At 35.9% G+C, this 51,849-nt stretch overlaps 1 protein-coding gene and 1 long non-coding RNA gene across 2 annotated transcripts; one reads left to right on the top strand and one right to left on the bottom strand.

Moving 5' to 3' along the window:
• Positions 1 to 2,365: 2,365 nt before the first annotated feature.
• On the bottom strand, positions 2,366 to 38,162 carry LOC128547608 (uncharacterized). The gene is made up of 11 exons (XM_053520656.1): positions 38,011 to 38,162; positions 33,643 to 33,709; positions 29,558 to 29,716; positions 29,149 to 29,268; positions 19,596 to 19,733; positions 18,808 to 18,918; positions 17,706 to 17,816; positions 16,355 to 16,554; positions 14,135 to 14,420; positions 5,813 to 6,023; positions 2,366 to 2,378 (listed from the first exon to the last, which is right to left on the bottom strand). Exons 2-11 carry the CDS (start codon positions 33,707 to 33,709, stop codon positions 2,366 to 2,368), a joined length of 1,416 nt encoding a protein of 471 aa, XP_053376631.1. The 5' UTR covers positions 38,011 to 38,162.
• LOC128547460 (uncharacterized) lies at positions 20,726 to 25,211 on the top strand. Its single transcript, XR_008366571.1, has 3 exons — positions 20,726 to 20,782; positions 23,827 to 23,912; positions 25,057 to 25,211. It is a non-coding gene; the product is annotated as an uncharacterized LOC128547460 (long non-coding RNA).
• Positions 38,163 to 51,849: the final 13,687 nt, after the last annotated feature.

Here is a 51,849-nt window from a genome sequence, read left to right as displayed (position 1 = left end):
AACTATTCTGAAACAAACTGTTTAACTGTCACCTAAATTTCTTTTATAATATTTCTACATCCATCTAAAATTGTATGAAAAAAAAGTATAATAAGTAAAAAAAGTACATCTATGATCAATTTGCCGTTAGATAATTTAATAAATAAATATCTTGTTTTATCGTTTAAGCTATAAGAAGATATATATGACAGAACATCTCTACTTTATGTCTCAGTTGATGGTTTTTATTACAGACATATTTTGGGGGTAATTAACGTAGCCTGGGGTGTTTAGCTTGTCTCCATCCGGTGTATTCGCAAAGGTCCATAAAACATCACGCGTAAAACATTTACAGTCAATATGCAGTAATTGTCAAAATCGAAATTTTCAGGGCGATAAATTTGAAAAAAAAAAAACAAAATAAAAAAATAAAAAATAAAATAACACGAGAACATAATTTTACAACACTACGCTTGACAGCAAAAAGGGGAAAGCTTTCAAAAGGGAATTGAAAGAAAAGGAATTGTTTTGTGTGATGCTTTATCCTTTACCACTAAAAAGTGGCATTTTTTATTTTTATATTTTCGGCCCATGCATTCAACGAAACTTAAAACTTCACCCAGCATATACATGGCACAAAATACACATTACGTACGCATGATGAACAAGTATTTTTACCGTAAAATCATACATTTTACTTATTGTTTGATATATAATTATTTATAACTCATGGAACAATAATTTCGGTATCTAGCAAAGTCCATGAAATACAATTAATTACAGTAGCTTAAAGATGTGTTATATTCTGCTTTAATTTTCATACTTCAATACTTATCATATCTAACCAAGACGCGTTGCTCAGAGCCGAGTTTACCTATATATGCCAGACAGCAGGTTTATCGATAATTTGGTGTAAAGGGAAACAACTACAACGGCGCACAAGGCAAAAAATCAATACCGACAGGAGTTGCGGTTCTCGTATATTTCACGCTCAAAGTTGGGGATGTTCGCCTTCAAACGCTTGCAAGGCATTTCGAGAGACCGTAAATTCGAGAGACGCAATCTCAGGATATTTGGTGTTTTCTTTCGTATCGGCAACAGATCCACTTTTCCAGTCACAAATGTAACATAACATATCATTTATTTGGTATTAAAAATGCGCATATAGATTTATAGCCAAGCTATTTTAAAGTGTATTTAAAGATGTTCAGTAGGACATGTGACCTTTTCAGAGAAAATTGTAACACGAAGTATGTATACAAAGTAAAACACAAGATATTCGATAACATTTTTCAAGCAGAAAACTTTCTACATTGCAGATTTTATTTAAACTTCTCATCACCGTTTTGAATTGTGTACATATAAATTGGAATATATAGCCAAATAGAATGTTTATTTATATGTGCTTTTTTAGATATGATATATGTCTAATCTTTCTGTCTCGGATTTGAAAACATTATTGGAATTATTTAATTTGTCAACATTTTAACAATTACATTTTTAGAAAAAAAGTGACAATTTCATTTATTATACGCATGAACACCAATAATTCATACATAGATTTTCGATCATATATGACGAGTCTAGGCTATATTTAATGTTATCCAAAACAACGAAGTTACTTCATTACTTTCGGTTTATAAAATTGTGCAGAACTCGTTTATGTAGAACCATGCTTAAAATTGTTCATTTGCATATTCAAATGTTATAATTTCATTCAAACATAACAAGAACAAAATGACTCTGCCATTACCCTTCTTTCCAAATAAGATCTGGACATTTAACTGAATTAAAGTCACCTATTTGTAAAACAATGCAATTTTACAACGGTTCCTAGGCCTTGTCTTGGAAATGAAAATGTGTCTCAAAATTCAAATTTTGCTTCACTTATGATCGATTAGCAATGGATTGAACTAGCTAGGACTACGCCAACAACAACCAAATAAATAATGAATAGAATTAACTTGAATACATGTTTATCTTAAAATCACGTTCACATTCCTTTCGGTCACTTTTTTTTCGAAAAGGCCGAGAAGAAGGATACCAATTTTCACGAATGTTTTTACAAATAAAACAGGAACAATAAAGCAATTAGTCCTATTTTAAATGTGTGTGTTTTACCATTTTTTCAGAACGTTTGGATACTCTCTGATTATATACACATCAACACATTCAAAATTTGAAAATGATGTGTTTTTTTCAACTTTCCTTATTTGACACTTCTTTGGTCCAAACCTTTAAATAATACTCGACAGAATTTTATTAAAGACTTATACATGGTACATCGTCATGCATATAATAAATAACATCTGCCCCAATCTGGAATTGCTTCTTTTATCTCCCGTTAGTTGTCACAGGATAGTTTTTTCATTTCAAGGACAAACTATCACAGATTCCATCTGTAGTAAATGACATACAAACATAAATATATTTGTATGTTCTTTACTACAGATGGAATCTGCGATAGTTTGTCCTTGAAATGAAAAAATAAGCCCAGTGTCATAAAATGCTCTCTCTATATTTTATCCATGTATTGTGTGTCGTTTTGTCTGTCGTTTTGTCTGTCAGTTTGTATGTCTGTCTACATATACTACATCTACTGGGCTTATTCTCAACTGATCACGAAACTCAAGCCGACGTGCTATTTATACTGTTTGCAAATCAAGTATTGATGCGATTTGGGTGGTTATTCTATTTCTATCAGTAGTATTAACATGTAAAAGAAACAAGTTTAATTTCACATAATTGCAAACTGTTCAATATTTTTATTCTGTTGTAAATCTGAATGCAAGCATTTTTCTGACTAAATACAGCGTCGTATGAAAACTATAACTGACTCCCGGCATGCAGAGCTTTACCAGTTTCTATCTTTTTCTGACCTTGTAGCTGTTCGAGAAGCAGTATGACTTTAATCCACAATAATGTAAAAGTGTGCCATTGTGTTTCTCGCCAATCCAAATGTTATTATTTCTTTTATTTCGGTGTGTTGGGGGTGGGGGAGGGGTGGGGTGCAGGTTAACTTGAGATTTTGACGGGACATTTTAAACTTGATAATTTGATTTGTTATTCTATTAGTACGTTACCATTTTCTAAGTGCAGATGCGGCTAAACATTGCCGTTTTATACACTTAGTGCGTGTTCTTCAACAAAAGCATCGTTTAGATTCACACAGTATTTACATATATTTACTTAATACAAAAGTGAGGAATACATTTAGAGATATTTCTCTGCTCTAAATAAATACTTGTAAACTGGTAGAAAGTATATCCTTCAGACTACCTTCTAATTATAAAACAGATATCATGTAAAACACATTTAATAAAGTCATAGCAAGTTCTACCTTATTTGACTGACGAAAAGTTAGACGGGCGAGCAAGCAATATACAAGCATAATATTGAATAACAGTTATCTTAATATTAAGAAAACCAAAACCTATTTCACCTTCAAAAGAAAAGATCAACTCAATCCCGATTTCATCATTCTATTACATGTTATACATACAGTCAATTATTATCTTTATCAATTAACTCTAAAATGGATTAATAAATGCACTGCTACATATTTTAACCTCCATGCATATCACAGAAGAGGTGTCAAAAAAAGGGATTAGACTTGGGTTGAAATGTCCAAGGAGGGGTCGAAATATCCAAGGAGTTGGGGTTGAAATGTATCGGGGTCGAATTTACGGTCTCTCGAAATGTCTTGCAAGCATTTGCGCAAGTTCAACCGAAAGGCGAAATTATGATATTTAAACATCTTGTTTTCGCCTTTCCAGTTGAAAGGGCGAAAAACGCGAAAACACGATACAAGATCGCGAAAACACGATACAAAAAAATATCGCGTTTTCGCGCTATCAATATCGTGTTTTCGTGTTTTTGCCCTACTTGCCACGAAGGCGAAAACACGAAAAGACGATGGCAGATCGAGGGCGAAAACGCGAAATTAACAGCGCGAAAACGCGATATATTTTGCTTCGTGTTTTCACGTTATAGCTTCGTGTTTTCGCGTTAAAGTATCGCGTTTTCGCGTAAAAATATCGTGTTTTCGCGATTTCGCCCTTAGGACGACAACGCGAAACTGCGATGGCCCCAACAGAACACCGTAGCTTTATCATATTAAGTTAACTGATGTTTTTTATATTCTGACAGTTGCATTCATTAGTATATCTATCATCCGATACCCTGCATCCCTTCAGAGGGACGTAGACACTTTCGTGCGCGTAAGGAAAATTTGTTATAGCGATTTAAAAGATAAAAACAGGGTTGAAGAGCAAGATTATGGTGAAGTATGTTCAGTCGTACCAAATCTGCTGCCACTTGTAAACAGACTCAGTCGTAACAAGTCTGCTGCCACTCATAAACAGGCTCAATCGTACCAAGTCTGCTATTAGTGTGCTTGGTTGCGTTTTACGCTTCACGATTTTATCATTCTATCGTAGTGGCGTTTGGCAGTGGCAGTCTGTAAATCCCATACTCTGACTCTATAGTTTATTTTCTGGTCCTAGCTAGGTTGCCACAAGGGGAAAATGTACATTTTTGATATTTCAGGGGCCATTACTCTAAAAACAGGGGCCGACCCAAATGAAAATAGAAGGTGGCCAAAAGTTCATATCATGATTAAGACTCAGCAAGTTTTCATAAATCTATATCAAATACTTTTTGCGCTAGGCATGTCACAAGGTAAAAATGTGCATTTTGTACTATTTCAGGGGCCATAACTCTGAAAATAGGGGGTGGACCCAAATGAAAAATATAAGATGCGCAAGTTCATATCATGATTAAGACTCATGCAAGGTTTCATGAATCAATATCAAATACTTTTTGAGCTAGGCGTGTCACAAGGTAAAAATGTGCATTTTTGACTATTTCAGGGGCCATAACTCTGAAATTGGGGGCAAGGCCAGACGAAAAATAGTAGGTGCGCGAGTTCATATCATGATAAAGACTCATGCACGGTTTCATCAATTTATATCAAATACTTTTCGAGCTAGGCGCGTCACGAACTTCGGACGCACGGACGTGCATGCGTGCGTCCGTCCGCATCCATTTCTCAGTAACTAGCAGGTAGAATTTCATGAAACTTGAAATAAGAACATGAACCATCATACTGCGATGATGCCCGTCAATTTTGTTTTGGATTGGTCAATTATTGCCCTTGACTTAATGAAAAATGACCAAAAATGTCCGTCCGCAGCCATTTCTCAGTAAATAGCAGGTAGAATTTCATGAAACTTGAAATAAACATAACCCAACATACTGCGATGATGCCCGTCAATTATTTTATTCAATTTCCCTAGAGTTATTGCCCTTTAATTGTTTAAAAATCCACAGATTTGTACATAACAAACCAACCAAGTGGTAGAATTTCATTAAACTTCTTTCATTCTTTTCCATGAATATTTATTATAAACATGTGAATTGTGTAACCCACACCTGGTCACCACCTTGCCTTGGTCCACACCCCAACCCCTCTCAACCCCCACCAAAAAAAAACATTCTTTTTATTTATTTCTTTTTGTGCCCCACTACCCCCCCCCCCCCCCCCCCCCCATGAGTGGTGGGGGCATATAGGTTTGGTCTTGTCCGTGCGGACGGACGGACGGACGCACGCACGCACGGACAACGCCATTTCAATACCAGTCTCCAGATTTTATCAGCGGGAGATAACAACATACATCGTCAGTCAATAATCTGTGTCGTAAATCGAGTCATTCATTTCAAAAACGGTTTCGTAGTAACACCTCCATATAAGGAAATCCGACATCACGGTTCATACATATTCAGGCATGCGTAGACAAACAAAAAATAAATAGAAGATATGTGTGTAATTTACCTTTGGGCATACATCTGGGCATATTTCTCCCAGTATCCAAACTTATTGCAAGTTATTGTTAACTTTTCGTCGTAAAAGTTAAACGTATCTTCCGGTGAAAGCATAAATTCCTCCTCATAACGTACTTCTGCACGTGCGCCAGTTGACGTTCCGTTGACTGGCATGTCTACAATTCCATTTGGAATGACCGGTGCCGGACATCCACCATTTTCTGTTATAAATGTTTAGTATATTCAATTTAAATTCTCCTTTATTCATAATCACATTCAGAAATGGAAAAAGACCAAACAAAAATATGTAGAATTTATGAATTTACATACATTACATATAAAGTGGGAGTCTCTTTATGCATCGTAAATTGTGCAAAGTATCCGGCCTTGTTCGAGCCCCTACGGCCAGACGATATACCAATATTATACACAGGTCCCGTGGCTAAAGTTTAAAACAAACATCCAGTTTTTTATAAATGCTCTAGATGATAAGATAGTTCAGACATGTAAGAATGAGAGTGTATTGTAAAGTATATATAGACATTATGTTACGCTGTGACCCTCGTTCGAGTACCTGCATGTTAGGTACCTACTACCTATCAGTGTCATATACGAATGTGAAGGTAGATGCATGTGCGTGAAATTAGCCAGAGCAGCCAGAGTAGCCAGAGTAGCCAGAGTTCAGCCAGAGTTCGGCCAGAGTTCAGCCAGATTAGCCAGAGTTCAGCCAGAGTTTGGCCAGAGTTCAGCCAGAGTAGCCAGAGTTCAGCCAGAGTTTAGCCAGAGTAGCCAGAGAAGTCAAAACTCTGGTTACTCTGGCTAGCCAGAGTAGCCAGAGTTCAGCCAGAGAAGTCATAACTGTGGTTACTCTGGCTGGCCAGAGTAGCCAGAGTTCAGCCAGAGTTCAGCCAGAGTAGCCAGAACTCTAGTTACTCTGGCTGGCCAGAGTAGCCAGAGTTCAGCCAGAGTAGCCAGAACTCTAGTTACCCTGGCTGGCCAGAGTAGCCAGAGTTCAGCCAGAATAGCCAGAACTCTAGTTACCCTGGCTGGCCAGAGAAGCCAGAGTTCAGCAAGAAAAGCCAGAGTTTGTAGGATGTTAAAATGTTCTGGCTACTCTGGTCAGCCATAGTATCCAAAATAGCCCGAGTCACCTGGATTTTATTTGCTTTGGTTAGTCTGGCCAGAGTAGCCAGAGTTTCTAGGATTTAAAGAGCAGGCAGAGTAACCTGGTTCACAAAACATTTTCCGTCTTAGCTGAATTTGATTATGAAACTTAATATGTAATTTCTATCTAAATAGCATGTTTAAACTGAATTTCAAGTTAATTACTATTTTTAAGTGGCTATTTAGAGTAGCCAGAGTAGCTAGAACTCTGGTTAATCTAGAGTAGCCAGAGTAGCCAGAACCCTTGTTACTCAGGCTGGCCAGAGTAGCCAGAGTTCAGCCAGAGTAGCCAGAGTTCAGCCAAAGTTCAGCCATAGTAGGAAGAGTTTCTAGGATTTTAACATGTTCTGACTACTCTGGTCAGCCCGAGTCACCAGGATTCCTTTTGCTCTGGTTACTTTGGCTGGCCAGAGAAGCCAGAGTTTGTAAGATTTTAACATGTTTTTGCAAATCTGGTCAGCCAGAGTAGCCAGAGTAACCAGGTCCCATGTTCACAAAAGTTTTTCAGTCTTAGCTGGATTTGATTATGAAATTTAATAATTGAGCCGTGCCATAAGAAAACAAACATAGTGGCTTTGGGACCAGCATGGATCCAGACCAGGCTGCGCATACGTTGCAGGTTTGTCAGCCTCCATGTTGTTCGCTTTTAAAGCGTATTGGACTTTGAGAAACTGTTAGCGAACAGTATGGATCCTGACGCACAGGCTGGTCTGGATCCATTATGGTCTCAAACCCACTATGTTGGTTTTCTCATGGCACGACTCATATGTCATTTCTATCTAAATAGCATGTTCAGAACTGAATTTTAAGTTAATACCTATCTTCAAGTGGCTATTTAGAGTAGCCAGAGTAGCCAGGACTCTGGTCACTATGGCTGGCCAGAGTTCAGCCAGAGTTTAGCCAGAGTAGCCAGAGTTCAGCCAGAGTAGCCAGTCCTGGTTACTCTGGCTGGCCAGAATATCCAGAGTTCAGCCAGAGTAGCCAGAAACCTGGTTGCTCTGGCTGGCCAGAGTAGCCGAATAACCAGGATGTCAATTTCTCTGGCTACTTTGGTTAGGCAGAACAGCCAGAATTTCCGAAATGTCCATTGGTTCTAGCTACCTAGGCTAGCCCGAATAGCCAGAGAAAATACTGTAATACCTATTGCGAAATGACCCTTTTGGTTCTCTCAGGTTTGATTTTTGAGTGTTTTATATATATCAAGTGATTCATAAAACGGACTTCAAAGAATTGTCTTATCTTTTAGACTGCAGCCAGAGTAGCCAGACGTTCTAGGATTTTAATATGTTCTAGCTAGTCTGTCAGCCAGAGTAGTCAGAGTGACCATGATTTCATTTGGTCTGGCTACTCTGGCTAGCCAGAACAGCCAGAATTTTCGAGATGGCCATTGGTACAAGCTACCCTGCTAATCAGAAATAGCCAAAGAAAATACAGTAAAACCTGTTGCCAGAGTAGCCAGATTAATCAGAACTCTGGTTACTTTTGCTGACCAGGACAGTCTGTCTAATAATTTTCACATAGTCTGGCTACTCTGGCTGGCCAGAGTAACCAGGAATAACTGAAATGCGCACGGGTTCTGGTTACTCTGGCTGGCCAGAAAAGCCAGAGAAAATACAGACAAACATGTAAACTACAGCCATTTTTAAAATGTATGACCCTTTTTCATAAAAATCATATTATACATGATTAGGCTGCACTAACTGTTGTATATAATTATAATGTAAATAAAAAGTTAGACCTGTTGCGTTTTGTGTGTGTGGTATATGAAGGCTGAAATTCACAAAGATTAAAGCGGACAGGTCTATATATTTATGGTAGATTGAAAGTCTTTAAAACACGCCTTGCAAAGTCTTTCAGGAAAATCTTTTAAAATCTTCTCATAAGAATTGCAATGACAAGAGTAAAGATATTTTACATGTTCAAACCAATACCCCAGAGTCAAAATGGATCCTACATAAGTTTTACATAGAAAAAAACATGATTTACTTACATAACAAACATCTTTCAGAGCCACAAGGGTAAGAGCTGAAATAGTTTGCATGTAAATTAGCAAAATGTATAATGGAGTTCTTTCAAACTTGATTGAATCACCACCCCCGGGGCAATATAAGTCTCTCTCTGTGGATTATCAAGTATACTTTAATCTTATACAATATAAGTTTAAAATTTCCAGAATACCCAGAATTTAGAGTTGACAATTACAGATTGTGAATTTTTACTATGACTGTCATATCCCACAAAGTCCAGGTAAGCGATTCAGGACCACAAATGTCCTGTAGTTTATACTGATATCATAAACAATTTCAGTGAATTCCATATAACTTTGAGTGTAAAAATAAAGAATATTTATTTGAAGGCTTCTTGTTTTGTATTTATTTAACTTCAGTGTTTGCCTTGAATTTGTACCAAATAAATTAACTTGAAGACATAACGATAATATAAAGAAATTGGAGAATAAATTTTTCATACATGTTGACAACCAATTCCTGAAATTTGCATATTAAAGTTGTGGAAGTTGACGAAATGTTGACATGTGAACACATACACTTAAAGCGGCTTAATAATGGTATTTCATCTAAACCCTTGGAAAAAGGTAGGTACCTGTGGCATGAAATCAAAACGCAAAATGCCATTCAAAAATTGATTGTGGTCACCTTATGCCATCAGACAATCAACATTCCATGTTGTATTAACTCGGTATCACTTGTGTATGTGTATGAAACGATACTCACTGTGTTCGGATTAAACAGTTATAGGACTGCTAAATGATAAGACTATTCTTTGAAGTCCGTTTGATGAAACACTTTGATACATGAAACACTAAAAAACCCTGAGGGTACAAAAAAGGGTCATTTCGCAACATGTTAAAGCCCTAGAAACTCTGGCTACTCTGGCAGAAGTCCGTTTTATGAATCACTTGATACATAAAACACAAAAAAAAACCCTGAGAGAACCCAAATAGTCAACAATCTTCTCACACCTTTCCAATATAGCTTCCGTTCCAAACATAGCTGTGAGGCTCACCTATATCCTTTAAACAAAAACTTTTGACAATTTCCAATCTGGAAACAAACAGGTCTCATTGTAATGGATTTCTAGAAAACTTTCGACAAGATTCTCTATAAAATCGTGAAACTTTGTGTCGATAGAATCTCTCTATCCTGGATTCAATTTCCTTAGTAACCGTTCTCAATCTGTAGTAATTGAAGGCTCACACACTTTACCAGTTCTTTCAGGGGATTCCTCAAGGTTCAGTGTTGGGTCCTTGTCTCTTTCTTTATTTTATCAATGACCTTCCTGACTCTGTTAAAGCCAGAATACGCTTATTTGCTGATGACACTATCATATACCTCAACATAGACTCGTTAATAGACTCTTACAAAGTTCAAGATGATTTGACAAAATTAGAATAATGGAACGTAACTGGTCTATGGAATTCAATCCTGTAAATGCGAAGTAATAGGAATCTCAAAAAAAAAAAAAATATCATCTTACCATATATATTACTTAATCAGACCTAAAAACTACAGAAAATGCTTAATATCTTAGTGATGTCTTAACTTTGAAACACTTACTGAAATATTACATCTTCAAAAGCTAGTAACACTCTCAGATTTATACAAAAATATGTACAATTTTATAACAATAATATTAAAGAAACTGCCTAAAAACATACGTTCGCCCACAATTAGAATACTGTAAACCATATTGCATCCATTGCAGAAAAAACTTAGTATATGAGATTATTATCATCATTATTATTATTATTATTATTACTAATCCAAATTTGTTGAGCGCCCATTTAATATAAAATATACGTTCAAGGGCGCTTAACAATTAAACATGTGACATATCGCAGATATGTAGGTAAATCATAAAAATATGGCATATGCAATATTAAAACTGAAAGTGAATGATTTGATTAATGGTTATTTGTATAACATTAATCGGGATGCATGTATTCTTCTATGTTCTAGTGTCTGCCATTAAGTTTCAAACATTGATGTTACGCTGCTTTGGTATGAGTAGCCAGAACATGTTAAAATCCTAATAAAGTCGTGTTACTCTGGCTGAACTCTGGTTACTCTGGCCAGCCAGAGTAATCAGACTTCTGGCTACTCTGGCTGAACTCTGCCTACTCTTGCCAGCCAGAGTTACCAGAGTTCTGGCTTCTCTGGCTACTATAAATAGCCAACTGAAAATAGTTATTAACTTGAAATTCAGTTTTAAACATGCTGTTTAGAAAGAAATAACATACTAAGTTTCAAGATCGAATTCAGCTAAGACTGAAAATGTTTTGCGAACACGGGACCTGATTACTCTGGCTACTCTTGCTGACCAGAGTAGCCAGAACATGTTAAAACCCTAGAAACTCTGGCTACTCTGGCCAGCCAGAGTAACCAGAGCTACTTTAATTAACCACTTGAAAATAGTTAATAACTTGAAATTCAGTTTTAAATATGCTATTTAGATAGAGATGACATATTAAGTTTCATAATTAAACTAAGCTAAGACTGAAAATACATGGTACCTGGTTACTCTGGCTACACTGGCTAGTCTGGCTGATCAGAGTAGCCAGAACATGTTAAAATCCTAGAAACTCTAGCTTCTCTGGCTGAACTCTGGCTACTCTGTTAGAAACAGCCAGAGTGACCAGAGCAAATGATATCCTGGTGACTCGGGCTACTGTTGCTACTTTGGCTGAACAGAGTAGCCAGAACATGTTAAAAATCTAGAAACTCTGCCTACTCTGGTTGAATTATGGCTACTCTGGCCAGCCAGAGTAACCAGAGTTCTGGATACTGGATGAACTCTTGCTTAACTCTGGCTACTCTGGCCAGCCAGAGTAACTAACCAGAGTTCTGGCTACTCCTGCTGAACTCTGGCTACTCTGGCTAGCCAGAGTAACCAGAATTATGGCTACTCTGACTGAACTCTGACTACTCTGGCCAGCCAGAGTAACCTGAGTTATGACTTCTCTGGCTGAACTCTGGCTACTCTGGCCAGCCAGAGTAACCAGAGTTATGACTTCTCTGGCTGAACTCTGGCTACTCTGGCCAGCCAGAGTAACCAGAGTTTTGACTTCTCTGGCTGAACTCTGGCTTCTCTGGCCAGCCAGAGTAACCAGAGTTTTGACTTCTCTGGCTACTCTGGCTAAACTCTGGCTGAACTCTGACTGAACTCTGGCTACTCTGGCTGAACTCTGGCTGAACTCTGGCTACTCTGGCTAATTTCACGCACATGGTAGATGCATCTATTTTTAGAGTCAGTAAAATACCTTCCTGACGCAGAAGTTTAAATGTATTCATGGGAAGCTTATTCATTTTAACCTCTTTTGGCATTTTACAGACGAACGTGTAAAAATCTGAGAATAAAACGGCAAGACACAAATTGAAATTTTGAAAAAAATAGTCGCAATTTTGGAAAGTATATAAATCTTTTATTGTTAATGAATCCCCCTGGCAATAAATGAGCCGCGCCATGAGAAAATCAACATAGTGGGTTTGCGACAAGCATGGATCCAGACCAGCCTGCGCATCCGCAGTCTGGTCTGGATCCATGCTGTTCGCTAATGGTTTCTCTAATTGCAGTAGGCTTTAAAAGCGAACAGCATGGATCCTGACCAGACTGCGCGGATGCGCAGGCTGGTCTGGATCCATGCTGGTCGCAAACCCATTATGTTGGTTTTCTCAAGGCACATATCAAATGTTCTCTCGTACTTAAGTTGTTATAATTGTAGTAAAAAGTCATTATTTAACATAATCGGCAAATCCACTTTTCTGACTTTAAAAAGATTAAAACTATGATATATTTATTGAATTTAAAGATATTCTAATGCATGGATCTCTTAGGTTCTCTATCTAAAGGTTGTACAGACCTATAGCCTTGGTATTTTTTTTTTTGAAATTCTGTTACTCATGGAAAAAATCTGTTACTCCTAGAAGAAACGCACTATTTCCTATCATTAACCAGATGGCCACTAATGTGAGCTCTTCTTGTCTTAACATACGCGGGACAAAATTCAGTTCCTAATCGAAAACATTTTCATACTGACAATCAGTCATTCGATGCCGTCTTACCGTCGTGATCCAGCTATAGATGTAGACCGACTTACCGTCGTAGATCCAGCTATAGATGTAGAATGACTTACCATCGTGGATCCAGCTATAGATGTAGACTGACTTACCGTCGTGGATCCAGCTATAGATGTAGACTGACTTACCGTCGTAGATCCAGCTATAGATGTAGACTGACTTACCGTCGTGGATCCAGCTATAGATGTAGACTGACTTAACGTCGTGGACACAGCTTTAGATGTAGAATGACTTACCGTCGTAGATCCAGCTTTAGATGTAGACTGACTTACCGTGGTGGATCCAGCTATAGATGTAGACTGACCTACCGTCGTAGATCCAGCTATAGATGTAGACTGACTTACCGTCGTAGATCCAGCTATAGATGTAGACTGACTTACCGTCGTGGATCCAGCTATAGATGTAGACTGACTTACCGTCGTAGATCCAGCTATTTACCGTCGTAGATCCAGTTTTAGATGTAGACTGACTTACCGTCGTGGATCCAGCTATAGATGTAGACTGACTAACCGTCGTAGATCCAGCTACAGTGTAGACTGACTTACCGTCGTAGATCCAGCTATAGATGTAGACTGACTTACCGTCGTAGACCCAGCTATAGATGTAGACTCACTTACCGTCGTGGATCCAGCTATAGATGTAGACTGGCTTACCGTCGTAGATCCAGCTATAGATGTAGAATGACTTACCGTCGTGGATCCAGCTATAGATGTGGACTGACTTACCGTCGTGGACCCAGCTATAGATGTAGACTGACTTACCGTCGTAGATCCAGCTATAGATGTAAACTGACTTACCGTCCTAGATCCAGCTATAGATGTAGACTGACTTACCGTCGTGGATCTAGCTTTAGATGTAGACTGACTTACCGTCGTGGATCCAGCTTTAGATGCAGACTGACTTACCGTCGTAGATCCAGCTATAGATGTAGACTGACTTACCGTCATAGATTCAGCTATAGATGTAGACTGACTTACCGTCGTGGATCCAGCCATAGATGCAGACTGACTTACCGTCGTAGATCCAGCTAGACTTACCGTCGTAGATCCAGCTATTGATGTAGACTGACTTACTGTTGTAGATCCAGCTATAGATGTAGACTGACTCGCTCTTAGATATTTCAGTATTTGTTCCGCCGCCAAACGATTCCGCGATAAATATAGTAGATTTATCGAAGACATCATACATCGGCTGCCAAAAATAAACATTTCTCGCCGCCACCCTGTAGGTATACGAAAGGCCACCAACAGTCGGATGTTTTACGGAATTTCCTGTTTCTAGCGGAACAGTATATCCGAGATTCATTCCACCAGGAAACCTGAAACCCATATTGGCGCCGCCGGGATCTTCTGCTTGAACCTGAAAGAAAATGCGGGTATAAAATCAGAAGATGGGAGGCACTGGCATACTCCATAGAACCTTAAAAGCATGCAGTCAGTCGTGCAGGACCTAAGTTGTAAATTATTTTACAAAAGGGTTGTTTTGTTGGGTTTAACGTCACACCGACACGTTTGTAGGTCATTTGGCAACTTTCCAGTCTTGGTGGTGGAGACCCAAAGTTCATTATTTCATCACAGGCGGGCGTCTGACTAGAACCACCGATCTTCTGTAAGCAAGCTTGATGGCTTCTTCGCTTGAAAAATGCATCGACCCGAGTGAGGCTCGAACCAACATCGTTGAGAGGCAAGTGATCTGAAGCCTGAGACCTTAAAATCACTCGGTTATAGAGGCCTCTTTTAATATCAAGATCTTCTATGATAAATAAATTGAAAAAAGTATGGTAAAAGAAATGGTAGTTAAATAAATTATTGAAGTTATCTGTAAATCTCAGAGAAAATGTGTTGAAGATACATCAAGTGAACTTCTCTACAATGTGACAAACAATTATCTAATGACAGCCCGACTATTTGAAATTGAATGGTCAAGTTCAAGGTCAAACTGAGGTCAGGTGATGTTTGAAGATGAGGAATGGTCACAGGCTACATCTGCATTAGTATCAAGTCATTCTAGTAAGGGGTATTAATGCTAGACGAAACGGTCCCATTTGGTTAACCAAGAGATGGCCAATATAAAGCAACCTAAGTCCAAAATGAGGTCAAGTTCAAGGTCAAACTGAGGTCAGGTGATGTTTGAAGATGAGGAATGGTCACAGGCTACATCTGCATTAGTATCAAGTCATTCTAGTAAGGGGTATTAATGCTAGACGAAACGGTCCCATTTGGTTAACCAAGAGATGGCCAATATAAAGCAACCTAAGTCCAAAATGAGGTCAAGGTAAAGGTCAAACTGGGGTCAGGTGATGTCTGAATATGAGGAATGGTCACAGGTTATATCTGCATTAGTATCAAGTCATTCTAGTGAGGGGTATTGATGCTAGACGAAACGGTTTGGTTAACCTCGTACGGACGGACGAACGAACGAACGGAAAGATGGACGGACAGGACAATCACTATATGCCTCCCGCATCAGTAGATGCCGGGGGCATAAAAATGAAAGCCAAAGATATGTAACCTGTACTATGAGGTCGTATTAGGTGTCTGATGTGAAGAATGTGAAAACATTTAGTCTAAGAGGTTTCTGAGAAACGTGTTTGCTCGCAAAACTTTTACAAAATGCCTTTGTTAAAATAGGGCATACATTTATAATCAATTTAAATCAAAGTTATGGAATCTACTCTGTGAGGTCATTTCATGATGACAAGGAGAAACAGATTTTGTAGTTTCTGAGAAAGGGCCTGCTAATATGCATAACTTTCATCTATGTTTACGTTTCTATGTACAAAGAGGGGCATATTTTGATAAAATGTTATGCAGTTTTGTAACCTGTCCTGTGGTGTCACCCACTTGGAATTTATATGCATCTGACCTTCAAGTGTCCGAGAATCTGCTTAAATGCAAAACTTTCACAAAGTGCCAGTGTTTAAAGGGGGCAAATATCAACGAAGTATTAGAGACATGATACTGGGAAGTTATTTATTTATGTCACAGACCAGCTTATAAGGAGTTTGAAACCAACCAATACAGTAAGCTTTGTTTCTTAGAAGCAGAATGTTACCCACAGTTATGTAAAAACTTGATGCGAAAGACATATGTAGAATCTGAAAGCATTTAGTTTATAGTTATGTGAAACCTGCTAACATGCACAAGTCCTGGTACGGGGACACCGAGGCAGACAAAGGCTGACTACAATACCTTTTTCTGTTTGTTAAAGTTCAAATAGTCCAGTTAGAAAATATATTTGTTTCATATTTTCTTAAGTCAGAATCAAATAAAGAAGTCTCAAGTCGTAGTTACCGAAACACGAATAAGCGAGGGCTCGAGATCATAATCAACATCCAGTCTCCACCGTTCCGGTAGCTGGTCCATAGAGTTTCTTGTTACAACACGCTGGTTGAATTGGGGTGTTATAGTTGGACACTTCCATGCGTAGATCTCGGCCTCGCCCTCGGCTATAACCATATCAAACCATGTATGTTTTCTGCCGTCAAAAATTGCTGAAATCAATGAACATTGCTATTATCATAGTTTACTCATACAAAATTATTCAATGCAGCTTATTCGGGTAGAGGACATGCTTTTAAACTACAGACAGAGAGCCTCCAGCCTGAAGCCACATGACAACACAAAGGGTTATCATAATAATCCATTCCCATTTTGTATTCTGCTCGAGTGGTTTTTGTCAACCCTGAACACCACGAGGCGCTTCCGCCATGTGTGTTCTGGCCTGTCAAAACCCACTTGAGCCGAATGCATCGTTGCAGGTCAAGGAACTGTTTGTTACTACCTAATTCTAGCGTTATATCAACCAAAATTGACTATAATTTTAGACAATTAAAACGTAAATACTTTTTTGACGTATGAAACTTCAAAGCACAATCAGTACGTCATATTTGACGCCATGGCTTAAACATCATATCAACGTCATATTTGACGCCATGGCTTATATATAAACAAGTACTTATATCAGTGAAGACTTTTCCGAATCTGATGTGAGTTGAATACAGTTCTTTGTATTCGTTTGTGAAATGCAGGCTATATCTGAGACAGAAAATCCATACAGATATATAATGAAATATTACTTAAATTACGACTTTCACAATTAGCCGGTAGTTAGTTTGTCGTTATATGGACATGCAACATATTGTTTCTAGGGGAGTTAAGTGTACATTATAATTATGACAGGTTCATTTTCAACAAATGTACACCAGGCTGTACAGTAAAAACTTGAAACAAATATTTGAAAATGTATATCTGACAGCATGTAAAGCTTAGGAGAAAATTGTCAACAGCATGTCTTCCGGTAAGTGTATACTGGGGATCAGATGTCAATATCAACTACTGGGGATCTTTGTTATATGTTTAGCCAAAACAGATATTAAATGCTGTGCAAGCCATGTCGTATTAATGTTAAGACAGAAATTACCACTATACATGTACTTGGTCGACTTACTGTATTCGTGTAATAACAACCATGTCTGTGTGTTTTGTTTTTTTTTTCAGATCACACGTAGTTATATAATCTTTTTGAAACAGGACAGTTGATATCAGTAAAAATATAAAATTAAAATGACGCAAAGATTTGAAAGATTTTGTGCAAACAAATGTACTTTTAAAGTAATATCTCGTTATGACAGGGGGATCTTACCTCCATAAACTGAAGAGTCCACCCACAATCTGAATGTGGTATCGCTGTAACCATATACAAGATAGGCATTCGTTCTGTCTGGTACATCGGCAAATACCTGCATAGAGGAGCCTATAACACAACATATTTTATATAAAACACCTGTCGTTATACCGGTATTTAACATGTGAAACAATTGATGTTACATTTGATATGTAGCAATGTGTATATAATGTATATAATTATTCTATGGTTTCGACTGTCCGAATAGCTCAGTTGGTAGAGTATCTGACTTGCAAGCAGAAGGTCGCAGAGCTCACATTTTTCCTCTCCTATTACAGACATATAAAACAGCTGATGTTACATTAGATATATAAAACACGTGATGTAACATCTGACATGTAAAACTCGTGATGTTATATTTGGCATGTGAAACACGTGATGTTACTGTTGCATTTGATATATAAAATAGCTTCTGTTATATTTGATACATAAAACACGTGATGTCACATTTGACAAGTGAAACACGTGATGTTACATTTGATATATAAAACACGTGAAGTTCCATTTGACATTTGAAACACGTGATGTCACATCTGACATGTGAAACATTTGATGTTACATTTGATATATTAAATACTTGACGACGTCACATTTAATATAAAAATATTCGATGTTACATTGCTGTATAAAATATCTGACGTTACATTTCTAATATACAGAACACGCGATGTTACATTTGATACCATAAAACACATGACGTCATACGCATATATTATATTCATAAGGTTAATCTGTCTAAACCTTTAGCAATGTACTTTGGAATGATTTTATACATGATAAAATTCTCACAAAACAACTGGAAAATACCTTTTTTTAATATACAAAATTCATTTTATAATAGCTTGTAATACGTCACGTTAGACATACAAATTATTATCATAGAAATAAACATTTTGAAATCAAAGTATGACAAGACAGTAAAATATATAGAAGTAAATGGAGGTACGAGTAATATATTTTCGTAGCATTTTGTCGTCAACTTCAAGTTACACTGCGGTCACTTTTGCATTCGCATCTGTTACTCTTAGGAGAATTGATAAAACTCGACAATCTGACTTACCAACACCATCAGCCATAAGTGCATGGCCGCCCTGGAGCATTTTCATTCGAACAACCACAAGACATGGCATTTCACCAAGGTTATGATTCACTTCAGCGTAAGAATCAGAAACTGTAAGAAGAATTACCATAGAAACAACAACAGTTTAAGAAAAAGTTCATCGAGTTAAACACAAACAAATAGTTTATGAAAAGTCAGTTTTAATCTAAGCTGTGAATTCTATAAAACACATCGTTTGTGCAAAAGTGACCTTGACCTTTGACCTACAAGCACAAGTCATGTACATGCATAATCTACATATTGCCATCTATTCACATAGCAAGTTTTATTAACCTAGCTTGAATACTTTATGAGTTATCGCAGGATCCAGATTTGCAGACGCACAGACGGGCGGACGAGCAAACGAGAGAACATTTGTTGGGTACTGAGAACAATAGGCAATGGTAAATTATATTTATTCCGTACTGCTTATTGGGTAATTTCTACTTACTAACAACAGAAATACCCAATAAAGGTCCATTCCTAAGATGTCTAAATGTAAAATGTCTATATAGTGTATTATCTTAACCCTTATGATGCCGGACACGATTGGTTTTGCCTTTGCGACCAGTGTAGATCAAGATCAGCCTGCACATCAGTCTGATCAAGAACTGCACTTTTCGCCATTCAGTCTGTATCGTTTTTGGTTAACACCCCTTTTTACAGTTAAAGATACTGTCCAAACTGAAAGAAGGACAAGTTCATTATAGAGATTTAGCAGGGTGAGGGTTAAACTTATTGCTCTATACCTTTTGAAGTATTCGCTTTTAACATTATTCCTGACTGCCTGAAGTCCTCTGCCGGAAGTGACGTCAGTTTCCAAGCTCGTATTCGCACCTTTGCATCTCCCAGGATATTTGGTTTCGCTCCGCTATAGCGCGATGGTACTGCAAATTTTCATTCATATTTTAAATTCTAAAACAGTCTCTAAAAATCAAAATGTACGTGAAAAAAACTGTTCCCATGCTTTACACGGTATCTGTAGTCAGGATAACTCTCACTCAGTTGACAATGGGACCGATATGTTTAGAGAAAATGTAAAATACATTATATGATGTTCAGAAGTGAAATATATTTTATCTTACATGACATTGTAAATGCACACAAGGTTTTCTTTTTATTTTACGTTTTAAATAAATTTTACCCATTTGAAATGGTCTCACAAGTGAAAAATATATTTGATATTTTTCATTGTGAAAATATCAGATAAAGTTTACTTTAATAGGGAATCGATCTTACCGATTTTCGTCGCGAAGCGACGAAAATCGGGATCGAATCCCACTACGGTAACATACGAGGGTATCCAAACAACACATACTATCCAAATAAAAAAATATGGAGTTCCGGTTTAGACCATGGGCGTGCGACGACCCCGATGAAATTCGGGATATCACGGTCTTCGTTAATGTTAATAAGCGTCCGTCAGATCAGTAGGCGAAACGCAATATCCGCACAGTAAGATGTCTGCGACCCGAAAGAATATTCAAAGTAAGCTGTTAATTTTGTTGCGTCAGAAGCTAATACTACACTGATATAATTTGTGATACAAACATGCTTTATTCTATACTGAGTAGCATTTTTAAACGGCAACATCTTGAACATTTTTATATTTAGAGTGAGAGTGGATACACATTACACTGGCGCCGACATTTTGAAAATTTGAGGAAACAAAAACATTCTCCAACGAGTTCTTCAGCTCGGGGAATGAGAGAATAGATTCACCTTTGTGTCGCTTTTCAGATTTTAATTCCTTTCCGGTACTTTAGTTTCTTTGAACTTCTCTGTTACTAAGCCTATATTGAATTTTTAAAATTAAGAAATCGGTGATTTTACTTGCAGGCATGACTGATTAATGGAATTATTTACTTTATATAGAATATGGACGGCACTCCAGTACAAGCATGTGCATGGTTGGCCTGTTGACATTTTTAGAAACGTGAGTAAACTAACTTTCCATTGTATAATAATAATGTAAACAAACACCCCACCCATAAATAGCATAGAAATTCCTTATTTTTTACATTTTTATTTATTCATCAATTTGAAATGGGCCTTTTAGATTATTATTTCTTAAGGCTCACTGCATGTATACACAGCAGTGTGCGAAATTCAGATTTGAATCCACTAGACCATTTGGGCTACCAGATAGGAAATTTTCCAAGCCCGACACTTATTCTAAATAATGAGACCTCGGGTAGACCGATATTACATTTTGATATTTACGTTGTCTACCTAGAGGAGGCGGATATCGACAAGTCAAAAAAATATAACGATATTTAACTCTCGAGTACAATTATTTGGACTAGCCCGACACTAATTTCACTACCCCGAACTTTAATACCTTAAAATACTTAATTTTTGCACCATATAACATTTTGTAGACTATAACGCCCGATTTTTTTAGGATCGGCACTTGCCAATTACTGCTACTCGGACTTTTGACAATTTGCAAGATATAATAACGAGTGCTGAATACACATTTACACACACACTGATAGCATAATTTAAGCTCTGCCTACTGCAGGTACTTGTGAGAGGTGATTGTATTCAGCCGATTAGCGTTGTGGTTACATCTTTGACACTTCGTGTTTGATTGTCAACACGTGAGAGAGCAAAAAAAAAACAACAACAATTCAATAAGCATTCCTCAGTCTGGACGATGTGTGATGCCTTCTTAGTGTTTATTAATGGAGATCATATGAAATCACGATGCTGTACTCGTTTAATTAGCATGATTTTTAAAACAAATTTATAGGAAAATTTAGTAGCCTGGTCGGGCTTGTACCTGCGGAAAATCGGTAGCCCGAGTTGAAATTTGGTAGCCACAGGCTGTCGGACTACCGCGAATTTCGAACACTGACACAGTGATTAAGTTGAGCGTATGATTCTGCCGATAAGCTGTGCTTGGTCTAAATATAGGGAATCGGATCGGCTTATAGAAAAAAATTAGATTTTAAACAGGCTGGTAACATTGCCCGATCGGGCTTTCGACATAAAAACTAACATTTTTGAAAAATAGTAAAGATATTTCTTTCAAACTTGGTTCATCTGTTCATATGACATAAATTGAAATAAAAATAACTTGGTAAAAGCCTTCAGTTTTGGTAGAATTATTTCCCCTTTTCAGATTTTTATGAGTTGACGCATAATTTTTGAAGTCCCAAAAAAATTATGTGTTAATGCATTACATTATGCTATTGGCGTTTGTTTCGTTTATTCCACACTCATTTGACACCGTGCAAATTGTCAACAGTCAGGATAGCGTTGATAAGCGCAACTTGGCGCAGACATGCAATTCGGCTCGATCTTTCTTTGGAATATATGTAATACTGTTTACATGTCGTACTGATACAACCACATTTTAAAATAAATTCTTATTGATACATCCACATTTTAAAATAAGTCATATCTGATCCCTAACAAGTTTGTAATTACAAAAATACAGCCCTTAATCTGGAGTTCTGAAGCATGCTCGATAGTTGTCAGAATATGAAGGAATGAATTCAAACTGTTCCATAAATGCAAGAGTTTAAGATGTTAGTCAGAACCATAATCATGCAGAAGATGTAATTACTTTCACAAATCACAGGCTCAAATTTTGGACCCGCTAAATGTAAGTCAATTTCATAGAATGCAAGTTAAGATTAAAATTTCACACAATTTATTTTGCAAATACAAATAATTTAGTCAAAATTGTTGCGGTTTTTGTTATTGTTTGTAGATTCGCTTTCATTTGAGGATAACAGAAAACACAACATCTTTTTTTGGTTAGCCATTTTTTATTGAATGGATTACTGATTATAAAGAAATGTAGAGGTCTATCTTATAATTAAATCTAGAATGCAGGCTGTCTTACTAATTCATACATGTATACAGTTGAATCACTATTTTATAATATTAGGTACGATAATTTGCCTTGCCGTAGTTTCAGCCATAGTTAAGTTACGCCATCAATGATGGCTTCCGAATTACTTTGAAGGTTATTTTGAGTTATAACGCACAAAATTGTACGCCAAGGAAAACCGTGCAAACAATATTGATGTTCTAGCATGATTTTTTAGAATATTCTAACATTCTTAATTGAAAGTCTAAATTTGCAAGTAGATTTCAGACTAAGCAACAAGAAAAAAAGCTACATGCTAAAATTTTTATGTTGGTCAAAAAAGTTAAATTTGAGCTCTGCAAATGCAAACTGAAGCCGCTCACATTACTTTTTGGTCCGATGCATTCAGTTCCTGTTCTCCTAGGAATCCCCAGTCGAGCATGTCTCCAACAATATGATGAAATACTTTGAGGGTATGAGCTAGACCAGTTGTTTTATGGTTCAAAATTCAGCTTTAAGTTCAGGCATGTGAAATTGGTGTCAGGCTTGGAAAATTTTCTATCTGGTTGCCAGCATGGGTTAGTTGAAATCTGAATTTTGTACACTGCACACATACTCAAATATGTTTAAAGTTATACGTTTATGAATCATGACCATCAGATACCAATAAACAATTGTAGCATTTTGTCAGCTCCTGTGTTCATACTAAACTGAGGAAGGCAGAACAGATTCTTCTAGCTGCTTTACCAGTCTGTTTTTCCCTTTTAATGATACCGAGCAAAGTGAAGGTCATAGACCACCAAGTCAAAAAGGTACCTGGAATTCACTGGGTTAAAGTAATGTTTGTCTGTTCTGGCTGGTCAGTCGTGTAAACGAACCTACTCATACAGTGACATTTCTTTTTCCAAACTGAAATTTTTAACCGCATTTACTTCGTTTCATTATATATTTTGACAAAATTTGCTGCTGTTTTATTTTCATTAGAAAAAAGCTTTATTTAACAAATTCCTCCCGCCATGCCAATGATATAATTGGCGTCATCTTATTGGCATGAAAGTTGAAAAACTGCGAAAAGGATATTAGCTCTTAGACTTTGAAATTTCAAAACAGCTGGTTGTCCATGTTTCCTTAATTTGCTCCCTTTTCACTATTTTCAGGCATCTTGGTCTATTATACAGAGTATTGTTGTACTGCTCCAAAGTGCTTGTTGACAGACTGAAACCACTTGCTTGCGGCTCATAAGGTATTTCTGTCATTCTGTTTCTTTATTATATAGTTGCAGCTGTGGAAGCAGTTTCAATCATTCAAAAAGTATGATATACTGTATACAAATTAGTATTTGTGTGAACAGATTTTTGCGATTGAGTCAGTGCAAATACCAAGGAACATTAGGCGTAAAAAAATTGTCTGTTTCCTGTATCCTGACCTACCATAAATTTTTGGCCCGACCTAAATGGACGGTCCGTCCGCCTTGAGAACATTTTTTTCAACTTTTTGATAAAAACTTTTTATGCTTTAAACATGGACAGTGATGTTATAAATCAACTTACTGATGCACTAGAGGCATAACCCCCCTATTTGTATTCAATTTTGACACAAAATAATTTCCAAAAAGTCTCCCTAAAAATAATTTCAAAAAATCCAAGAAAAAGTTTTTCCGACCTACCTACCCAAATTTATTTTAGCATGTTACCGGAAACAAAATTTTTTTTAGACCTTAGTAAAGACTCCATTTCATTTTCTTGATGATAAAGCATTTCTGGACAAAACCATAAAATTTAATACATGTATGCAAATTTAAACAATTATTAGCTCAATCACCTGTCACAGGGTGACAACATGAGTTGATGTCCGTCATGTGCCAACAATTTGTAAAAAATCTTCTTCAGAACCACTGGGCAGATTTACACCAAACTTCACAGAATGATCTTGGGGGGGTCCACTTTCAAAATTACCCAAAGAATTTAATTCCATATAGAACTGACCGAAAGAAAAACTTTTGAAAATGATTTCTTGTCAGAAATTGTTAGCGGGCAGGCTTTTCATCCTTATATGACAAGAGGCCTGTATTCGGCCACTTCCCAATCCAAAAATATTGCATTTTTTCCCCAACATCCCAAAATGCAAGGTAACATTTCCCAAAAATCACATCAACAAATGATTTAATTTGTGACCGGAGGAGGCGGTTCTCAGATATTGGCTTTTTAGCTCACCTGTCACAAAGTGACAAGGTGAGTTTTTGTGATAGCGCGGCGTCTGGCGTCCGTCCGTGCGTCGATAAACTTTTGATTGTGACCTCTCTATAGGTCACATTTTTCATAGGATCTTGATGAAAGTTGGTTAGGGTCTCTTTTTGTTAATTTACAATATTTGATTTCTGTTTACAGGTTCACTTCTTGAGAGCAGGCAGCTACAAAATGGAAGGTCAACAAATCCAGTATACTTGAAAAGCAAGAAAGAAACACCAGAAAATATAAAAAGACAGAAGAACAAGGGAACTTAAAAAAAAAAAAAACTTTTAAGGATAGGAAATCAGGATTTATTTAGAAGCTAAATTTATTTGAGAAGAGCAGTGTTTGACAAAGCTCTGTTACTTTAAGAGATATGTATTATCACATTGGTTTTGTTATTGTCGAGCCCGCTTGCGGAAGCGAAGACATAGTTGTCAAAATGTCTATTCGGTGTATGTGCGTGCGTGGGTCCGTCCGTATTTGTTTGTCCGGACCATAATTTGGACATGCATGGAGCAATCTGTTTATATATGGTATGAATGTTAACCTCAGTGAGACGGAGTGTCATGCCAAGCCCCAGGTTCCTATCTCAAAGGTCAAGATCACACTTACAGGTCAAAGGTCAAATTCAAAAATGACTGTCCGGAGCATTTCTTCTTGATGCATGGAGGGATTTTGATGTAACTTGGCACAATTGTTCACTATCATGAGATGGAATGTCTTGCGCAAGAACCAGGTCCCTAGGTCTAAGGTCAAGGTCACACTTAGAGGTCAAAGGATACAAGAATGACAACTTTGTCTGGAGCATTTCTCCTTCATGCATGGATGGACTTGATATAACTTGGCACAAATGTTCACCACCATGAGACGGAGTGTCTACGGAGTGTCTTGCGCAAGAACCAGGTCCCTAGGTCTAAGGTCAAGGTCACACTTAGAGGTCAAAGGATACAAGAATGACAACTTTGTCTGGAGCATTCTTCTTCATGCATGGATGGACTTTGATGTAACTTGGCACAAATGTTCACCACCATGAGACGGAGTGTCATACGGAAGAACTAGGTCTAAGGTCAAGGTCACACTTAGAGGTCAAAAGTCGGATACAAAAATGACTTTGTCTGGAGCATTTCTTTTTGATGCATAGAGGGATTTTGATGTAACTTGGCACAATTGTTCATCATCATGCGACGGAGTATCATGCAAAAGATCCTAGAATTACTTCCCTTTGTTGTTACTATAAATAGCTTACATCTGTAACTTTTTTATTACTGGTCATAGGGAAAAATCAAGACTACTTTTCTGTAGTACAACATGCATGTTACATCCAATTTTGAGGTGTATTTTGACCTATCTCTGCTGGTGCGGATTTTTGTGTGGATTTTTTTTTATATATTTTTTTTAATTTTTTTTATTTTTTTTTTTTTAATTTTACGTTCCTTTGTTGTTACTGTAAATAACTTATATTGTAACTTTTTGCAATCTCTTTTATTTGGCATAAATGTTTGCCTCAATGAGACAAGGAGTGTCATGCACAACTCCCAGTCCTTTTGACAGCTGGCGGGCTTGACATATTGCCCGTGGGTATCTAGTTCTCGTATTTTTCATGAGATTTTAAAGAGAATATTCTGTTATACCCCCATGTAGTAAGCTTGTTTGTCTTTCAGTCAGTAGGTTTTCATGGCTTCCAGGTGATAACTCATGAAAAGCTTGACCGCTTTAAATATTTTTTGGTACATAATTACAGGTCAAGTTCGACTGGGGTCAGTAGGTCAAAGGTCAAGATAACTTGCAAACGCTTTGGCCTGGGATCATAGCTTTTGTAACACAGGTGTATCATGATAAAATACAGGTTGTTTGAATTTGAGGTCAATAGACCTTGAACAGTGACCTTGAACAGTTGAGCCGTTTCCGAATGATAACTTGAGACCTTGAGCCTAGGATGATAAAGTTTGGTACACAGGTGTCACATCATGAAATGCAGGTCAAGGTCACAATAAGGCAAAACAGTGAAATGTTTTTCAGATTATAACTTGAGAATGCTTGAGCCTAGGATCATGAAAATTGTTAGGAGGTTGATTATGACCAGCAGGTGACCCCTAATGATGTTGAGGTCAGTAGGTCACAGGTCAAGGTCACACTGACCCGGTTCTTTAAATGATGCACGGAGGGGCACGTGGGGTCTCCTCCACCATTAAAACTGTAAGTCGCCATATGACCTATCCTGTGTCGGTGTGATGTTTAAGTTCAACAAAATAAATAACGGTTCTTTAAAAACGGTTTTTTGGACAATAACTTCAGGATCCTTGGGATGAGAAACACAAAATTTAGTACAAGGTTGGTCTTGACCAGCAGATTACCTGTATTGATTTAGAGTTCCAAAGGTCAGGATGACCCTGAACATTTAAACCTTTTCCATACAACAACTTGAGAACACTTTGGCGGAGGATCATGAAACTATAGAGATTGAATTTGAGGTCATTAGGTCCTAGCTCAAGAAAATGCTGCTTTGATATTGGCTTAGTTCTGTGATAAGGCCATATTGTAGGGTATAATTCGTCACTCCTGTGACAACTCTAGCGTTTAGCTCACCTGAGCACAAAGTGCTCAAGGTGAGCTTTTGTGGATTGTCCTGTGTCCGTCCGTCGTCAACAGTTTGACTGTTAACACTCTAGAGGTCACAATTTTGACCTAATCTTTATGAAACTTGGTCAGAATGTTACCCTCAATAAAATCTTGGACACTTTTGATACTGGATTATCTTGGATCAAAAACAGTCACCAAATCAAATCAAAGGAAAGCTTGTTAACACCGTAGAGGTCACATTTAAGGCTATATCTTCATGAAACTGGTCAGAATGTTAATCTTTATAATCTCAAGGTCCAGTTTGAATCTGGTTAGTAGGGTCAAAACTAGGTCACTAGGTTAGATCAAAGGAAAAGCTAGTTTACACTCTAGAAGCCAAATTTATGACCATATCTTAATCTTAATGAAACTTTGGTCAGAATTTTAATCTGATGATCTATAGGCCAAGTTAAATCTAGTTCAGGTGGGATTAAAAATTAGGTCACTAGGTCAAATCAAAGGAAAAGCTCGTTAACACATCCAGAGGCCACATTATGACTGCATCTTCATGAAACTTCATCAAAATGTCTTGATGAGGGTCATGTGGGGTCAAAACTAGGTCACCAAGTCAAATCAAAGGAAAAGCTAGTTAACTCTTTAGAGGCTACATTTATGATCATATCTTAATGTAACTTGGTCAGAATGTTGATCTTGATGATCTTTATGTCAATATGGTGAAGTGAGGATACAGGGCATCATGGCCCCTCTGTTTATTTGTTCTTGTTGTAAGAGAAATTGTACATTTTAGAATACAGATTACTAGTCACATTTTCTTTATTTGACAATACTTATTTCAAAGCCTGACAAAAGCATCCAGTACTGTTATTAAAAGTTGTTATTCACAGTTCAGCTATATTTCATGTATGGATAAAACAAGTTGTGTGATCTGTGATCATTATAAATGTGTATACAGATAAAACTTAAACATGTGAACAGTTTATTCAATAAATAAAGTGTAATGCTAGTCTTTTTGATGTGTATATAAAAACAAAATTAGGATTTGTTTTACCAGAAATTTGAGAATTACAATTAACACAAATAGAAAAAACCAAGCCTTGCACAAGAAGGCTAATATGTCTCCCTAGACTGAGCTCTTAACCTGCCGTGGTGCAAATAGATTGTTAATGTGTGTCTGTCTGTTAAGTCTTGTTAACAGTGAGTTGCAATGTAGTAAATTTTCAGTTTGTATGATTTTTAGCTCACCTGAGCACAGTGTGAGCTGTTGTGATCACCTTAAGTCTGTCATTGTGCTTCTCAATAGTTTGCTTGTTATTAAACACCCTAGTAGACAGTTTTTTTTTAAATGTTAAAGGGATGAGTTGAAGTCTGATCGATTCCCGATTGAGGCAGTGCCTTATTTCATATTATTCAAGTAATTCATCGATAATATGAAATAATTAATAAATAATAAATCATTCTCACAAATTTTCCTATATGCACGCAAAAATGTGCATATTTTGTCAAAAAGTTCATTTTGTGCTATACGACTCCTGGACGAAAACCAAAGTGCATGCACATGCCAGCATCCAAACCAAATTTGAAATTTCTAAGGATATCTAATAACCTAATTATTACTCATATTAACATAGGTGACAAAGCACGTAGTAACACTCAATAATATACTCTTACCTCTATGAAATATTCTGTACAGTGGATCTTCTACCGGAGATGTTGATACATTGACATACATGTCATCGTATATATAAACAATTGGTCCAGATCTCTCTTTCGGGTGATCAGGTCGAAATCCTGTGAAATGCAGATACTGGATGGATATTTAGGAAGGACAACAAAAAATACCTTTAAAAGTTAATTGCACTTGATACCTCTGCAAAGAAGCATTTTATGAGCAGTATGATATACAGAACTATCACGTAAAAGCAAAACGCTAAACTGTGATCTATTCTATAGTTGCAAGTTTTATAACATCTTAAAGATATACACTATTTTATATCATGTAATTCTTTACTTAACGACACTGGTTTTAAACATATCCAGTTTCTTTTAATGACATTCTATAGCGGTAAGATATGTATACCTGAGGCCGGAAATATATTGTCCTTGATTTTTACCGACACATCAACCAGAACAGGAATTTCTCCTAAACCATGGTCAATGTTAAGTCTAGCAACATGTTCGAGGCCGTTTATAATAGGCAACCACCCACTCTCGAAATCTGGCCATGGTAAACCTGCACCTTGAAAAAATAATTATATAATGTAATGTGAATACCACGACTTCCAATCCACGACTTACATTATTTGATATACACATATAATACACAAACTACTCCATCGAATCGGTGTATCTTTTGGTTCGTCATAATGGGTTCGATTCCCTTGGCTTCATTTTTTTTTAAATTTTACTAATGTCATATGTCAGAATAAAATGTATATTAAGTCATAATTTATTTAGATACGATTATGTTTAGAAACGTTGTTTTATACGATTAAATGTATAGTGCATGTGTAACTTGCTGGACTCCCTCGTGTACCTGAAAACACGGAACAACGAGCTTGATTTATAAAAGCGAACTGATTGGAATAAGCACCAAGTTCATCAAAGATTTTTTTCTGTAAAGTTGACGAAAGCATTAAAATATTCGGAGTGTCTCTGTGATAAGAAATATTGAGGTAATGTGTGCATGATGGAAGATAAATTACTACTTGTGCGATACGAATAGTACAATGTACACATTTACCGCACTGCGCGTTTTAGGTGAGAAATGCACGACTGAAATGGGTTAGTATATTTTCCCGTTCATGACCATGGCTCTTATTGTATAGTGGGGCATAGCATGTACAGTGTTGTTTTTTTTTTCTTTCTGGTCTGGTTTCAGTGGTCAGCCTTAAGTGTGAGAGGTCCCGGGTGAACATTGTTTGTGACTTACAACAGATTTGAACAAAAAACCAAGCTTCTCTATAAAGACGTTTGATTAAACTAAGCCCCTGCGGGTGACCTATTGCACGCAAGCTTTGAATGCTTATTTGCACGCAGTTCGGAATTTAAACGTCAGAATAGCGTGAAGTACTTATACATTATAAATATTATCAATTCACATTTATATGTATTTTTGTTTAAGAAGATAAGTGAAAAGGCCTGAATCCAGAGGACCAGAACTATGGCGAATGATCAGGTGTGTGTGGGGGGGGAGGGGGGAGGGAAGCCGGGGGGGGGGGGGGGGGGCACAAACTGGAGCTAATACTATGTACGTTAGGGTTGGAGAGACAAGAAAAGTTCCGCGCGTTCTGGGGCTAAGTAAGGGGTTGCCCAAAAATGTCTGAAGAAAACATTTTTTTTTTTTCAAATCCCAAATGTAGAACCGCGACAAGTTGGAGCAAATATCGTGTGTAAAATAAAAGAGGGCATCTGGATTCCTGATGAGATTCTACAATCTAACAATTACATGTTCACTTTAAGCCCAATAATTAGTACACGGACAAATAAGCACAACTAATATGATTTGTGGGCATTTGTTTAAGGAGTACATACTACTTGCATGCTTAGATTTTCAACAAGCCCCACAACTATTGCTGTACCTGTGGGCTTCAAAGTTCTTTCTGTCACAAGCCATTATCCTTGGAAATATTCTGCTTGCTTAGCTCTCGAAAGGACAGACATTTCAAAGGCAAAGATATACCGACCTTCGTTTTGTTACCTTTGGTCAATTATCCTTGTCATATAAATGTCGCGATATCCTAAACCTTCACTTAGCAAAATAGGTTAATCAAAGCGCTCAAAGCGCTGATGGTGGCTGCTAATCAATGTGTAAAATATTACAAAGAAAGTGACATTTGAGGAATTCTTAATTTAAACCAGAAGAACTTTTTTTGGGGGGTGGGGGGGGGGGGGGGGGTGAGGGGAGGGCAAAATATTCAGCTTTGGTTCCAAAATTAATCCTTTTTTCATTGCCAGTCATTGTTTACATACACACTGATTCTTTCTTTAACAAATAGTTTTGATCCTTTTTGATTATTTGTGACGAAAACAACAACTTAAATTATTTTACTGTAGATAAATATTATAAGCTTTTTCTACAAACCATTCAGCTTTTAAGATTTCTTTCTAAAGCGTTTGGACAGTGCCTGTTATTAATAAAATACACACTGATTTAGTCCTTATCGGATAACTTTGGTTTTCATGAAATTTTTGTGGAAGAAAACAGCACAAAACATGCACCTCAGAATTTCAGTTCTGCTGCAGCCAGTGTATTTAAGAGGCGCATTAATTATCACTCCATCTGTTATACTCAAAAGTCCGCTAGACATAACAGCAGGCTTCGCAAAAATGTTGGACATTTATGTCAGACAAACTTACAACTTTAGTCAGATCATGAAAAAAATCGAAAATTAAATTATGTAACTGGCGAAACGAAACCGTTTTAATTTTTATACATATTTGTATCAGTCCAGATATTTTGAGCCGCACCATGAGAAATCCAACATAGTGCGTTTGCGACCAGCATGGGTCCAGACCAGCCTGTGCATCCGTGCAGTCTGGTCAGGATCCATGCTGTTCGCTTTCAAAGCCTGTTGCAACTAGAGAAACCGTTAGCGAACAGCATGGATCCTGACCAGACTGTGCGGATCCGCAGGTCCATGCTGGTCACAAATGCACTATGTTGGTTTACTCTTGGCGCGACTGAAGTGAGCAGAATCTGTCTTAAAACAATTCAGTTTTTAAGTTGGTCAAATCTGTTATCCGATGGCTTGATACAGTCTCAAAAAGGCGAGTATTAATATCATCGCTGCGCCCGTTGATAATTCGTGTTTTGTTAGACGAAATTGTACCGAATACATGTGTATCTGTGCATTAATATAGTATCTTATGTTGTACATTTGCTGAATGAAGATTATCTGTGAAGGAATATATTATTTAGAAAACATACATGTCTTTGATTCTCATGGCAGGTCACACTGCAAACAATATTGAATGAATTTTAACTGAATATTCTTTTGTTTTGTTCACTCTCGTATTGCAAAGCATGTTTAATTATATTTTGTTCTTAATTAATATAACGATGAACTGTACATGTTCAAGTTATATCAATAAATTACTGCCCTGTTCTGTTCTGTTCTGTTCATAAATCATCTTACTAAATTAGAGCTCTAATTAGTGTTAATTGGCAGTAGCAACGCCTGAGGAAATCCGTATCACTGCTGATTATCGATTTTCTATAAATAGCCTAATTAACATCTGGTCATATTTTCCAGTGTTTGAAACGACAACGAGACAATACTGTCTAAAATTCGGTAACATTCTTAGATCACTAGGGTTGCATTAATATAATATCTTATAATTTGATAGCTTATGATTGACGAACATTTAAGTTTATTCTGACATATCTGAAAATTGTTACAACTTGCTGGAAAAGCTATGGTAGGTACAAACTGGTATTGTCTGTGGACCGGAAATTCCGTTTCTATTTTTAGCCGTGGATTATCTGTATATGTATATAATCTGTAGATAATTGCTATTAGAAGTCATCGTTCTTTATCAAATACAGTCTTATATTTTGGGAGTTATACATGTGATCATGCATGACAATGCGGTTAGGAAACATGTTTGAATTGTCAGTCTGGATTCCCGGCTAGGTTTCTACCTTTTCTACGTTATAAGCTGCGTGACCTCTAGGGCAGTACTATGCAATAGCTAATCATCGCTCAGTTCAGGTGACATGAGGTCAACGTTTATTCACGTGATCATAAATTTGCATATTTGTATTCATACACGTGGTTGTTTTAATTAAAACGTTGGCTTCAGTTTATATTGATTTTAGCTGCCGAATTTACATTAAAAATGGTATCAAGGCATATATTGTAGCATTGCATATTCTGCACGTTGTGTAGATAATTATTTCCCTGGAAAGCCTGGAACTATTTTTGGTTGTGTTGTTAGGATGGTCTTAAGAACTGACAAGATTTCTCAAACAGAGTATTCTTTTTAACACTGGTGGCAGCAGCCACCAAAAATTACGTCTACATCGTTGTAAAGTTCGAAATGTTTGAAAAATAATGAAATCTCTGCCATGAATGATATAAATCTTAATTTTAAAGTAACCCAAGTTTTTAAACCTATCAAAAACGAATGAAAACTGTATGCCTAGATTAAACAATTACTTACAGTTCACTATCCAAACCACAAGTGAAAGTGAAATGGAACGGAGTCCAAGTTTCGTCGTGAAACTCATCTGAAATGTATAACAAGAAATATCTTTAAAAATATTTCAAAATAATGTCATAAAATTGTGAAATGTCCGGTTCACTTTAGTCATGGTCAAATATCTCACAAAAAAGCACACGGACCAACACATTTTATTCCACCAAATTCTACATTGTAGAAAAAGTTCGATCCAAACGTGCAGAACTACCTTAAAGTAAAATGTTAATGTCAATCTAGGAATCTTTAAGAAAATATAAGACTAAAAGGAGGAGCCGGAAAGTGGGGAACGAAATGACCATTTTTGAAATCGTCAAGTGATACGAAATGTCCATGATGGGGACGAGTTGACTTCGGGACGAGTTGATTTGAGGACGAGTTGACTATAAGATGACATTGGTAAAAATGAAATCTGGCCAGATGATGGTGGAAACGGGCTACTTTGATTAGAATTTGATAGAAAATGACAAATTAATTGCAATTTTGTTGAAAATGAGGATAAAACCGAAAAATATCACATTTTCACTGTTTTGAGTGTATTTTTTTCAAAACTGCATATTTACAGGCTACTGATTGCTATTTTCTGGCCATCAGAGGTAAAAGTGAACATATTTAACAATTTAAATGTGTAATTTGCATGCAGATTAGAGTAGAAAATGTCAAAACAGGGCAAAACAAGGCTGCATTTAGAGTAACTGCTTCAAAATTATGTCGCGACAGCTATTTTTGACAAAATCTGACGCTTTGTCTTATGGTACTGAAAATGCCGTAAAAACTTGGAAACTGTTGATATCAAGCTAAAACCTTGTATTTTTTCATGCATTTGGGTTTCTTGTACATTTCAAATGAAACTGGCACAGTGTCAGAGAAAAAAGTTTCTCACACACTAAATAGTTGTTGTTCTTTATTCTATATAAAATTGACCTATTTCCAATGACCGCAGCACACATCAGGACCCATTTTAAATGTCTGTAACTTACATTTTCTTGAAGAATATTGTCAGTGCTAACTAAAGATCAAGAGAAAAGTGGGGGTCATGTTTGATGCAAGAAAAATCATTTCAGTCAAACACACAAACTGCAAAATCAGCTAAAAAATGAGACCCCAAATTATACTGGTGGTGTATGATCTAAGTATCCATGAAACTTTTTGTCATGTTGTTATTTCATTAAGAAAATGCTACCTACATGTCAAGCATAGATCTGTCATGTGATTTTAGCAAAAAAATTGCAAAGAAAATAAGGAAAATAGCTCTACAGAGCAAAAAAACTGAGGACTATTTGTATCCGCCATTATGCGACTACCATTTTTTTCGTGCCATTTTTCTATTTAGTGTATGTATGCCTATAAGAAAAACTTTTTTCTCTGACACTGTGCCAGTTTCATTTGAAATGTACAAAAAACCCAAATGCATGAAAAAATACAAGGTTTTAGCTTGATATCAACAGTTTCCAAGTTTTTACGGCATTTTCATTACCATAAGACAAAGCATCAGATTTTGTCAAAAATAGCTGTCGCGACATAATTTTGAAGCAGTTACTCTAAATGCAGCCTTGTTTTGCCCTGTTTTGACATTTTCTACTCTAATCTGCATGCAAATTACACATTTAAATTGTCAAATATGTTCACTTTTACCTCTGATGGCCAGAAAATAGCAATCAGTAGCCTATAAATATGCAGTTTTTGAAAAAAATACACTCAAAACAGTGAAAATGTTATATTTTTCGGTTTTATCCTCATTTTCAACAAAATTGCAATTAATTTGTCATTTTCTATCAAATTCTAATCAAAGTAGCCCATTTCCACCATCATCTGGCCAGATTTCATTTTTTACCAATGTCTATAGGCATACAGACACTAAATAGAAAAATGGCGCGAAAAAAATGGTAGTCGCATAATGGCGGATACAAATAGTCCTCAGTTTTTTTGCTCTGTAGAGCTATTTTCCTTATTTTCTTTGCATTTATTTTGCTAAAATCACATGACAGATCTATGCTTGACATGTAGGTAGCATTTTCATAATGAAATAACAACATGACAAAATTTTTCATGGATACTTAGATCATACACCACCAGTATAATTTGGGGTCTCATTTTTTAGCTGATTTTGCAGTTTGTGTGTTTGACTGAAATGATTTTTCTTGCATCAAACATGACCCCCACTTTTCTCTTGATCTTTAGTTAGCACTGACAATATTCTTCAAGAAAATGTAAGTTACAGACATTTAAAATGGGTCCTGATGTGTGCTGCGGTCATTGGAAATAGGTCAATTTTATATAGAATAAAGAACAACAACTATTTAGTGTGTTATAACTAGTGATGTTCCGATTGTCGCCGATGTTCGATTAATTATCGCCAGAGTTTCAAAGTCGGCAACATCGATTCTGACCAAAAAGAATCGATTCTAGTCGCTGATTTTGTTAAAAAATTAAAATCCGGCTTTCAGGACTTCTTCAGATACTTCTCGCAGTTTAGCTTAAATATTTTTGCTCTTTTATAATCTTTGGGTTAGTATTTCAAAACATCTGCTCTTTAAAATGGAGAACGCTGTCAGGCCAGCTATCATGATCGTAACAATAATAAAACTTTTGTTGCCCTGGCAGTAAAAAATCAGACGCCTTGAAATATTTTGGGTTTTGCATGAAGCCTGAATGCTGGGTGTTGGCTCCTTTTAAGCAAAACTTTGATATTACTAGAGCTGCTTGCAAAATATGCTTTAAAGCGTACATTAACGAAGGTACCCCACCCACATTTTTTCTAACTGGAAATAATTTTCAGATTTTTTTTTGACAAGTTTTTATTATTCCTTCAATACAAAATATTGGATTTACTTAAAAAAAAAGATGATAAACTAATTCCAGACCTGCCAGCAATGTCCCCAGCATATATTCTATGTCAAATTTGGCAGTGCATCTAGCATGACTTGAATCCCAGGCATTGAGTCATAGAGAAAAGATGAATTCTAGTTACTTTTGCATTTGTTCCAATAGTTCCTCCCAGATCGCACTCTGGACTTATTTGTTCGAACCTTTGAACAGCTGGTTAAGCTATCGGTTGGTTAACTTTTAAGGATTTATGTCGACATTTTAGAAGAATTTGAAAAACAAATCTTTGAGTTAAGGACTGCCTTTATAGTGAAATAAAAAAAAAATCCCATCAAGACAAATATTTTGAATCAAGATCTAACCAGCAGATAGGTTAACAGCCGGTTAAAGATTCGAACAACTTGGCCATAATTGCCCAACAGTTGCTAAAGGCTGTACAGTACAGCAGCTGTGTCATAGAATTCTTCATAAAAAGTAATAAAAGTAGTCATATAAAAATCTGAAAGTCTTGAGAAAGGTTTGCTGTTACTACCATATTGCCACATTACAAAAGTCTGTATTGATCTTTCGGTTCCGATTCTTTCGATTAATCGAATAGGAGAGAGATCAGAATCGGACCGATTAATCGATTCTGCTTCAGCTGTCCGATTCTCATCACTAGTTATAACCTATAAGGCATACAGACACTAAATAGAAAAATGGCACGAAAAAAATGGTAGTCGCATAATGGCGGATACAAATAGTCCTCAGTTTTTTTGCTCTGTAGAGCTATTTTCCTTATTTTCTTTGCATTGTTTTTGCTAAAATCACATGACAGGTCTATGCTTGACATGTAGGTAGCATTTTCATAATGAAATAACAACATGACAAAATTTTTCATGGATACTTAGATCATACACCACCAGTATAATTTGGGGTCTCATTTTTTAGCTGATTTTGCAGTTTGTGTGTTTGACTGAAATTATTTTTCTTACATCAAACATGACCCCCACTTTTCTCTTGACCTTTAGTTAGCACGAACAATATTCTTCAAGAAAATGTAAGTTACAGACATTTAAAATGGGTCCTGATGTGTGCTGCGGTCATTGGAAATAGGTCAATTTTATATAGAATAAAGAACAACAACTATTTAGTGTGTTATAACCTGTAAATCGTTTACGGGAGATCACTCCGTATCAGACTGGCAGAGTTGGCAGGTTTGTAGTCGAACTCTGTCGCAGTTTCACAACTGAGGGGATTCCGGTCTTGCAACGGATTATACTGTCTAACAATACAGCTGCAGCTAGAGCACCTGCACATCCCTTAAAATAATATTACCTGTTTCATTCGAAAACCTGTGGAATTTTTTATCCACCAATCAAAAGGTACAGTTTTTTAACACCAGCAGTTAATTTACCTACATGAAGTACCGGCCTGTGTGAAAACCTGACCACACGCTAAAATGCAGATTCCATAGCACACGTTCAACACAGTGTTATCGTTATTTTTATATTATATAAACTTTACCTTTGTTTACAGGTGTGTCGTTATTCCGCCAGTATTTTGATCAGTCATGTAACCTGTGTTAAGACTTTTATAATCCGAATAACAACAATGCTCAGCTTCGTTAAACATAATTTTGAGGACACGGTGTAAAATCTGTCGATACACGAACAGGTGAAGGCAACTCGTTCAGGTTTAAAGACAAATTAAATACGCAGGTTAGCAGCATTCGTATACATGTATAGCCTTGCAGTTGTTTACTATTTATAGGTTATTAGCTTTGTATCGGGAAATGTCCACGAGTTCTTCAGCGGAAATATTCCGATGCAAAGATAATAACCTTTTTATTACATACACATCTACACGTATAAATATAATATAAATATCATAAATGTGTTCAATAGCCTGAATAGGATTGACAATACTGAACTAAATAGAAAAAAATAGTGCAACAACAAACACTGAATTACGTCACGCACCCGATATGAAATTCAGGTGTCAGTGTATGGAAAGATATTGACGTTACCAGTACCAGTGTAACTGAACGGGGAATAGAAACGAGTATGTAATAAAGTGTTTTATTGAACGTATGTCAACTGATTTTGCACCGTATATCTACAGAGCTTTAGAAAAGAAAGAAGAAATGAAAACTTTAACATATGTATCTATAAATGTAACGATAAAATATACTTTTATATATATTTACATTACCTACTACATTAATATTCAAATATTAAATGTACAAGGTTTGTATCATATATGGAACGCTGTGGCTGTCTTATATGGACTCAATCGTTTTAAGAATATATAGGTTCATTCGCTCATTATATAGATTGGGAATAGGAATATATGGAACCGTTTCGTCTTTATTTGGAATCAACTTTTCATTATATGATAGGAAAACATTATTAATATAGATTCGATTTCCCTTTATATGCATTCAAAATGTAATATATGGAACCGTTCTGTCTTCATATGGAACCAATTTTTAATTATATGATAGCAAAACATTACTATATAAATTCGATGTCCCTTTTTATGTATTCAATATATATTATATGAAAGCGATTCGTCTTTTTTCGGAACCCTTTTTGGAATTCCATATATCAATCCAGGGCTCTCAAGTTTGATCCGTGGACAAGGCGATGTTCACTGCAACAATTATCTGAAGTAACTTTTTATTACGATTGATTTGAACAACCGTTGAAACTGAATGAAACGCAATACACTGAGAAAAGGTTTCCAGCCGGCAACATGGGAATTATGTTGTTGAGAAAAAGAGACTAATAAACATTGACTGTGTTTTTTTAACATATTTTAATTCATTGCAAGCATAAATTTCCCTAAGAGCAAATGAGTAGTTCACTTGTTATGACTGGTTAAATATTAATAAAAATAAATGCCTAGAATCCTCTACTTAAGCGATAAAATATGGAACATATAATGCCTTATTCCCAGTGAAATGTAATTTAAAACGTTACCGACACATCCAATGTATTTGCGTAATACACAAGTACACAACAGGTCTAATGATAACATCATTGTTGCTTTCGAAATTTTTTTATCAACGGGTATGTGACTTTATTTGAAAGGTCATATTTGAGTCGGATTAAACTTTCCCTTTTGAATATTCATCCTTGTTCTACTTTCTCCTTCCCCCCCCCTCCCCCCCCCCACCCCACCCCCAAGCCATCCACCCAATCCCTTTTAAAAACGTTGTTTAATATTTCTACTTTTGTTGTCCTATTAATGTTTACCTTTCCGGAGACGTAGCTTCTTGGATGTAAAAAATTACATTCCAAGATTGTTGTGGATTTTTGTTGCAAATAAAAATGTTATTTCATTTGTAGTTTAATTGCTATTTCATACAAACATGACGGCGACACGTCAACTTACCCCTGGCTTAGATGTACTCTAAAGTTAAACTGTGTTACCTCCTACGATTTTAAAAAGTACAGTTGGACGATGAGTTGGTAGCTGAAACATTATCAGTTACAATGGTACCACTTTTTACTATACTGCATATAACTGGAAGAAATTTGTATAGCCAGTCTATGTATTTTTAACACTCCTCTTACCTATATATTCGTCCATTCGTCACCCGTTTGCACCTTAGTTTACACGCATTATTTTCAGATATACAGAAAGGACCGATAAAATATGTTTGAAATCAGTTTCGTTACTTATAACCAATTTATCATTTAGATTATTCAAATAAAGTAAATAATTTTGACAGTTTTCATCCGTTTGCTGGTAAACAGAATGTAAACGAACACGAGTACTCAAACATTTGTACGTGTATAATGGCGTAGCTTCTGAACATATAAGCGTACATGTAATGTATGTCATTCAAGGTAAGGCGTTTATACCTTTATTTCCAATTACTTGAAGTGCAATATTCTTTGAAATTGCAAAAAAAAATACAGCAAATTTAACAAACAAGCAATCCCAACAATGTATTTTCATACTTTACAAAGTGAACATAATTATAATGTAAAAAAATAAATATACTGAATTCAGCGATGATGTATTTCTGGCGTGACTTATTATTCAAACTGTGGATAGAACTACCAATATTTGTCCGCATAAGGGATGTCGGTCTCTCAAAGAAATGGTTTAGGACGAGATGAGGAGGCAGTAAACAGTTTTTATCTGTTAGTCAAGTTAGTGTCGAATGGGCCCATGTCGAATTTACAAATAAGAGGCAATTTACGGATCGAAGTGCATATTTGTATAATAATAATTGCCAGAATTGAAGTTTTAGTGGCAAGGATTGAGTTTCAGACATCGAGTTAAAATTAGATGTGTATAGCCTTGACCTTGCAATTATGACGTAACTTGACTTGCAGAGAAGAATACATGCCTTCGTTGAGCTAGCTTAAAGTGGAGCTGTAATTTTGACAGGAGCCTCAGGTAAATTGAAATAGTGGAAAACAAACGGTACAGACAGCACATATATTTGAGCTTAGTTTCATATTTTACAGTGTTAGTGGAGTAAGAAACTGTGTAGTAGTTGGTGCTTTCATTTGCAGGGAATTTTGCTGCGATTTGAAATTTTACAATTTTAGCTTTTTTTCGTCATCAGATTTCGCGGCCGTGAGAGCACAAAATTCAGGGTTTGTAAACAGAAAACTAGATGAAAGAGATTATTATTAAACATGTATTGCTGACAGTATATAATGAGACACATACAGTCATGTAAATATTGCAATATTTGTAGTTCAAACTTTTGTAAGAGGATTTGAAAGCAAGAAGTAGTCCGAGAATGTATAAAAACTGTTGAAAGCCTCCTGAGCAAAGTGTCGAAGATTTGTGTTATTGCCGTTATCTAAAACGGAAGTAGGATGGCGTTTCACTGAATCAATGTCTGTTATCCTTGATAATGTAGTGCTGTTTTGATCTATCATTTAACAAATTATGTAAACAGAAAAATACGTGACATTTAAGACAAAATGGTATAAGGTGTATTTACAAGACGGCCCATTGTTCCATTCCTAAGCGTGGTATGATGATGAGGTGAATATCCAAGATTATGGATCTGACCAATTTTGTATAAAGGCCTCGGTGAACATCACCTTAGTCAGTTCAAAAGAGTTAGATATTTATTAATAACACCATACAGTATTTTTAGGTTTTAGCGTCACCCCGACACAAGTAATGGTCATATGGCGACTTTCCAGATTTTCATGAAGGAGAAAGTGCCCCTCCGGGCTTATTTTCATCACGCATGGGAACTTCCAAGTGAGGCCCGAACACACATCGGTAAGGGACAAGTGACCACCTGGCCATTTAGGCCCCTCATATAGTTAGTAGGTTATTATAACAGTAGCTCGATCTGGGATGCTGTATTCGGCGCGAGTGGATTTTTGCCAGATTGGATCTCACGAGGCGCGCAAGCGCCGTGTGTGATCCGACCTCTACCTTTTTGTTTGTTGTTTTGTTATTGAACGAAATCTTCAATGTTTATCGATATTAAAATGACACTAAGTGAAGTTATTATAGAACTGTGTCAGGTCATGCATATTAATGAAAGTAGTCCAGCAGCATACAATACGGAAGGTACAATACAGAATTTAAAAGGTACAATACGGATTTTTTTCTGCCTGTTCATATTTAATTGTGAAATACAAGCCGATTTTTTTACAGAATTTATATAGGTATATAGTAAAGTATAATATTTTATGACTACATTGAAAAAAAGAGCAATGTGGTCCATATCTATTAAAAATCAACGTTAGGTTTCTTTCAGGCAGGTTTTATTAAGCAATCGTCTAGAAATTTTATAAAACGACAATGCATAGAATATGAAGCCGTAACATTGTATTCAATCCAGTTATATTTAAAAATTAAAAACACAATGTTATATTCATGGCAAACAAGTTTGTGCACAAGAGTATCACTGTTATACTGTAAACGCCATTTTCTAAGGACCTCCATGTTACCAATTACCGACCAATCTGATATTTCAAGTCATAAACTAAAAACAAATTACATCATAACTGAATCAAACCAAACTTGTGAGAACTAAGGAAGTTTGGCGAAATTTCAAGAAGCACAAAATAAACTTTGTTTTCTATTACTTTTCTGTTTGATCTAAATTGTAAACAACTCAAAGCATAACAAATGAAGAAAATTACTTTGGTGCATAAAAAATTGAGCACGTATTGGAAACATATATATATATATATACGTCAATTATAGATAATATCACACAACATTGCTTATGGGATACGTGTAACGGTATTAGCATATTTTCCGATATAATCAATACATTTACACAACATATCAAAGAACTACACATATATATACACATGTCTATGCCAGTTAATGATAAAATCGCTTAAATAATGACAGTTATGGGCCGGACAGGAAAACAACACTATTTCCTTTGACCTCTGAGTGTGACCTTGACCTTTGGGCTAATGGTCTGAGTGTTAAGCATGACATGCAGTCTCATTATGAGATACATTTGTGCCAAGTAATATCATAATCCCTCCGAGGATGACAGTGTTATGGACCGGCCAGGAAACAGTATTACTGACCTGTGACACCAGAGTGTGACCTTGACCTTTGAGCTACGGTTCTGTGTGTTGCGGATGACACCGATTGTGGGAAACATTTGTGCAAAGTAATATTAAAATCTCTGAATGGGAAAAAAACTTATGCAGTTTTGACCCTAAAGAGTGACGTTGACCTTTGGGCCAGGGATCCGGGTATTTCGCCTAACACACTGCCCTAATAAGAGTAACATTTGTCCCAAGTAATATTAAAATCCCTTGATGGATGACAAAGAGCAGACTAGATACAATTCGGGACGAACGAACCGAACGGACGGACGCTGCAATTATTATATTCTGCCTCCGATAGGGAAAAAATTAGAAGCAGTACGATGATATGATTTTCTTTGGAAAAAAAAAACAAGTAAATAAATATACAAATTGATCTATGTAAACACTTTAAACTGGTGACAAAGTACAAATTAGTCTAGTGAAAGTTCTTTTGGGTTTTAATGATAAACAAGTTCAGCAACATATATTTATTAATCCACTCCCCCTCATTCCAGATGAAATCCACCGCCAAGGGGTATTAGGCAAGAAAGAACAGTTTTCCATTTAACGCAAAGCAAGGAGCTACTGGTACCACTTTTCATGTATTTGGTATAAATGCAGCCGGGTTCGAATCAACGACCTCTCGCACTCGAGGCGGACTTGAAGGACAAAGCAGTAAAATCATTATTAAATAGAAGTATATTTTAGAAAAAACATGGAGTTCAACACTAAACCCCGAATAACTCAAAATTAGACGCTGTTAGACCACCCGTTTGTATTCATCCTTCGACGCTATAATGCATACTGAAAGTTAGCTTTTGTTGTATGCTGTAATTCATAAACGCACATATATTAAAATTTTAAAGCTTAATATTGAAGGAAAAACGTCAGCATTAAAGCACCACATTGTAATATTTACGAACTGCCACATTGTCTCTTGATTAGTATAAACTTTCACTATAACTTGGTAGACGTATCGTGACAATAAATACGTTACTCGAGCTAGATTTAATCTAGCCTTAACCAGCAAATCTTCATCACAAATGGCACTCTAGAATAATACTTCCAAGGGGCTGACGCTTAGAGTATTATTTTCTATGACTTTTCCTTTGACCAGGTGTTGTTTCGAAAGTTAATTTTATTGCTACAATTTTTAAATGAAAATAAACTGATATAAAACTCCCAGCAAAATTCCCATCACACATCCATGTTCTCTTACGCTTCTTGAAGTCAAAGTCTTATTGTCTGAAATAATCAAATAAGTATTTTGTTATGTCTTCTGTAGGGGGGTTTTTGTCAAATACATGTTAAAGGAACGTACCACCGCCTCTTATTGTTGACCATAACATACAAACAACAAAAATTTCACGTATTTGTGTGGTATCTGAATTCAGCCACAATTATGAAACTCAACCATCATGATACTGCAAACACTATCTGTGACCGCAAAATGTTTCAGGGGGGCACGGGACTTACTTTTGTCCGTACGTCCGTCTGTCCGCCCGAATTTATGTCATGCATATAGATCTAAAATATCTGCAGTCATGCAACATGACAGGATCGTTATTCGGCTTATGAAGTTGAATATCTGGGGTTTGTTTGTGATTTCACTCAGTAAGACTAGAGCTATGGCCCTTGGCAATCAAAATGCATAAAGTGCCTAAACGTTTGTGTCGCACGTATCTCAAACTAGTCTGGCCTAAAGTCATGAAACATTATACGATTGTTGTTCAGCAGGTTTTGGAATTTCAATATTGAAGTGTTATGGTCCTTGAATTATTAAAAATTATAAACGGACTAAAAGTTTGTGTCAAAACATCTCAAAACGTTTTTGACCTGTAGTGGAATTTTACAGGAATATTGCATATAACGGTATAGTGACGGGAAGTGGGGCACCATGCCTATAGACATACACCTAGTTTAAACATGTTGTAATGAACATACTCGATGTAATTAACATTTTAAAGAACTTATTTGGTGTATCTTTTAACGAAGAAAGCATAACTGAAAACAAATAAATGATATCTTGAATAAAATACAACTACTGACTCTTGTACTAGTGGCAATGATAAGATAAACAAAAGAAGAAGTCAATACCATTTTCTTCGTGTGAATAAAACATCAAATAAATGGCAAAAGATTCAACAATTTTTTTTACTATACATAATAATATGTCATACAATATCCGCATTTTATAGAAAAATTTACTTCGTTTAAGTTTATTTAACAATTATCAGTTGAAATGACAACAGAAAAACAGATTTTGCTAAACATTTAATTTAATACTATTTCAAATATGCCTTTCTCTGTTAAAACACTCTTACGCTAAGAATAACGCCCACATTAACGTGCGGTGACGTCAATATTTTTTTTGGGCAACCAAGAAAGAGCTCAACTATATTTTATCTACTGTCTTAAGGGCATATTAAAATCGAAATAATTTATACCAAAGCCGTGCTTAAACACTATTTATACACTCCGGCGGTAATACGTCGTCCAAATAATTTCACGAGGGCGACGCCCGACGTATAACCGCCCATCGTGCATAAATAGTGTTAAAACACTCTTTTGCTATAAATTAATTTCTTAAACAAGAGATGAGTACGATCAGCATCGAGTAGTTTACTGCATTATTAATCTCCATTTTCGCCCTTTTACACGATATTCCTCAGGAATAAGATTAACATACAATAGTTGAGAAATAAAACATGTAGTATTATATACATGTATATGCCATTGAATAATATATCAGCGTGTTTATTCCAACAAAAACTGTTACAAGTACAAAAATATAACACATTCCGAAACTATCCGTATTAACTAATTTAGAAAAAGGCAATTAAAAACGATTTTGAATTGTTTTTTTTTGTGTTAAACTATATGAAAGTATATAGTTTTGACAAATGGAAACTAGTTTATTAACATACCATAAAATAAACGGTTAAATCATGATAAGAACTGGTCAAATATGATGTAAGGCTTTCAAATATTTAAACGAAATGAAGACATAATTCAAAAGAGTGTGCGAAAGAATCCGTTTTAAACAAAGAATTCACTAATATGCCGAAAACGCTATCTTAACTGTATTAATTAAAATACTGCTCGAAAATGGCGTTAAACCCAAAACACACAAACAAAGCTACACGTAGTAGTTATAATAGCTTTTAATCTTAAATTATTCAGGAGGGAATTACAATAATAAGTCTCCTACCCCTTTCCTTGTGTACACTGCAAGAAGGTGGAAAAAGCAGACCAATTTCCGGTAGACAAGCATTCAAACATATCAGTACCATTTAATTTTAAACCCAACGTCGCACTCGAATCACTTCTGTCCGAAAGTCAACGGGGTTACATTCATTGTTCCATTTGCGGAGCTTCGACAAATGCCACATTCTAAATATCAACAAACATGTATTGCAAATTGTACAAAAAGCAAGAATCATCCTATAATATAATGAAGAACACAAGGAACTGCAACAAATTTCGATGAAATATTTCGTTATTTTGGTTTCTAGTTTTTAGATTTTGTTACGAGTTGTCTTACAAAACAAAACATTCAGCCATACAGACCAGTTACCATAATGACAACAATAGCTTTTCAAGTTTTAATTTTCATGTTTTTGAAAATAAACATAAAATTTAGCTCACTTATTTTCATTAATTTAGTTTTTAATACCTCGCAGAAATCTAAATATTACACACTTAACTATAAGCCAAAACATGGTTATATGAAATCTTCATTTGTTTTAAATCATCCCAGTTTGAATACTTGATTTTTTTCACTATAAATGAAATCTTATCTGAGATATCTCAGTTAAGTTAAGTTCCGTTTAAGAAATTAATAGTGTTTTTAAAATCTAAATGGGCCAGAATTTCCCCCATGAAATTTGCTATACAGTATTTCAAAACCATGGGTGTTTAAAGAAAACGACAGGAGGAGTCTTATAAATTCAAAATGATCCACTAAAGAAATAAAAAATTACTTATATTTAGGTCTTGGCAAAAAAAGAAAATCATCATTACAACACTGGTGAATCAACTGTAAGACAAACAATGTTTGTGAATACCAAAATTCATGAATTTAAAGCAGGTCTGAACTACTACAGCGAGTAAATGTACTGGGGATCAAAATGGAAAAACGTCACTAGGTTTCTTAAATAAATTAACAACAAACCGACTGGTTGACAACTCGAATAAACTTCCCACTTCATATTTCTGAAACAGACCGGCGTTATATCCCAAAGGATACGATATCCATTATCGCACTCTAAGGCAGCCATAGCGCCAACTTCAGTCCCATTTATAGTTGTGTTGATAAAACCGTTCTCTACCTCTGGCGGAGGACCACAATCTGAAAGGTAAACACACCAGCAATTAGTAAATGTATTTTAATATGTTTTTTTTCGCTGAAATCAAGTTGTTTCGTAACTTTTTATAAAAACTAACAATTTGTTCTTTATCCTGGGAAACTATTCAACCAAGGGAAATCTACGTTGACTTGCGTGTACATAACGACACAAACAAGGAGTACAATGTATATACTATTTTAGCTATACCGTAAGTGCGCTTTGAAACAATTAAGTTTAATTAAAGAGCTTTATTAAATGGTGTCCCACAAAAAGGACAGATATAATCCTGGGTCAAAAATTAAAAGTTAACAACACCGAATAATAGTTATAATAATAACCCAAAAATAATAATAACAACAATAATAACGAAAAACCCCCATTATCCAGCTGTGCAATTTCCAAATTTCCCTTTGAAAGCTTTTTCTGAGTATTTTTCCCTTTCCAAACGGTCCGGTATGCATACTAATGCTCCTAAAATTTATACAGCATATAACTAGATGTAAAAACCCATTCATTCGCAATTTTGAAAATAATTTTAACCCTGGAAGAACTAAGATTATGTCTTACCTTTAACTGTCTAAACCTTAATCTTAATAATGTTTGTCTAAGCCGAGCGAAGGGGCCTCCGTGGGCGAGTGAGTGGTTACGATCGTTGATTTCGAAACGCTTAACTCTCACGACTGCTTAGGTATTGAAACCTCGCTCGTTTTAGTGAGGAAACCATCCAGCTCGACGGTTCTATCGAGGTTCCCACCCGTTCACGAAATACTGACCGAATGCACTATTATTGTGTCGGATGAACATATTTATAAATAGAACATTCGAACTCCAATCATACTCCCGCAAGTTCTACTCTTGATCTACTTGAGTGGCACTTACCAAAGTTTGAGTTAAGTGCAAGTTTGATTAACGAATACGAGTCAATGATTATTAAGTTAGCTCTTTTAACATTATATTTGTACACGTGTAGCATTCACGTTAGTCACGGCTTTTAGTGCATCTTCAAAAACTTTATGAACTGTTGCACTATATACCCCTGTATCATGGTAAGGACTACTGAAGTTTTTAGATTTATTCAGCAACTCTCGGGGCTTTTTTTCTCTTAGAGAAATCAGGAAACTCGACCCAAAGTTTCGTTTAACCGTAAGTAAATCCTCCAATATACATTTACCAGTGTTCTCGTCTTTGCGGTATCCATCCTTGTCAGCAAGAAAGGCCGAACTTGGAAACCGGTAGCCTTCGTTCAGGCTGGGAGGATCTCTAATCTCTGCCAAAATTTGTAAATATTACAATAGATGGTCTTCAAAATCTGTTTAAAAGCATACTTTCAACACTGCAGCAATCTTTCAAAATTCACAAAAAGCATAAAAATACAGTATTTGGCCTACTTTGTATTTTAAAATCCACGATCCGAATCCGAGCTTAAAAACTCGAAAGAAATATTTCAGCGTCTAATGTAAATGGTTCATATCATGTATATAATTTCGATGTAAGTAGTACCTAAGCCTATAGCAAATTAGTCCAGCATACGTTGTAGAAAAGTACAGCACATCTTTTATGCGGTTCAGACAATATCTCTAAAAGGTAATTCTGCACGTTTGATTAACCGGAAGTAATGGCGTAACGCCATAAGATATAATAATATGAATTAAGGCACCGCCTAGCATAGGGATTTATCTTTTACATATATTCACTTACAAAGAACTATTCAACACTCAGAAGAAAGTGAAACTTCGCTCTTAGTCCATGAGCCAGACCCAGAAATTTTGGCTAGCGGTACCATCTGAGGGGATTAAAGCTCAATGCTATTTTTGGATAGGTAAACATCTGACAATTCAGAAACTATGTGATAGCATTACAGTGGTGGTAGCTTTTTGTGCGTTATTAGCCATGTAGTAACACCACCCCAAAATAGTCTTTCATCAAACTTCCGTTATACATAAGTAGACTTTCTATTTCAAACTAATGGTTCTCTCTTATTTTGGAATATATTTACTTGGAAATTGATAGACAAACAACTCAGTTTATGTATTTTATGTATTTAATAGAACTGTTATTAAAATATTGCCTCTTTAGCGTTTAGTGATTGCAATTACAGACAAACATAGACCAGTGCTTAAACATAATTAAAGAACACAAATATTGTTTCATAATATGCAGTAAGAAAGGTATTTTGCTCATTCAAGAACTAATATGACATGTTTAAATACATAGAGTTTAAGGTAGTACAATTCTACATATCACAAAACCAAATTGTCTGCCATTGGCTGTTTGGGCGTTTGTAATTTACGGCATATTAATGTGCGTTACCTATTTGTTTGAAGTTAATTAATACTTCTATACATGATATGGAATAGAAAAGTATGAATATCGTTAATCAAAGCAATTTCTGAACTAGTTTTGATATGTTATATTAACAATTAGACAGTTATTCGCAGACCAATAGTTTTTAATATCAAAGTCACCTTGTTGTTATTGTAATTTACGTGAAAATACACGTGTACACGAAAAACACAAAATATGTTGTTTAAACATGATGTTTTACTATCTGATCTGTCTTAAAGGTGCATATTCATGCCTACTTCTGTATCAATGTTCTTATGCTTAAACAGTAAACATTTTTATGCTGAATAATACCAAATGGTACTTTTATACTGTAACAGTAAAATACGTTACCATAAAATCAAGATTTTCACAATATTTCATATAAACATGTTAAAGCCGTTGTTATTTAGTACATGTATTATGTTTAGAAAAGAAATATTTTAACTAATCAATAAAATCATTCTTCGGTTAGATATCATATGCCATGTTAATTAATTGAATGTAAAAGTGTAATTTACGTTACAATATGTTACCATAATCGGTAATATGCTGCCGTTATTATTTTCAGTCATTATCTTTCTATATCATGTCAAGGTTATTCTTTGCTTTCAATAAACCACATTTTCTATGTATTCAACATACTAGAACATTCTTAGTTATGACTCTTCATCACTGTCTGAATCTTATAAGATATCGTCAATATTGGTACGCGAATAATCTTCATCAGTTTTTCTGGTTTCGTCAACAAGTTCATCAGGAACGATCTTTTTGTCTAACTGTTGTTCGTCATCAAAGTCCCAGCAATTTTTAACAACACCAGGAAGATAAAGGCTATTCTCATGGGCATGTAATCAAATATACAGCTTTAAGAAAAGATCAAGGTTGTTTGATTTTGATATGAATAAGAGTAAAACTACAAAATTATTAATTTAATGTAGAAAAACATGAAGAGATTTGATCAAATTTGAGTATATTATGATAAAGTTTTCCTATTATTTTTACAACAGCTACGCAGATATGTATATTAAATTTTTGTAGATTAATATAAATAAATGAATAAGTGACTGATAGTTGACTGGACAGATATGGTGGCATCAGGGCCATGTCTATGCCGTCAGAACTATTAAGGACGCCGTCTTGGTTGCCATTCTTGTTGACAAACATTTCGTATCTAACCTTGTTGATGTTCCGATATTTTGGGCGACCATTATTCTGCAAATATAAATAACTCTCTGTCTCCAAAACGTCGTCGGAGCACACATGTTGACGTCCCAACATTTAGCTGCCAGAAAACAGAAGTGTTAGTGCAGTTCCACGTCGTTTTCTTTGGACAGACTAGATTCGTTTGGAAAAGTATGTATCTGCAATAAAATCTACTATCAAAGAATCACCATCAATGATGTAAGATACGCTTTCAGTAGAATGGTATGGTGGCATATTTCTGCATTCACTTAAGCAGATAGTTTTCGCAAACAGTTTACGTGAAAATTTATAAACTTTCAAAAATCTTTCTTAATCTAAGTCGAAAAAAATCACGATAGTGCGAACTACTGCATACGATAACAGATACCGAATTAACAGAAATAATAAAGGGAGTTAAAAAATACGTTAATTTTATAACCCATATGAATGTTATAATAAAATATCTATACGTTTCAGACACTCTTAGGGGTGGTGGTTGGGGGTTGAGGTTGATATAACACGCTCCATTCCGTAGAGGGGACTATTAGGTTATCTTTATGCAGTTCAGTTCACTATTTTGACACAATGTCTCGTTAACAAGATAATATTATCACGAAAACTTTCTCCTACTTTCACGAAAGTTTATTCAATTTTTCGCGAAAAGTATTGTTTTTTTTTTTCGGGAAAGTTCATAAAATGTTCATGAACACTTTATGCTTCTCGTATGCAGAAATATGCCACCATAGAATGGCTTGTTGCAGCTCGATACTACTGTTGGCATTCCGTAGGATGTTGCAAATGACACAGGAAATTTTATGACTACATCATATGTTATCACTTTTTTACATCCGCATAATCGGCTTTGATCTGCGCAGGTTCCACTTCTTTGTGTGCGGATTTGTCTTCTGAAGTCATGTCTGTTTTCGGTTGTGTAGCTTCAACATATTTAGCTCACATGT

This window comes from Mercenaria mercenaria, chromosome 12 (genome assembly GCF_021730395.1).
Source record: "Mercenaria mercenaria strain notata chromosome 12, MADL_Memer_1, whole genome shotgun sequence".
NCBI lineage: Eukaryota > Metazoa > Mollusca > Bivalvia > Venerida > Veneridae > Mercenaria > Mercenaria mercenaria.
The sequence above is the reverse complement of the archived record's forward strand: the minus strand, read 5'-3'. Positions and strand labels throughout refer to the sequence as shown.

Bases quoted from the DNA above. Each gene is read 5' to 3' on its own strand.
- LOC128547608 (XM_053520656.1), bottom strand. From the start codon at position 33,709: ATGAGTTTCACGACGAAACTTGGACTCCGTTCCATTTCACTTTCACTT. The intron at 18,919-19,595 runs GTATAGAGCAAT...TTCTTCTTACAG, and splicing joins AAAAGCGAATACTTCAAAAG to TTTCTGATTCTTACGCTGAA. The intron at 16,555-17,705 runs GTAAGATCCCCC...CATTGATTTCAG, and splicing joins GGACTCTTCAGTTTATGGAG to CAATTTTTGACGGCAGAAAA.